At 42.4% G+C, this 64,987-nt stretch overlaps 2 protein-coding genes and 2 pseudogenes across 2 annotated transcripts; 1 reads left to right on the forward strand and 3 right to left on the reverse strand.

The window, feature by feature from the left end:
• The first annotated feature begins 4,046 nt into the window (after positions 1 to 4,046).
• PTS (6-pyruvoyltetrahydropterin synthase) lies at positions 4,047 to 11,847 on the forward strand. Its single transcript, XM_054440282.2, has 6 exons — positions 4,047 to 4,476; positions 6,635 to 6,714; positions 8,256 to 8,278; positions 8,674 to 8,730; positions 11,209 to 11,279; positions 11,473 to 11,847. The coding sequence occupies exons 1-6, from the start codon at positions 4,394 to 4,396 to the stop codon at positions 11,594 to 11,596; spliced, it is 438 nt and encodes a 145-aa protein (XP_054296257.1). The 5' UTR covers positions 4,047 to 4,393; the 3' UTR covers positions 11,597 to 11,847.
• A 1,566-nt stretch (positions 11,848 to 13,413) lies between these two features.
• LOC129008739 (small ribosomal subunit protein eS6-like) lies at positions 13,414 to 26,730 on the reverse strand (annotated as a pseudogene).
• Positions 26,731 to 27,988: 1,258 nt separating this feature from the next.
• On the reverse strand, positions 27,989 to 41,078 carry PLET1 (placenta expressed transcript 1). The gene is made up of 4 exons (XM_054440281.1): positions 40,625 to 41,078; positions 35,597 to 35,798; positions 32,231 to 32,292; positions 27,989 to 28,813 (listed from the first exon to the last, which is right to left on the reverse strand). Exons 1-4 carry the CDS (start codon positions 40,899 to 40,901, stop codon positions 28,638 to 28,640), a joined length of 717 nt encoding a protein of 238 aa, XP_054296256.1. The 5' UTR covers positions 40,902 to 41,078; the 3' UTR covers positions 27,989 to 28,637.
• A 6,237-nt stretch (positions 41,079 to 47,315) lies between these two features.
• Positions 47,316 to 48,526, reverse strand: LOC129008141 (hsc70-interacting protein-like; annotated as a pseudogene).
• Between the last annotated feature and the right edge of the window lie 16,461 nt (positions 48,527 to 64,987).

Raw genomic sequence — 64,987 nt, forward strand, 5'->3', positions numbered from 1 at the left:
CCCACACACAGCCCTGCTCTTGGTGCGCCATTCACTGCCCTGAGTTATTCATCATTTCTGCTCCCACATATTCACCTCGACACTCCAAAAGCCAGCCCCACACCCAGCCCCTTCAGGTCTTTAGTCCTGAGGAGAGCAAAAGGAAGGACAGGGACCCGTTAACTGAGCAGCTTCAAGGGGCCTCTCCTTTCTGTTGCCCACTGAATGCCAGCCCCTTGTCTTCAGCCCTCCCTTAGATAGGAAGTGAGGTGGTGGCCTCAGACTGCACCCTGTTTCTTCTTCTTCTCTTCCTGGCATCCCATTCTGTCCCAACACAGCAGCCAAGAGCACAAAGCACAGCACCTGTGAGGCTGGTGGGCACAGGAGCCCGTGCTGGCACAGGCAAGACTGCCTGCATCCCTAGGTGGGGCCTGCTCCTGCCCTAGAAGCTAGACAGAGGGAGACAGAAAGCAGAAGTGGGGCAATGGGATGTGCAGCCCTTGTGGCAGGAGGAGAAGCACACGAACCCTGACCCTGCTACTTGGGGTAGGCCACTCCAGGCCTCGCTTCTGTAAGAGCCTCTGTGGCTGGCTCCAGAGCTGCCCGGCCCCCATAAAGGGGGCTGAAAGGAGGATGGGTGGTCCTTGAGGAGGGGAAGGGTCTGCAGAGAATCACTCAGACACCAGGTATTACCCAGCTCTTCCCCCAAGACCTGGAGGGTCCAAACTCCTGGCCCCAACCACCTGCATCTTGGATGAGGAAGAAGGGCCTCTTCTGCTGTTCCTTCCCCTCAGAGATCCAAGAACCCACTCCGGTGAAATCCAGGTACCCATGCCTGCCACCTGCCCCTGGAGACAGCAGGGGAGTTGAGGCAGGAAGGCTGGCCAGGGGCCCTTATGGGATCTTTTAATAGAAGTTAGCCTTCTGAGACAACACAGCCAAGCACAAGCCAGTAAATGTTGCAAGAGTGAAGGGGGAACTATACCTAAATGGCTGTTGATCTCAAAGCACTGAAAGCTAAGTTAAGAGGAATGTTATTTGCTTATTGGTTAGTGTGTTAGTCTGCTAGGGCTGCCATAACAAAGTACCACAGAGGTCTTAACAGAAATGAATTGTCTCACAATTCTGGAGGCTAGAAGGCTGAAATCAAAGTTGATTTGTTCCTTCTGAGGGCTTTGAAGAAAGACCTGTTCCAGTTCCCTCTCCTGGGCTTGGAGATGGTGTTGTCTGTGTCTTCACATTATCTTCCCTCTGTATGTGTCCGTTTTTGAGTCCAAGTTTCGCCTTTCTACAAGAACACCAGTCATGTTGGATTAGGGCCCATCCTAAAGACCTCATCTCAATACGTGTGCAACAATCCTATTTCCAAACAGGTTAAACTTCAACTCTGCAAATGCAGTGAAATATTTTATTAAAACAAACAAGTATTATTAATAAAAATAATTTTGCAGAAATTTCTCTTACTCTTTCACTTTATTTTGATTCTTTAAGTTGGTTTTGGAATGAGCAACTATTTGTGTAACCACTGACTGTTAGAGAGTATTTATCACTGAGGCAGTCCATACCTGGGAAATAATGTTTCTGTTCTGGGTGATCTCACAATAGTAATTCACTTATCTGTGGCTGTATTTTCTTATCTGTAAAATGAAAGTATTGAACTAAACAGTCTCTATCTCGAAAATCTCTAAATGTTATTTGAAGTTTTTTCTTTACAGTACAATGGGGTAGATGAGACAAACATCTGAAAATGTATGGAGAGTGTTTGCTAAATAACCTGTTAGTAGTTTAATGCAGAACAAACAGAATATATAGCTGTAAATAGGAGATATTTGAGGGAAATCACCATTTGAGCTTATTTCTATCGCCCCCATGATTTTATGTTTCTTTTTACAGGAAACTTTTCCAAGTCTGTTATTAATCACTGACTTGTCCTGCTTTTCATCATATACAGTGATGATTTTTCTCATATACAGTGGAGCTGTCCTCCCCAGTACCTGGAACAATGCCAGCCACATAGTAGATGCCCAATAAATATTTAGCGAAAGAGTGAATGGAAGCAAGAGGTGACATGATTCTGGGAACTGTGTGTAGTTTGGTTACTCTTGTGAGTAGATGTGAGGAAACAAGATCCTTTCACTCTCAATGTGTCTACACTGGCAGAAGAATTGCTAATATGTGTTCAGGGGTGTCTGTGTTCACACTATGCCAACCCAGAGTAATAAATGGGTCCATACACGCTTGTGGATAAGAATGGCTTTAGAATTTCCCTTAGTAAGAATCATTACACAACAGTCCAAAGGACTGTTGCCATGTGGTCCTATTTGTGCTCTCAAATTCTTGCTCTTTAAAAATTTTTTTTTTAAAGAAACAAGAGTATTAATCCTAAGCAAAAAGAACAAAGCTGGAGGCATCATGCTACCTGACTTCAAACTATACTACAAGGCTACAGTAACGAAAACAGCATGGTACGGGTACCAAAACAGATATATAGACCAATGGAACACAACAGAGGCCTCAGAAATAACACCACACATCTACAACCATCTGATCTTAGACAAACCTGATAAAAACAAGAAATGGGAAAAGGATTCCCTATTAAATAAATGGTGCTGGGAAAACTGGCTAGCCATATGTAGAAAGCTGAAACTGGATCCCTTCCTTACACCTTACACAAAAAGTTAACTCAAGATGGATTAAAGACTTAAATATCAGACTGAAAACCATAAAAACCCTAGAAGAAAGCCTAGGCAATACCATTCAGGACATAGGCATGGGCAAGGACTTCATGACTACAACACCAAAAGCAATGGCAACAAAAGCCAAAATAGACTAATGGTATCTAATTAAACTAAAGAGCTTCTGCACGGCAAAAGAATCTACCATCAGAGGGAACAGGCAACCTACAGAATGGGAGAAAATTTTTGCAATCTACCCATCTGACAAAGGGCTAATATCCAGAATCTACAAAGAACTTAAACAAATTTACAAGAAAATAATCAAACAACCCCATCAAAAAGTGGGTAAAGCATATGAACCGACACTTCTCAAAAGAAGACATTTCTGCAGCCAACAGACACATGAAAAAATGCTCATCATCACTGGCTATCAGAGAAATGCAAATCAAAACCACAATGAGATACCATCTCACGCCAGTTAGAATGGCGATCATTAAAAAGTCAGGAAACAACAGATGTTGGAGAGGATGTGGAGAAATAGGAATGTTTTTACACTGTTGGTGGGAGTGTAAACTAGTTCAACCATTGTGGAAGACAGTGTGGCGATTCCTCAAGGATCTAGAACTAGAAATACCATTTGACCCAGCCATCCCATTACTGGGTATATACCCAAAGGTTTATAAATCATGCTACTATAAAGACACATGCACCTGTATGTTTATTGTGGCACTATTCACAATTGCAAAGACTTGGAACCAATCCAAATGTCCATCAATGATAGACTGGATTAAGAAAATGTGGCACGTATACACCATGGAATACTATGCAGCCATAAAAAGGATGAATTTATGTCCTTTGCAGGGACATGGATGAAGCTGGAAACCATCATTCTCAGCAAACTATCACAAGGACAGAAAACCAAACACCGCATGTTCTCAACCATAGGTGGGAATGGAACAATGAGAACACATGGACACAGGGTGGGGAACATCACACACCGGTGCCTGTCGGGGAGTAGGGGGCTGGGGGAGGGATAGCATTAGGAGAAATATCTAATGTAAACGACGAGTTGATGGGTGCAGCAAACCAACATAACACATGTATACCTATGTAACAAACCTGCACGTTGTGCACATGTACCCTAGAACTTAAAGTATAATAATAGTTAAAAAAAAAAAAAAAGAAAAGAAAAAGAAACGAGGGTCTTGCTCTATTGCCCAGGTTGGACTCCTGGGCTGAAGGGATCCCTCTCCTTCTCAATAGCTGGGGCTACAGGAGTGCGTCACCACGCCCGCCTGGCTCAATTCCTGCTCCTTTTGGTCTATAAAGCGGACTGTGGCCCTGGGGTTCATCCGATAGAGTCACCAGTCACTGGAGCTTTACAGGAGAGAGTGGGAGGGGAGGCTCAGAGAGGTCACTCAGGACCCCAAGTGTGCCCAGACGGGCCCTAACTACGCGGCGTGACCTCAGGCGGGGCAAACACATCAAGGACACAGGGTCCCCACCCACCCTGACCGCTCTAGGGTATGCTTAGGTATCCCAACTCTTGCTCTCCGAAGAGATTCAGATAGCGAGAGACACCCTTAACTGTCTCCCGAGGCCGGGATTGGCCGGAGCGGAAGCGGAGACGCACTTCCCAGGGGCGCTCCTAGAGCGCACTGCGCAGCCGCAGTGGGAGAAGGCACTGGCCGCGCGGCGGGAGGGCTTGCGGGCCGAGCAGCGCAGACAGCGCCGGGAAGATGAGCACGGCAGGTGGTGGCCGTCGCTGCCAGGCACAAGTGTCCCGCCGCATCTCCTTCAGCGCGAGCCACCGACTGTACAGGTAGGGTGTGCACACAGGTACAGCGGCGGGCGGCGGGCGGCGGGCGGCGGCGCCGGGCCCCGAACGTCACCGGGGCGGGGCCGGCGGGCGTGCTGACGTCGGGCCCGGGAGGGTCGCCGGGGCTGCTGCGACTGCTGGGGCTGCTGCGACTGCTGGGGCTGCTGGGGCTGCTGGGGCTACGATGAGAACGGAGGGCGGCGCGCGCTGGTCGCCTTCGCGGGGCTTCCGGCGGCCCCCAGCATCCTGATGGGGGCTGGAGTGTCCCCAGCCCTGGAGGGGTAGGGGAGCTTGATGGTTAACAGAGCCGACTGCGGAGGGCGATGGCCCACGTCTGGGTGCGGGGCCCACACCCGGCTCTACGACTCGAAGAAACGTCTCTGCCCCTAGGAGTCCCTTGGTGTAGACCACAGGGTTGCTGTGAAACTCAGCAATGTTAAACTCGCCTATGTTACACAGTACCTGGCGCGGCGGAGACACCCAGTAAATGTTAGCTAAACTTGTATGCCAAGAGCATTGGCGACCATATCTAATGTAATTACAAGGCAAGTTTTAGCCCCTTTTTTACCAAAGACAGAATGAACCCAGTCCCTGGTGGTCTAGTGGCGAGGAGAAAAAAAAAAAAAAAAAAAAAAATGAGCCTAGACGTTCAGTTTCCGAAGCAGCATAGTTGGGATTTGAATCCCGATCATACATACTGCTTGCATGCACTGACGAGTTGATTTTGAGCAATTTTACCACGCACTAACAAGCTCCACTCTCTGGCCCTCCGTATCGTCGTCTGTGAAATGAGGATGACCGTTGCTGTCTAACAGGATTCATCCCTCCATTCGCTAAACCAGGGTTTGTTTCGTACTTGTCAGGGCTTGTGCTAGGTAACGGATGCATCAGGGATCTTGTATGGGGTTTCCAATCTGGCCTATTTTGTGGAGGGTACACTGAGAGAATTTTGTGCAAAAGACTTTAGCACTCTAAATACAAGAAGTGGTTGAGCAGGAGAAAGTGGGGGTGTGTTATTCCATTTTGCATTGCCACAAAGGAATACTGAGACTGGTATTTTATAAAGAAAAGAGGTTTATTTGGTTCTGCAGGCTGTACAAAAAGCATGGCACCAGCATCTGCTTCTGTTGAGGCCTCAGGGAGCTTCCACTCACGGTGGAAGGCGAAGGGGGAGCAAGCAAGCAACTCACAGGGCAAGTGAGGGAGCAAGAGAGAGGAGAGGAGGTGCCAGGCTCTTTTTAACAACCAGCTCGCCCATTAACTAATAGAGCGAGAACTCACTCATTGCTTCAGGGAGGGCACCAAGCCATTCATAAGGGATCCAATCCCATGAGCCAAACATCTCCCACTAGGCCCCACCTCCAACATTGGGGATCACATTTCAACATGACATTTGGAGGGGACAAACATCCAAACTACATTGGGGGGAATAATAAAGAGGATCTCGAAACAAAGGGGTTGTATAATAAGAAGCGTAAACACCTGAGGGTGGTAAGGCCTCACAGATGATGCAAAATTGAATGGATGGGTATAAGTATAAACATTCATTAAGCAATTTGTTTTCTGTCTGAGACAACAGCCAAAGATTGTAATTTTAAAAATTCACCTGCTTTGAATATTCCTCAACAGATTGGTAAAGTTCTCATGAGGCAGTAGTTGAGACATAGTATAAAGCAAGATTGCTAAATAGGAGACTTACCAGGTCATGTAATTTTTTTTAAATTTTTTTTTCTGGATGAGTAGTTTAGCTTCTGGGAGAAATGAGATAGTAAGCCACTTTGCGGATCACCATCTATGTTTATCATTATATGCTGTTATTTCATTCAGCACTTGCCTAGTACATTGTAGGCACTCAGTAATGTTGAATTGAAAAGTGGAAGGCCTATGAGCAGATCAGTTGCTGTGGAACAAGGGCGTTGAAGTTAAGGTTTGTTTGTGCTAATTTGTATGGTACAGTCTTCTAATTAGGGAATATGCCATGGTTTCTGACATATACATGAGTAATAAAATCAACATGATTTCTGACTCTCCCTTTGGTGAGCTAAAGTAATAAATTGGGAAACTTTTCAAAGTTCAGAGCAAATAATAAATATAAGGAACAGAGAAGGGGGTTTGAATGTGATACTTGTGTCATGCTCACTTTTTTTTTTTTTTTGGTCAGTAAATTTCTAAGTGATGAAGAAAACTTGAAACTGTTTGGGAAATGCAGCAATCCAAATGGCCATGGGCACAATTATAAAGGTGAGAGAAAAACTGATGACATTTCAGCCCTTCAATAAGGATGAAAGAGTATTCAGCAAATGTAGACATAATGAATGGGAAAACTTACGGACACAGTATGAATGCTTTGAGCCTTGAATAAGAAGTTAAATGGGAGTTCAGAATGAAAGGATCTGTTGTCTTGGTTGGGTGTGTGTTAAGTTTTACCTTGCAATTGTCAACTCTTAGAAACAGTCCAAAACAATGAATGGTTTAAAGCATTTTTCTTTGTCCTAGAGTACACAATAAATTTCTTTCTGATTAGGTATGGCTGAGGCTAATGTTAAAATTAGATTTTATTCTTTGAGTAAATAATGACTGACAAAAGGGGAATGTTGCCTAGGAATGTAATGTATGGCAGAAAAATAGGTTTGGTCTAAAGCTTTGCCAGCAGTGTTGCAAGAAAGTAGGTAATTTGTTCAAGGATAAGAGACTTGATTCTTTGAGGTACAGCCTGCCTTAAAAAACAGCTACATAAGTCATAGAATATAAAACAGTATGTGGCGTGGTGGCATAAAAAAAACAGACAAGGTGTCAGGAGATTAGGATTACTGGTTTAGCTACTGCTTCTTCCTTAATCTATGGTATCTCAGTCTCAGTGTACTCACTTATCATGTAATACCTAATGGTATTTGTACAGAACTAAAATACATAAATTCATAAAAGTTATTAATGTGTAAAGCACTGATAAAGTGTTTTTTTTTTTTTTTTTTTTTTTTTGAGATGGAGTTCTGCTCTTTTTGCCCAGGCTGGAGTGCAATGGCGTGATCTCCTGTCACTACAACCTCCGCCTCCCGGGTTCGAGTGATTCTCCAGCCTCAGCCTCCCGAGTAGCTGGGATTACAGGCACCCACCACCACGCCTGGCTAATTTTTGTATTTTTAGTAGAGATGGGGTTTCACCATGTTGGCCAGGCTGCTCTCAAACTCCAGACCTCAGGTGATCTCCCCACCTCGGCCTCCCAAAGTGCTGGGATTACAGGCTTGAGCCACCACGCCTGGCCAAGATTTTTCAAATGCTTCTCACAAGCACTTTTTAATTTACAAAGCATTACTTTAGACTTTGTATACATTCATGTGAGTAAGGGGATAAGAATTTAAGGCCCAGTAGTATTCCTTGTTCAGAAAGGTACTGCTCAGTATTGGACCAGCTTGCTGTGTAGCTGGACACCTGCAAGTACATTTTCTACTTCTACAGGCAGAGATTGAGCAGCATCTTGATGCTTCCTAGTGCGTTAACATTATAAGCAGAATTTACACCCTTTTCAGTCTTGGCTGAGTGCCTCTGCTTAGCCAAAGTTCCCACTAAGCTCCTTTGTCTTGCTTGCGTCTTGCTTTGGTTGATTAAAAAAAAAATTTAACTAAAATAACAGATGTTTTGGGGTAAATATTTAAGTATAGCTTTTGGGGACAGATCTAATAATTTATGTTGCCAACTTGTGCTTGTATGTTGCTAACTTGTGCTTGGATGTTGATCTGTTGAAAGTCATGCTGTTTTTTTTGTATTTTGTTTTCTTTCCATAGTTGTGGTGACAGTACATGGAGAGGTATGTGCAGAAAATATTTGTGTGGTTTTTGCAGATTGCTGGGCTCTCTTTCAGCCAGTGTGGTGGATTCTGTGTTGAAAACTGTTCCAGTCAGTGTTGCTTCATTGTTGGCCCTTGTATATGTGTGTGTGGTGAGCTGCTGCCATTCCAGGCCTCTCCTCTACCAAAGTGTTGTCTTTAATGTGCTGTATGTGGACAGGTAGAAGGGCTATACAATGAAGAGGATGCTTGAAGTACATGGTGCTTCCATGCTGAGGTCAATGATTATCTCTGGGATGAAGGCAAATGTGCAAATGTGGGAACAGTCTCTGCACATTGTACTGCCTTTAATAATTTGCCAGCCGTTTAATATGGAGAGCCTATGACAGTAATATTCACCTTTGTTTATTCTTTAGATTGACCCTGCTACGGGAATGGTTATGAATCTGGCTGATCTCAAAAAATATATGGAGGTAATGGCATGTTGGGTGCTTATTATGTGCTATTCCCTAAGTAATATTTGGTGGCCCCCTATCTACTTCCCCAACCAGTTATCTCCTAAGGTTCCATGACTTTGTGAATAGAACTGGATGTGGGTGTTGGGGAATAGTTGGAAGAACTACTCGCATGGCCTCTAAAGGTGTTTTGGTGACTTAACGGAAATTAGTCACAGTTGTGTTACAGTGATGGGAGGAAGTATAACATGCTCACCTTGTATTCCTTGTTGGAATATCCTGATTTCCTTCAGTTAACAAATTCTCCATTTCTTTTAAGACATAGCTTTCTCCTTGAGACTTACTTTCTTTTTTTTTTTTTTTTTTTTTTAATAGGCACAGAACCAATGCAAACTTTTCTTTTTGGTAGAGGTAGGGGTCTCACTATGTTGTTCAAGCTGGTCTCAAACGCCTCCTGCCTTGACCTCCCAAAGTGCTGGAATTACAGGCATGAGCTACTGCTCCTGGCCTTCTCCTTGGAGCTTTCTCTTCCCTTTCTGAATATTCCTTGTACCTTTGATCATAGATTTAGACACCACACCGTGTTGTTCATTCTAGCTTTATTATAAACTCAGCAGAGCAGTACATCATAGAGATAACACACAAGGTGTTCAATGAAGAACTTAACTGATTGTGTCATTATAGAATTCTTGCACTGTAAGAGACTTTGGAGATTATTCAGACCAACTTATTCAACCCACAGATTAAGGTTGAGAGTTGCTGAACAGTTAACTGACTTGCCCCAGGTCATGTGGCTAGTCATTTGCAAAGTTGGGAGTAGATTTCTTTCCATCCAGCTGTTTTATTATGCCGTCATTTCACTTGCAGCTTAGTTTTGTTCTGAAATTTGACATTTGCTTTGTTAAAATGATGTTATTAGTAATGATTACTTCTTTTACATTACTTATTCATATATTCAACAAATTTCTCTACTTTGCATCAGTTTTTGAGCTAAGTATACAAAGATGAATGAGATGTAGCCCACAGAGTGTATACATTACTTTTTCTAGGAGGTGAAGAATATTAATTGTTAAATAACTTGATTTAATAAATGAGTAGAAGAATGAGTGAATGAAGAAACAGCACTGTGCTCAAAATGCTTTAGGAAAGTTATAGAGATAGGGCCAGCATGCATTTATGGGGCGGGGGTCGGGAGGCAGGCGGGGAGAGGAGGAGAGAGAGAGACAGACAGAGACAGGAGAAGAGGAGGGGGAGGGGAGGAGAGGGAGGGGAGGAGAGGGGAGGGGAAAGAAAGAAAAAGAAAAAGAGAAAGGAAAAGAAAAGAAAGAAAAGAGACAATACAGCAACATAAAAGGCCTCAACATATGACTAAATACTGGAGGAGGGCTTCTCTATGCTGTTTTCTGCTTTTGTATGCCTGAAGGACACCACACTTTCATCAGTAAAAGTGGCTCATCATGGCATATAGAGTAAAGTTAGAGCCCTACTATGGGGGAAGGATTGCTTGAGCCCAGGAGTTCAAGGCTGCAGTGAGCTATGATTGTCCCACTTGCACTCCAGCCTGGATGAGAGACCCTGTCTCTAAAAACAAAACAAAAGAAAACAAAAAGCCCTGCATAAGAGGCTTTAATGGAGAAATTGGGACTGGAACTGGGATTGAAGATGAAGCAAGGATGTCTGTTTTCTTGTTATTTATGTGGAACATCCCTTCATTGGATATATTTCAACAACTGTTTGATCTAGGACTTACTCTTTTTGTATGATTCTAGTTTTTCTCAAGAAATGATTGCTATTACTGTTATTAATGTACCCTTCTTGAAACTACATCCTATGGAAAATTAGATTTTTTTTCACAGATTTTTTGCAATAGCTAAAAGCAAAAACCTAGAAAGAATAAGGCAATTTAATCCTTGCTGATGATGAGGAAAAACATTATGTTAATATACATGAGCATTAGGGAGTAATAGTCTTTACATATTTATATTTTTCCTTCTATGAGCCCAAGATCATTCTTAAATTATTCCTCATAGCAAAAATTTAGAACTACTTACATAATTTCAGTCTAGATCTGCTTTGTAAAATGTAGTAATCACTGGATCTTTGTCCTTATGATATTGTGGCATTGTTCCATAGGTGTGACAGTGTTATGGAAAAATATTTGTGCTAACTGTTTGGACAGGATTCACGAAGTGTTAAAACTGAATTCCGAATTACAATGGCTTGTGTTTCGAGAAAGCTCCAGGAATTCCCTGCTTTTTGGTTTCTCACCTCTTTTTATTCAGTAACAAGTATTCCTAATCATTACCGACAGCTGGGCCTGACTTTATTTTACAACTTGAAATTTTGTAACGTTGCCTTGTAAGACTCAAATCTAGTACTTACAAGTATTTAGTTAGTGGCTAAGTGATAAGGTGAGATTTAGAGGCATACGTGGACCAATTTGGAATTTGAGTCATAAATGGAGTCAATGATATTTTCCCTTGGTTTTATCTCTAGGAGGCGATTATGCAGCCCCTTGATCATAAGAATCTGGATATGGATGTACCATACTTTGCAGATGTGGTGAGGTGGGTGGCACTATATCTTGCCTTATATGGATTGTAAAACAAGAATTGCTTTGAATACTTTGTTGTGTGATTTCTGAAGTTTTAATTTAATGAAATCTTTCGAAACTAGAATTTCTATTCACTGTAAGTACTAAACATGAAATTTTATTGTTTGCATTTTGAATTTTTTTTGTTTTTGTTTTTTTTCCTATAGCACGACTGAAAATGTAGCTGTTTATATCTGGGACAACCTCCAGAAAGTTCTTCCTGTAGGAGTTCTTTATAAAGTAAAATTATACGAAACTGACAATAATATTGTAGTTTATAAAGGAGAATAGCTATTGAGGTTAACATTGCACAAAGCCCAATTTCTTTCTGTGTTTGAAAAAGATTTTGATCCCATTGGACTATTAAGAGGTCAACACGTGATTGTTGTACGTACACATTGTGCTCTGGAGTGCCTATTTATTGAAATCATTGTAAGACCTGTTATAAATTTAATTCTATTTAAAACCAAACTTGTAATATATCCTGAAAATCATTGAGAGTCTTTTATTTATAAATTAAAAATCACTTCATTTTCACAAAATGTTTTGGTGTGGGATTATTTGAAAGCAAAAGAAATCTAATTTTGTTTTCTCCATTACCTCATTTTTAGTATTCATTTTTACTTGGTATAATATACATGATTAAAATGCTTATATGACTTCGAGTAGGTGAATCTTATAAGAAATAAAATTCAAGTGACCACAAAGTCTGGAGACAATATATATATTTTTAATAGATTGAACTCTCTTGATTACTAGTTGTTGGGTGTGCTGAAGGCATAAGTGGATTCAGTGAAAATCAGACACACAAATCATCTGAGGCAATCTGTTGTGGGTACATGTACAAAGATGGATGGAAATGCTGCTTTAGAGCACATCGTTCATTACAATTTTGCACAGCGTATTGAACTATGAATTGCTAGTGAGGAAAAACACATTAAACATATCATGGAATATCAGTAAATTATTCAGTGTACTCATCTGAATTTCTGAACCTTATGGGCACTTGAATAATTTCAACTCAGAAGACTGCAGAATAATCATATATTTTAAACTCTAAAAAATACCATAAAAAGGATCAACTACCATATAAAATATTTCCTGTATATAGTTTTTCCTAATTGATCCCATTTTGTTCTGATTATTAAACTTACTATATGCTTGGCATTCTTCTCTGGGATCTTTTCCTTGTGACTAAATCCACAAGAAAGTATTTGCTTACTTTGCACAGAAGACTGTTCTGTGTTCTTGTTTGTATTCTAAATGTCTTAAATGCAGGGTTCTGATTTTCTCTCCACATAGCAACTAGTATACAATGAATTCCCAGAATGTTGTTGCCTGAAAATAGTAAAAGGACTTTTGCAGTGATTACTATTCTAGAAAAACTTGCAAAGAGTAGTCTTTTTTAGTGATTGCAGAAATATAAAGTTTGACAGTAATGCAAATGGCCACTCAATTATATTTGAATGTATTTTAGTTATCAAACAATTTGAATGTTCTCTATGTAGAATGTTTTGTATTGATTACTTGAAAGGCAGATAGCTATTATTTATTAAGGCACTTTATGTTTTAATTCACACAAATACCCTGCAAGGTAGGTATTCTCATTCTTTAGGTAAGATAATTAAAGTTGAGAGAGTTTAAGCTATTTGCTTTAGATTATTCAGCAAATAAATTGCAAACTGGATGTTTAACATTCAGGGTCTTTCTGACTCCAAAACACTGACTCTGAAAAGGGACAATTTGAATATTTCCAGATTTTTTGAGAGTCTGATCTTACTTATTTGTTACTCAATTTAATTTTTTTTTTTTTTTTTTTTTTGAGACCGAGTCTTGCTGTGTCACCAGGCTGGAGTACAGTGGTGCAATCTCAGCTCACTGCAACCTCCGCCTCCCGGGTTCAAGCAATTCCCCTGCCTCAGCGTCCTGAGTAGCTGGGACTACAGGCATGCGCCACCATTCCCGGCTAATTTTTTGTATTATAGTAGAGATGGGGTTTCACTATGTTGGCCAGGATGGTCTCGATCTCCTGACCTGGTGATCCACCTGTCTCAGCCTCCCAAAGTGCTGGGATTACAGGTGTGAGACACTGTGCCTGGCCAAAAATCTTATTTTTGATTGGATTCAGACTGAGAAGTAGAGGCTTTTAGTGAGCCTAAAGCCTAAAGAGATCTGCGTCTCTTGGCAATCTGTTCCTGGTGCTTTTCTTTAGCCTCCTTCATTCTCTTGGCCAAAAGTTTAGCATATTCTGGAGCCTCTTCCTTATTTTTCTTAATATACTGTTTCTTCAGAGCAATATGCTGGCATTTGTGCTGCAGGACACGTGGAGGAACAAGATGCTGAATCTTGGGCGCTGCAGGACATATGGAGGAACAAGATGCTGAATCTTGGGTGCTTTGGTCCTAGGTTTCTTACCTTCTTTAAGTGCTTGCTTATGACATACTGGCAGACATCATCTTCTTGAGAGAGATTGAAAAGTTTGCACATTCTGCTAGATCTTGGACCCCAAGAGATGAGACACCATAGGATCAGCCCAGGAATATCCTTCTCTCCTTTTTTAACAATAACCAATTTGAGAACGCTCAGATTGGCATCCACAATGCACGCTTGAACAGATTATTGCTTTCTTTCTCCAGTTCTCCCTGGTCTGTAACAGGAATGCCCCTTACCCAGCAGCAGGCAGACACCGCCATGGGTCAAGACATCCTGCTTCATGAGGAAACCTTGTTCCCGCCAGTGATTCAGACGGCGTAACCCTTCCAGTGTTTACCCAGAGCGTCAGCAGCAACTTCTGTGGCCATACGCTTCTCATAAAAAGCACGGTTTGCTTTTTATCTTGAAATTTTACCTATTCAGTATTCATTCCCTGTTTTCTCCTGAGTTCCAAACCACCTTTCTCCCTACCCCATCACTGAAGCATCTTGAAGCAGCTCATTGCCTCTGAGGTACTGTGAAAAAGAGGCCTGACTTCTGCTTTCATTTTTCATTTCTGTTTTTATTTATTTTTTGAGGCAGCGTCTCACTCTATCGCCCAGGCTGGAGTGCAGTGGTGCAATTTCAGCTGACTGCAACCTCTGCTTCCTGGATTCAAGTGATTCTCGTGCCTCAGCCTCCTGAGTAGCTGGGACTACAGGAGCATGCCACCACGTCTGGCTAATTTTTGTATTTTTTTGGTAGAGACGGGATTTCACCATGTTGGCCAGGCTGGTCTTGAACTCCTGACCTCAAGTGATCCGCCTACCTCGGCCTCCCAAAGTGCTGGGATTACAGGCGTGAGCCAGTGTGCCCTGCCACATTTTTTTTTTTAAATGCAGAATTTTGCAGATCTGATACCATATTGGAAAACATTTTTCATAGTAACATTAACACTCCAGGTATTTGTTCATGAGTTGCTTCAAGAGAACTTTTGTTCCTACATGCCAAATGAGTAAATATTCTTAATGTAGAGAAGGAAAAAAGTCATTATGGGGTGATGAGGTTTGGAAAAGCTTAGTGGAGGAATGGTACTTTCAGTGATGGGGTAGGGAGAGTGGTGGTTTGGAACTCAGGAGGAAAGAGGGAATGAATACTGAATGGGTAAAATTTCATTAGCACAGTTACTAGGGTGGGAATATACAAAATATATTTGGGTTATAGTGAATATATTGATCTTAGTAGAGTGGTAGTGAGGTGTGAGTGTAATGAGAAATGAACTTGGAAATACAGGTTGGGGACAGCCTTGAATGTCCCCAACATTCAAAGGCCTTGAATGTCAGTCAGTCTTTATCTTTTGAGGAATAGCAAGCTATTTGTTTTTTAAAGAAGATAACCAGGTGGACAAAAGAAAGTGAGGAAACTATTTGCAAAGCTGTTGCAGGAATCTAGACATGAAGTGATGGGTGCCTGGACCGTGGGGGTGGCAGTGGAAATAGATGGAAGAAGGAGAATCGAGCTAATTGTGCAGTGCCCACTGTGGTGTCAGGCATTTTGCTAAATACTTACCATGTGACCTCATTTCATCCTCATAACCACCCTGCTGGGTGAATGTATTAGTTATCTACTGCTGCATAACAAATTACTCCCAAACATAGTGGCTTAAAACAGCACACATTTATTATCTCGGTTCTGCACACCAGAAGGCCACCTTTGGCTCAGAGTCACTCATAAGACTGCAGTCACCTCAGGGCTTGACCAGGAAGGATTCGCCTCCCAGCTCATTCCCATACTTGGTGGTTGGACTGAGACCTCAGTTCCTCCCTCTGTTTCTTGCTGTGTAGGCCTCTTCACAGAGCATCTCCCAACATGACGGCCTGCTTCAGCAGAGTGAGCAGGTAAGAGGGTAAGGGAGAGTGCCACCAAGATCGAAGGCACAGTCATTTGTAAGTGAAACACTTTTCCTGTATTTTGCTCCTTCGAAGCAAGTCACTCCATCCAGTCCATACTCAGGGAGAGGGGATTATACATATATTGCTGATGCGCACATTTTGATGTGGAGATAACAGGTGATAAGACTGGAGAGGTAGGCAAGGAGTGTATATCATGCCCTTTTTGATGCCAGGGAAGTAAATCACATTTCATTTCACAGGAGTGAAATATCAGAGCAGCATCTGTTGTTTACAGTGGGAATTGTGGAGTTTGTGGGTGGCAGAGGAATATAGAAATCTTGGAAACACAACTCTTGAAATTAAAACCAATTCTAAGGTGAGAAGTTAAAAAATATCACCATATCTCTGTAAACATAACAACCAGAGCTGAACGATCATTTGTATTACCTCAATTGAGGTAGGAACTACCAGCGAGTTATAAAAATAGCCAGGATGCTTTGATCAATTGCGTACACGTGGCCACTAATACATTAGACCTATGATAAATGATCTGTTTGGCTTTTTAAACTCCAAACTTTTAAATTCCCTCTGGAATTGAAACTGTCTTAAAGATGGGAAACAGATTGTGTTCATTTTGCTTTTGTTACGTCTGGGATATTTCTAATCTCCCTTGCACATAGAAAAATCATTGTTAGTTTCACACAATTTAACTTTATAGCAAGGTTCTGCTGCAAGACACTTCTGGAAAGTGTCCCAGATAAACACTGTTAAAATCTCCACATAGCTGCAGAGAGAACTGCTGTCGCCACAAAAGTAAGGGAAGGTGGTTCTTGCACTGGAGGATTTTCAAAGCAGCATTTCCGCTTTCAAGTAGCTCATCAGTTGGTTTGTTCCCTTCAAAAATGGACTCACCCATTTCCACCAGTGTTCTGCAACCATTGAGACAGAAGAATATATATATATATATATATATTTTTTTTTTTTTTGAGACGGAGTTTTGCTCTTGTCATGCAGGCTGGAGTGTAGTGGCGTGATCTTGGCTCACTGCAACCTCCGCCTCCCGGGTTCAAGTGATGATTCTCCTGCCTCAGTCTCCCGAGTAGCTGGGATTACAGGCGCCCGCCACCACACCCAGCTAACTTTTGTATTTTTAGTAGAGATGGGGTTTCACCATGTTGGCCAGGCTGGTCTTGAACTCCTGACCTCAGGTGATCCATCGGCCTCAGCCGCCCGAAGTGCTGGGATTACAGGCATGAGCCACTGTGCCCGGCCAAGATTTAATAATTTTAAAAAAGAAATAGAACAGTGTTCTTCCTACCCACCTTTCTTTGTAGTTCTTGGCTAAAGAAGCACCTCCCAGGCTTGTAAGCCTTGTATTCTTGAAGAAGCCCAGCAGGACACAGTGGCTCATGCCTGTAACCCTGTATATTTGGGAGGTCTAGGTGGGTGGATCACTTGAGCCCAGGAGTTTGAGACCAGCCTGGGCAACGTAGCAAAACCCCGTCTCTATGATAAAAAACAAAAACAAAAACCCCAAAATTAGCCAGGCATGGTGGCATGCACCTGTAGTCCCAGCTATTCAGGAGGCTGAGGTGGGGGTATTGATTGAGCCTGGGAGATCAAGGCTGCAGTGAGCCATAATTGTTCCACTGCACTCCAGCCAGGGCAACAGGGCAAGACTCTGTCTCAAAAAAAAAAAAAAAAAAAAAAAAAGGCCAAGAAACGAGTACTGAGTACTTAAGCCCATATTTGTCCTTATCAAGCCAGTTTATTATTCAGTGAAAATTCTCAAGTTAGTATGATAATAATCTGAACCAAGTTTTCAAACCCTTTTCACTTTTCACAAGTATCTTCATAAATGCAAGCACTGTGGCTACAAACAACCTGAAGAAATAAAGGGATTCGTGTGTCTTTTACCTATTAAAAATTTTACTTGACCACAGATAGAGCCACTGATGGGTGTCCTGTGGGCACCACAAACTTAACATTTCCAAACATGAATTTCTGATTTCTCCTTCAAAACCTGTCCATCTGCCAGTCTTCCTTAATAATGCCACAACCAACCATTCTTTGTTTTGAAGAAGATTCTCACTCTGTTGCCTAGGCTGGAGTGGAGTGGCGTGATCTTGGCTCACTGAAGCCTCTGCCTCGCGGGTTCAAGCGATTCTCATGCCTCAGCCTCCTGAGTAGCTGGGATTACAGGCACCCGCCACCATGCCCAGCTAGTTTTTGTAATTTTAGTAGAAACGGGGTTTCACCATGTTGGCCAGGTTGGTCTTGAACTCCTGGCCTCAAATGATCTGCCCGCCTCAGCCTCCCAAAGTGCTGGGATTATGGGCATGAGCCACTGCCCCCGGCGCCATTCATTTTTTCAAGTGAGAAACCTGGGAGTTCTTTTTGACCTACTCCTTCCCCTTCCCACCTCTTACATCTAATCTATCAGAAGGTTCTGGTTCTACCTCCAACATATATAATGGTTTTTGTCTGTCTCTTGTTTCTTTTTTTTTGGCGGGGAGGAACTGGGTATTGCTTTGTCACCCAGGCTGGAGTGCAGTGGCACGATCTTGACTCACTGCAGCTTCCGCCTCCCGGATTCAAGTGATTCTCTTGCCTCACCCTCCTGAGTGGCTGGGATTACAGCTGTGTGCCACCATGCCTGGCTAATTTTTGTATTTTTAGTAGAGACGGGGTTTCACCATGTTGGCTAGGCTGGTCTTGAACTCCTTACCTCAGGTGATCTGCCCGCCTTGGCCTCCCAATGTGCTGGGATTACAGGCATGAGCCACCGCGCCTGGCCCTGTCTGTCATTTCTGATGTCACCACACGAGTCCAAACCGCCACTGTTTCTTGCTTGGATTCCTGACATGGCCTCTTAACTGGTCTCTGCCTTCCCCTTTAGTTCTCTTCCACAATCCTGTGGATCTTTCTAAAAGAGTAAATCAGATCTTGTCACTTCCCTGCCCCGTATCACCACTTGAAAGCTTCCTCCTGCTTTAGGAATATAATCCAAACTCCCCACACTATCTACCAAGCCTGGTAAGATCCAGTCCCTGCCTGCTTCCCAGCCTCAAGCCCTTCACTGTTTTGGTTACATTAGCCTGCTCTGAAGTCCTCAGATGCACCAACTCCATTCCTGTCTCTAGAGCTCTGCATTTACTGCCCTTCTCCCTGAACTGCTGCTCCCCTAAAAACCTAAGCATTCTTCAGATCTCAGCTTACATGTCACCCTCTTGGAGAAGCCTTCCTCAGGCCAGCCGTATAGATAGAACCCTGTTGTATTCTGGGACAATACCATATACTCCTCTTTCTTGCAGTTTTAAAGTTTTGTATATTTGCTTCCTTTTTTTTTTTTTCACTAGTTTACTGTCTATCCCAACCACGAGGGTGTCAGCTTCACAAGGGCTGAAGCCCTGTCTGTCTGGTTCATTCTTGTCTCCCCAGGACCTAGTGTAATGCCTGCCATGCAACAGGTGCTGAATAATTATTTACAGGATGAATGAATGTGCCTGCCATCTCTAAAGAAGTGGTTGAATCTAGTAATCTGGTTTGGCAAATTTTTTGAGATTTAATAGCTAGACTACAAGTGTATACCACCATGCCTGGTTAATTTATGTTAGATAGATAGATAGATAGATAAATAGATAGATAGATATAGATTTTTAGTAGAGACAAAGATGTTGCTATGTTGCCCAGGATAGTCTTGAACTCCTGGGCTCAAGTGATCCTCCTGCCTTGGCCTCCCAATATGCTGGGATTATAGGCATAAGCCACTGCATCTGGTCTAATGCCAAACTTTTTGAGCATCATTCAGGTAGGTGGTATTCGTTATGCAGCTCAGCTTAGAGAACAACCACTACAACATAAAATAAAATTTCATAAGTATTCCTTCAAAACTGTTTATCTGCCTAACTTTATCTTCCTGGGAATTTTCCATTGCTATTTGTGGATACAATTTGTTTTAGTCTTCAACTACTGATTTAGGTAAAGATAAACCAGAACTCTAAATCCCAGCCCTTTTGGTAAATGGCCATCCTCATGACCACACAAGGGGCCTCCCTTTTAGCAGGGTAAACAATAAAGGTTGCATGTATTTGTCTCTCTCCCAGCTGTTGGAGAATAGATTTGTCTTAGGGATAGCCTCAGCTGATTTTGCAAAGAATGCTCTTTATCATTCTATCTGTTTGGCCCCGAGAGCAGGATTCCTTCTGGAATGTGGAACTGACCTAATTTGTGGTAACACTGAGGCAATATTTATTTTCTAGCAAATATGAGCCTCCTAATTTGTTGCCGTAATAACCCCCAGTAATTCCCAGAGTACTAGGAGGACAGTCAAGTCTCCATTCTTGAAGGGGAAAATGGTGTTTGCAAAAGAAAGAAAATGCAACTTAACCAGATTGTGGGGTATAACATATTCCACCCGCATTTGAGAACAGGTTGATGTCTGTGTGTTTCTGGAAAGGGGTCTCAGGCCAGACCCAAAGAGCAGGTTCTTGGACCTCACACAGGAAAGAATTCAGGGTGAATCACAGAGTCTGGTGAAGTTAAAATGGTTTATTAGAAACTACTCTTATTAAAGAGTAGGATGTCCTCAGAAAGCAAGAGAAGGAACACCCCTACCTCAAACATAATGCTTGGTTATATAGGATATTAGTGTAACTGAGTACTCCCGTTTGTCTAAGAGAAAGAGCTATTTTTTTAATGATTATTATTTGTTCTTTTTTCTTTCTCCTTTCCCCCTGCTCCCAACTTCCTACTTAGCTCTTCAGAAATGCAATTATAACCTTTTACCTCCCCTTCACCAGCTACTCCCTACAGGGCAAGTTCATCTAACATGCCAAGTCCCCCTTTAAAAGCACCTGCTTTCTGCTCCAAAAGGGACGTGGTACCCTGAAAGGCAGGAGCCTTTACATCTTCCTGTAAGCTAGCTTTGGAATAAAAAGTCACTTTCTTTTTTCTTTTTCTTTTTCTTTTTTTTTTTTTTTTGAGATGGAGTCTTCCTCTGTTGCCCAGGCTGGAGTGCAGTGGTGCAATCTCGGCTCACAGCAAGCTCCGCCTCCCGGGTTCATGCCATTCTTCTGCCTCAGCCTCCCAAGTAGCTGGGACTATAGGCGCCCACCACCACACCCTGCCAATTTTTTGTATTTTTAGTAGAGACGGGGTTTCACCGTGTTAGCCAGGATGGTCTCGATCTCCTGACCTCGTGATCTGCCCACCTCGGCCTCCCAAAGTGCCGAGATTACAGGCGTGAGCCACCGTGCCCAGCCAAAAGTCACTTTCTTTATACCAGACCTTGCTCTTGTTAACTGGACTCTGTAAGTGGCATGTGACTGAACCTGATTTTTGATTACATAAGGGCTAAAAATAATGTGCTTTATCGTATGTTTATTGCAGCACTATTTACAATAGCAAAGACTTGGAACCAACTCAAATGTCCATTAATGATAGACTGGATAAAAAAAAAGTGGCACATGTACACCATGGAATACTATGTGGCCATAAAAAAGAATGAGTTCATGTCCTTTGCAGGGACATGGATGAAGCTGGAAACCATCATTCTCAACAAACTAACACAGGAACAGAAAACCAAACACCACATGTTCTCACTCATAAGTGGGAGTTGAACAATGAGATCACATGGACAAAGGGAGGGGAACATCACACACTGGGGCCTGTCGGGGGGCAGGGGGAGGGACAGCATTAGGAGAAATACCTAATATAGATGATGGGTTGATGGATGCAGCAAATCACCATGACACATGTAACCTATGTAACAAAGCTGCACATTCTGTATCCCAGAACTTAAAGTATAAAAAAAAAATGTGCTTTATTAAAAAGGCTTGTGATCAATTTACGACAGGCTATTAGTATTGTTATTCTCTTGTGTAATTATTGATTTCAGCAAGAATTTATGAGTGTACTATGATTTTTAAAGCGAAACCTATTTTTAAACTAAGAATGCTTTTTGTCCCCTCCCCCATCCTGCCCTTTTTCTTTTGAGACAGTCTCACTGTCTCCCAGGCTGGAATACAGTGACACAATCACAGCTCACTTCAGCCTTGACCTCCTTGGGCTCAGGTGATCCTCCTGCCTCAGTCTCCCAGGTATCTGGGACTCAAGTTCATACCACCACACACAGCTAAATTTTTGCATTTTTTTGGAAGAGATGGGTTAAAGTATCTTCTCTGAACATAATGTAATAAAATTAGAAATCAATAACAAGAGGAACCTTGGAAAATATGCATACACATGGAATTAAACAACATGCTCCTTAATGACCAAGGGGTCAATGAAGAAATTAAGAAGGAAATTTAAAAATTTCTTGAAGCAAATGAAAATGGAAATACAACATACCAAAATCTATAGGGTATGGCAAAAGCAGTACTAAGAGGGAAGTTTATGGCAAAAACACTTATAACAAAAAAGTAGAAATATTCCAAAGAAACAACCCAATAATGCACCTCAAGGAACTAGAAAAGCAAGAACAAACCAAACCCAAAATAGGTGGAAGGAAAGAAATAATAAAGATCAGAGAAGAAATAAGTGAAATTGAGCCAAAAAAATACAGAAGATCAACAAAATGAGAAATTGGTGTTTTGAAAAGATAAACAAAATTGATAAACCTTTAGCTAGACTAAGAAAAAAAGCGAGAAGACCCAAATGAATAAAATCAGAGATGAAAAAAGGAGACATAACAACTGAGACTTCAGAAATACAAAGAATCATTAGAGACTATTTGAACAAGCATATACTAATAAATTGGAAAACCTAGAAGAAATGAATAAATGAAGAAATGAAATTATACTTTTCATCTTCTATTCTATGTACAACATACCAAGAGTGAATTGTGAAGAAATAGAAAACCTCAAAAAACCAATAGCTAGTAATGAGATAGAAGGTATAATAAAATGTCTTCCATCAGGGAAAAGCCTAGGACCTGATGGATTCACAGGTGAATTCAACCTAACATTTAAAGAAGAGCTAATATCAATCCTACTCAAACTCTTCCAAAAAAAATTGAAGAAGAGGGGATACTTCCAAACTCATGAGGTCAGCATTACCCTGATACCAAAACTAGACAAGGACACAACAACAAAAGAAAACTACAGACCAATATCACTGATGAACATACATGCAAAAATCCTCAACAAAACACTAGCAAACTGAATCCTGTAATACATCAAAAGGATCATTGACTACAATCAAGTGGGACTCATCCCAGGGATGCTTCAAAAATGATTAAATCGACAGAAATAAACAGGAGGTACCATATTAGCAGAAGCAATAACAAAAACCATATAATTTTTTCAATAGATGTCAAAAAGTATTTGATAAAATTCATGCCTTTATCATAAAAACCCTCATCAAAATGGATATAGAAGGAACATACCTCAAATTATTAAAGGCCATCTGTGTCAAACTCATGGCAAACATCAGACTGAAAGGGGAAAATTTGAAGGTCTTTTCTCTAAAGACTGGTACAAGATAAGAATTGCCCACTTTTACCACTTTTATTCAACATGATACTGAAAGTCCTGGCCAGAGCAACTAGGAAAAGAAAGAATAAAAGGGCATCCGAATTGTAAAGGAAGAAGTCAAGTTAACCTTGTTTGAAAAGGACATGATCTTATTACTTAGAAAGATCTAAAAACTCCACCAAAAAACTGATAGAACATAAAACAAATTCAGTAAAGTTGCAGGTTACAAAATCAACATACAAAAATCAGTAGCATTTATATGTGCCAACAGTGAACAATCTGAAAAATAAGTCAAGAAAGTAATCCTATTTACAATAGCTGCAAAAAATATAAAATACCTAGGAATCAATCTAACCAAAGAAATAAAATTTCTGTACAAGGAAACAAAATTCTGATGAAAGAAATAGAAGAGGACACCAAAAAGTGGAAATATATTCCATGCTCATGGATTGGAAGAATAATATTGTTAAAAATGACAATACTACTCCAAACAACTTACAGATTCAATGCAATCCCTATCAAAATACCAATGGCATTCTTCACAAAAATAGAAAAAAACCCCTAACATTTATATAGAACCATGAAAGACTCTGAATAGGCAAAGCAATCCTGAGCATAAATAACAAAGGTGGGTTGGGCGCAGTGGCTTATTTCTGTAATCTCAGCACTTTGGGAGGCCAAAGTGGGAGAACTGCATGAGGCCAGGAGTTCGAGCCTGCAGTGAGCTATGAGTGCACCACTTCACTCCAGCCTGGGCAACAGATTGCGACTCTTCACACACACACACACACACACACACACACACACACACACACAAACACACTCCGAAACACAAAAACCCCCAAACCAAAAAACGAAGCTGGAGGGATCACAATACCTGACTTCAAAACTTATTACAAAAGCATAGTAACCAAAACAGCATGGTACTGGCATAAAAGCAGACACATAGACCAGTGGAACAGAATAGAGAACCCATTTATAAATTCATGTATTTATAACCAACTCGTCTTTGACAAAAGCACCAAAACTTACAATGGGAAAAGTACAGTGTTTTCAAAAAATGGTGCTGAGAAAACGGCATAACTATGCAGAAGAATGAAACTAGACCCCCATATCTCACTATACAAAAATATCAAATCAAAATGGATTAAAGAGTTGAACCTAACACCTGAAACTATGAAACTCCTAGGAGAAAGCATTGGGAAAATACTTTGAGATGTTGGTCTGGGCAAAGATTTTTTGTATAAGACCTCAGAAGCACAGGCAACCAAAGCAAAAATAGACAATTGGGATTACATCAAGCTAAAAAGTTTCTGTACAGCAAAGGAAACAGTCAACAAAGTGAATAGACAATCCACAGAATGGGAGAAAATATTTGCAAACTATTCACCTGACAAGGGATCAATAATAAAAATATATAAGGAGCTTAAACAACTCAATAGTAAAAAAAAAAATCCAATTTAGTAATGGGCAAAAAATTTGAACAGACATTTCTCAAAAGGAGACATACGAATTGCCAACAGGTATAAGAAAAAATGTTCAGTATCACTAATCATCAGAGACATGCAAATAAATATCATAATGTGATATCATCTCACCCCAGTTAAAATGGCTTGAATCAAAAAGACAGGCACTAACAGATGCTGGAAAGGATGTGGAGAAGGAGGAATCTTCATACACTGTTGGTGGGAATGTGAATTAGTACAGCCACTATGGAGAACAGTATGGTGGTTTGTCAAAAAACTAAAAATAGAACTACCATGGGATCCAGCAATTCTACTGCTAGGTACATATCCAAAAGAAAGGCCGTCAATATATCAAAGAGATACCTGCACTCTCATGTTTATTGAAGCACTATTCACAATACCCAAAATATGGAATCAGTCTAAGTGCCCATCAATAGATGAATGAATAAAGATAATGTGCATATACCCACATGATGGAATATTATTCAGCCCCCAAAAGGACAAACTTAAGTTATTTGCAGCAACATGGATGGAACTGGAGGCCATTATATTAAGTGAAATAAACCAAGCACAGAAAGACACATAATTGCATGTTCTCATTCATATGCAGGAGCTAAAAAAAAGTGGATCTCATGAAGATAGAAAGTAGACTGGTGGTTTCTAGAGGCTGGGAAGTGGGGGGGAATGGGGAGGATGAAGGCAAGAAAAGAATATAAATGTATTTATTATCACCGAGCTGTACACTTAAAAATGGTAAAGATGGCTCACGGCATGGTGGCTCACATCTGTAATCCTAGCACTTTGGGAAGCCAAGGCAGGCTGATCACCTGAGGTCAGGAGTTCGAGACCAGCCTGGCCAACACAGTGAAACCCTGTCTCTGCTAAAAATACAAAAATTAACTGGGCATGGTGGCACCTGTAATCTCAGCTACTTGGGAGGCTGAGGCAGGAGAGTTGCTTGAACTTGGGAGGTGGAGGTTGCAATGAGCCGAGATTGGGCCACTACACTCCAGCCTGGGTGACAGAGTGAGACTGTCTCAAAAAAAAAAAAAAATGCTTTTAAAAAACTTACCTTCTTTTTTTTTTTTTTTTTTTTTTTGAGACAGGGTCTTGCTCTGTCACCCAGGCTGGAGTGCAGTGGCACCATCATAGCTCATTGCAGCCTCAAACTCCTGGACTCAAGTGATCCTCCTGCCTCAGCCTCTCTAGTAGCTAGGACTACAGGCGTGCCACATCTGGATAATTTTTAATTTTTTTTTGTAGAGATGGGGTCTCGTTGTGTTGCCCAGGCTCCAAATTTGATGTCAGACATGAATGTACACATATGAGAAACTCAACAAACTCCAAATAGTATAAACTCAAAGAGATGCATGAGACACATTATAACAGCGACTATCATTTATTGAGCAGTTATTACTACTACTATTAATGCTATTGTTATTATTAGACACTAACACAGTGAAGCAGGGCAGTTGTTTTTATCCCACATCCTTCAGCCACTTAAGGGCAGGCTGACTCCAAGGCATTGTGGTTAAATGGGAGAGCACAGTCCTTGGAGCAGGTCTGTACTCCTGCCCTGCCTTTCACTAGCTCTGCAATTGAGGCCGGTTGCATAACTTCTCTGAACTTCAATTTTCTAACTTTATTTATTTATTTATTTATTTATTTATTTATTTATATTTAGAGACAGAGTCTCGCTCTGTTGCTAGGCCGGAGTACAGTGGTGCAATCTCGGCTCACTGCAACCTCTGCCTCCCAGGTTCAATCCTCCTCCCTCAGCCTCCTGTGTAGCTGCGACTACAGGTGTGTACCACCACTCCAGGATAATTTTCGTATTTTTACTGGAGACAGGGTTTCTCTGTGTTGGCCAGGCTGGTCTCAAACTCCTGACCTCAAGTGATCCGCCCACCTCGGCCTCCCAAAGTGCTGGGATTACAGGCGTGAGCCACCATGCCCAGCCCGAATTTTCTAACTTTTAAAAACGTGATAATAATCAGGCAACTTTCAGGGTAGTGCATTTTTGTGAGGACTTCACATGTGGCGCATGTGAAAGTGCCTAGCGGCGTCAGCACATAGAAGGTGTTTCTGAATGCATAGCTTCGCGAGGGAGTGATGAGATGAGGATCCACCCGGGGCAGAGATCTTTGTTTTGCTCCAGAGCCCAGAACAATATCTGGCATGGTGCTCAATAAGTATTTATTGATAAATTAGCCTGAAGCAACGAGGGATAGCCATTACCTAGATCAGAAAAGTGTGGTTTTTATGGATTACACTGTGGTAAAATTCCTTTTTTATATATTTTCGAGGAGAGAGGGTGGAAATGTTAACAAAAGCAGCAAATTTTGGAATACAAAAATTAGGATCTTTCTTATAGTACTTTTGTGACAACAGTAATGAAGCATAAAGTAAATGCTTAGTAAATGATCATTTGTAGGCTTTTTCTCATCCCATAAAATTGCTCAGCTTTTTTGGGGAGCCACCTGTTCTTGCATCAGAGCTGGTGTGGAGTCAACCTAGGAGGCAGCATCTTAGAAGAGATTAGGAGCACGCTACTTCTTTGAGCCCCCAAATTAGTAGATGGATAATCTTAGGAAAATTAGTTGTTTTAGTTCCTTCTGGTGAGTATTTTTGGATGCTTGAAAAGAATCATAGCCAACCTGTCTCTTTGGCAGTTACTCAAGCAAGCATATATGACTAAGCAGATTGTGTATTTACATAGGACACGTATTACATTTCAGTTACAAACACCAGGGAGTGATAAATATCATCAAGGTGTCCTAAGTGGAGAGGGAAGAATAGAGTTGGAATTCTTACAAGGCGCACAATTTTAGGGATCAGCAAAGAATGTTGGCATCCTGGAATTTAGCATCATTATTAAAAGAAAACTTTGTTGCTTATTACAAGCTTATTACTGGAAATACCATGTTTCCTTCCGGTTGTACATTGCATTATACATATTATAAATAGGGTGTTAAGTCCAATCTCTCTCCCTCACTGCAAGACCCTGTTGCAGTGGTCCCTATACACAAATATATGTGTATATAGGTGTTGTTATCCCACATCCTTCAGCCAGTTAAGGGCAGGGCTGACTCTGAGGCATTGTGGGAATAACAACACTGCCTATATACACAAATATGTGTGTATATATGTGTGTGTATATATATGGGTGTATATATATATATACACACACACACATACACACACACACACACACACATATTTTGCCCATTTCTTAATGGAAATTACTATTAGGGGAAAAATGACCAGTTTGCACTTGAGGGAAATGAAAATTGAGATAGTTTTGCCCCAAAGTCTGGTCTTGAAAACACACATACACTCACCATTTGATTCGTTCTTTAATACCCACACATAAATAATACAATTCAACAAAATTCTCTGTGTTTTAACTTACTCATTAGAGACTTATATTTGAATGGAACACATTCATTATTCCTGTTTAAAGTATAATTTATTTGTTGTGACAAAAATGTTTTTATAGCATAGTTTTTTTTCCTATATTGGCTGCTCAGACACGGTTCATTCCTATTCTCTTGCCCTTCAAAATCTACTGGTGTGGACAAATGGGAAGCTGCCAGCAGCCTCAGAGCTATTTCTCCTTTCTCCTTTCTTTCTTGAGTCACATGAGTTACAGAAGTTCCTTGTAACCTGAGTGGGTTTGGTCAGAAATCTGAGATCATCTTGAAAGCAAGGAAGGATTCTTCCCACAGAAACTCAGAGGGTGCAGGGGAATCATTTGGCAGTGAACAAAAGTTGAGATTGGCTGTGGAATTGGCTACCAACCTGTTCAACCGATAGGGAGAACTCTAGGTGACTACGTTCCGGCCAGATCTAAATATTTACAAAAAGTGTAATATGTGTCCTGAAAGATCCGGATGAACATCTTTGTGACCCAAGTCTGCCAATAAGTGCCTCCAGATCTTCGTTTTGGTCTGAAGCCATGGCAGCAGAGTTGCACATTTGAGAATGTAAAGCCTTCATTTACACACATTTGGTTCCCAGCACCAGCTTGGAACTGAATGTAGGAGAATGCAGTGGAGGCAGAAACAATTGTTTCCCTAGCTTCCCTTTAGAAGAGAAGTGTGCTGGTGAGAAAAGCAAGCAGGATATAAATGGCATCTGTGATGGGGCTGCTGAAGACTTGGTTGGCCAAGTCTTTGAGTCTGATACTCTTGGGCGTAATCACGAAGAAAGGCTTGAAGGCTGAGCTCTGGGGAATCTTGGCAGCTAAGGCTAAGGTTGACACTGGAAAGGCAGTTGAGGGTGTGGTTGCCACTGGAAAATGGCATCGGAACCTCTGTTGGGTGGTGGGTGGGCACTCGAGAAAGGAGGATAATCTAATGGAATGCTACAGCCAGATTCATGAGCAAAATTCAATCAACCCTTCTCCAGTGCGAAGTGTTTTCAGAGAAGGGGAAAAGCTGGGGGTTAAACACATAGGGTTAAGTAACAAAAATAAGGAAGAAACACTTTCTACCCTTAAGGTCTGCAAAGTTCTATGAAATGAGGTGGAGACCTATTGAATTTATACAACTGCTGCATTTGTTGTTGTGGTGGGTAGTCTCCTCCTGAATGTAATCTTGTCTTTAATAGATTAGGTTAATCAGTGCAAATGTGATCCAGAATGACACAATGTTATTTTCTTCTTGTGAATTTCGAGGGCTTATAAGAACTAGATCCCATCCAGACCTGAGGACGGCCATTCCTGCTTTAAAGTTAGTGGAAAGGTGCCCAGTCCAAAGCCCCGACTCTCTTTCTGTGATTTCTGAGGCACTGGTCAGTTTTATACGAAGGGACCTGATCACACATTGGTTCTCTGAGGTCAACTTGCGAGAAGCACAGAAAGCCAGGCCCATAGTCCTGAGGGGTTGTCTGATCCTGGACAAACTGGAGGTTGGTGGGAATACCTCCAAGACTCTGAGTGGACCGTAGGAGAGTCTATAAGGAAGAGGAAGAGACCAGGTGTCTGTAATCCCAGCACTTTGGGAGGCTGAGGTGAGTGCATCACTTGAGGTCAGGGGTTTGAGACCAGCCTGGCCAACATGGTGAAATCCTGTCTCTACTAAAAATACAAAAATTAGCCTGGTGTGGTGGGAGGGGCCTGTAATCCTAGCTACTCAGGAGGCCGAGGCAGGAGAACCGCTTGAACCCGGGAGGCGGAGGTTGCAGTGAACCGAGGTTGTGCTACTGCATTCTAGTCTGGGTGAGAGAGTGAGACTCTGTCTCAAAAAAACAAAAAACAAACAAAAAAAACCCAAAAACCAAAAAACAAAAAAACCAAAAAAAAACCACAAAAAAACAAAAACGGAAGAAGGGGAATGTCCAGGAATCGACTCAGGCCTGTGGAGTCTTCTTCCCGCCCGGAGGGTGCCTTCTAGTAAGGTAGCATTTCTAATCTTCTTTAGCACTTCCCCAGGCCAAATGTTTCTCCGGCATCCCACTAACCCAGAGAGTTGGAATGCAACTACTTTCTTTTTCTCTTTTTCTTTTTTTTAACTGGATTTTATTAGCCTGGAGCTAACGAGTCCTAACTAGAAACAAACCTTTTTTTTTTTTTTTTTTTCCTTTTTGGCATTTATGTCAGGGAAGCAGGAGCCTAGGACAGTCAGAGTGACACCATTTAAAAGTCGACTACATCTTGCAACTAGCAAGCACATTCCTTGCCAGTCACAGCCCATGGTCCTAAGATGTTTACAGTTGAGGAAACAGACCAAAGATACCAACAAGGACACACTCCTATAACAGTGGAAAGTCCAGATGTCCCAATACCCTTAACAATATATGCTTTCAAGATAATTATAGCTATGCTTTGACGGACTTACACACTAAAATGTCAGGGATAGTTTTCTTTACATCAATAAAGTAATAAATTTTGTCATGCTGTCAGCCCGCCCACACACAGGCACAGCTTAATTTAGTCTTTACATAGACAAGGCCCCTATACAAGAAAAACTTAAAGACAGTGTGTTGCTCCACCTGCTTTCTGAGGACACCCTACTCTGTAATGGAGTAGCTTTCAGTAAACTATCTCTTTTCACTACATGCTGCCACTCACCTTGAATTCCTTCCTGTGTGAGATTCAAAAACCCTCTATCGGGATCTGGATCAAGAGCCCGTTTTTGCAGTAACATTTACACAAGGGTTCATCTTGACAATGGCCTTGAGGAAAAAACTACTATCTGTTTTCTTACAGAGGGAAATCCACCAAGGAAACAGTTAAGACATTCATATAATAGTTTCATTAGGCATAATCAATTTACAATTTGTTGTTGAATATAGTTCTCCCTTTGAACACATTTTGCAATGCGTAACTGGCGGGAAAACAGGCAGCATGCTAGGTGTCTTTCAGTGTCTGGGGGCTCGTGAGGACCACCTGTTGTTGGACAGTGAGAAAGGCTAATGTTTCTTGTTCTTGGTTGAATCTTGTATTTAAAAAAGTCATTCAAAAACAATGTATTTTTATAGTTTTGATGTAAGTCTAAGAAAAGTGGAAAAAATATGATATGGAATAGGAGTCTTCTTTTGGCCATTTACTTTCTGTGTGGCCTTAGACAAGTTACCTATTTTTCTGAATCTCCTTTCTTGAAACTTTTTGTAAATTAAAAAAAAAAAAAAAATTAGGCCGGGCGTGGTGGCTCACGTATGTAATTGCAGCGCTTTGGGAGGCTGAGGTGGGTGGATCGCTTGAGGTCAGGAGTTCAAGACCAGCCTGGCCAACATGGTGAAACCCCATCTCCACTAAAAATATAAAAATTAGCCAGGTGTGGTGGCTCATGCCTGTAATCCCAGCTACTTGGGAGGCTGAGGCGGGAGAACCCAGGAGGCAGAAGTTGCAGTGAGCTGAGATCACACTACTGCACTCCAGCCTGGGCAACAGAGTGAGACTCCATCTCAATTTAAAAAAAAATTAAATAGATCTAAGTCTCACTGTGTTGCCCAGGTTGGTCTTGAGCTCCTGGGTTCAAGGGATCCTTCTGCCTTGGCCTCCCAAAGTGTTGGGATTACAGGTGTGAGCCACTGCACCCAGCCTTAAATTTGTTATATATAGCTCCTTAGAGGGAGGTAAGAGAAAAGAAAGGGAACGGGGAAGAAGATGGGCGAGGAATCTCAGGGAGGTGCGAAGCTGGGGGCGACAGCCTGTGAAAAGCTGTGGAAATTCCTAGTGGAGTGGTGGTGGCCACAGGCCACTTTAAGAACTAAAGACATTATTGCTATTTCTATGATATCAATCCTTTATGCAATTCCCCAGCCTCCACCCCCAATCCCTTTAAAACCCTTTGGTTAAAGTCTACTGTATCCATTAAGGCTTTGTGTGAGTGGGAATTATTTGTGGAGATTGAGGAAGATGTTTTCAAATTGTGTCTATGTGGTATTGAACAGAAACAGCTCCTATGGAAGCGGCATTTGGAGCCACAGATGACCCTGAGAATATAAGGACCCTGGGAATTTGCAGAAATCTTGGGGGAGGGCTTTTGTTTTCTAAAGGGCATGGGACAATGGGTTGGGCAAATCTATAGGTCTCAAGGTGCAGGGAGACTCGACTGACAGATAGCTGAGTGATGCGTGGTAAGAAGATCCTCTTTTCTAGGGAACCCACAAGGTAATTTTCCAGGCTGACTGAGTTCACTGCCAGACTTGCAAATGGGCTGCAGAGGAACTCACCTTTTTCTCTTAGCTTCAGAGTAGAAAGTACAGGCAGCGCTCTGATCTGGACAGTGAAAGCTCTGTGGAGGGCAAATCAATGAGAGACAATGGTGAGGACCTCATGCGGAATTCACAAGTTCAGCTCACATTTCTCACTTACCCCCCCCTTTTGTGCTTACTTTCTGTATGGCACAATGAGCAGATCATTAAATACTGGTATGCTTTTGATTGATAAGATCCTCCATGATCTTGGTCAACTTCCACACAGCCTCTCCCATTCCGATGCCCCTACCAACGTCACCACCCTGCACTGCCCACAGGCTGGTACACATACCTCTGGTCTTTGTTCAAGCCAGTCTCTCTGCCTGTAATACCTGTCCTGGTCACATCTGCTCATAGACTCAATGGTAACCTCTATGAAGTTGTTTCTCCCTATTGTCACTAAGCTAGGCATGATGCTTTGTTGCACTGACTTGCTAGGAGCCTCTGTCACCATGGGAGGACCAACTTTATAAGGCAGGTTCTGTTGTCAACAGTGCCTGACATATCGTAGGTGCTTTATGTTTGCATCGGTACCGCTTGGTCTGTTATCCTATCAATAAACCCATTATTACATGAGTCCCTTGTTCATACATGTGTTAGATCATTAATGAAAGGACACCTCATGTCAGTCACTGTGCCTGGTGCTGAGGGGGCAGTGGTTGAGCAAGATAGGCCTGGTTTTCACCCGCAGGGTACTTACAGTCTCTTCAGAGGGATAGATTTTAAACAGATGATCAATTACCTAGGTAAAGAATTGATCTGTGATGTACGCTGTGATGAAGGGGAAGAAATTCTGAGAGTGTATAACTGGGACCTCATATTTGATTTGGGAGTTCAGGGAATGGTTTATTGAGGAATTAACCTCAGTCATTATTTCTACATAGGCCTTGCCTCCCTAATCTCGCCTCCCTAACCTCATTGTAACATTCCATGAGTAGGGACCTCTTCCCATCCCTTTTGTGCCCAGCCCACCACTGTGGAGTCCCCTGCTTTCTGCATCCCCCATAATATGGGGGCTCCACTCCCCTTGACTCAGCCTCGCTGATCAAGGCCATGTAACATGGTATAAACGAGCAGGGAGGCCAGCGTGTTATCGCGGGTGTGCACGTTAGGAGAGGTCTGGAGACCACGCTGTTGGTGGGATTGGGCCGTTTGTCTTGTGGATGGTCACGGTTTGGTCTTTCATCTCTTGTTGCATGGAATGTGGAGGCTTTAACGATGTGAGATGAAAAGAAAGCCCTTGCCCTAATTGGCCTTGGCTGGCTTCTAAGCAACTGCTGTCATTGGGAGGCTGGATTGTAGTAGCTCCCGTTGGGTTCTACTCTTGCGGTCACTCTGTGGGCACAATAGTCCCTCCTCCAAAGCCAATTAGGTCTGACCAGGCCCAGCGCATGGAGGGAGGGGGCAGGGTGGTTTGACAGCATAGTCATCATTACCAGCTTCCACAGAGACATGGCTGTTCAAGCTGACACAGCCTGAGGGGCAGACCGGCCCCTTCAGTACAGAATGGAATCTGAAAGCCTTAAGTACTTCCCAACATGTGGTTCCTAAAGTAAACCTAATGACAGATCCTAGCTGGGAGGAAGGTTTGTTGTTAAAGTCTAATGCGATTCCAGGTGATCTTACCTCAGAATCTGAGTGTGTCCATTTTGTGTGACACTAGCAAGCCAGTTCTATTACACAATCATCACACTTTCTGTTAGCGAGCCATTTCCAAAGTGAATCCATGTTTTAAAAAATGATTCTCCAGTTTGAACATAGGGAATATGAAACAAAGTGGGTGCTCAGTTCTTTCTGAGGATGTTGAGCGTAAGTGGGGTGTGTGTGTGTGTGTGTGTGTGTGTGTGTAGAAAGGGGGTATGTGTGGGAATGTGGTCTGGTATGTGAGTGTGGTGTCTGTAAGATATGTGTGTAGTGTGTGTATGTGGTATGTGTGTGGTGTGTAGTGTGAGTAGCATGTGGTGTGTGGGGGTGGTGTGTGGTGTGTGTGTGTGGTATTTGTATGGTGTGTGTGGTGTATGTGTGGGGTGTGTGTGTGGTACCTCTATGGTGTGAGTATGGCATGTACGTGTGTGTGATATGTACATGTGTGTGGTATGTGTGGTATGAAAGTGTGTGTGTGGTGTGTGTGGTATGTATGTGTGTGTGTGTTGTGTGTGTGGTATGTGGGGTGTATGTGTTGTGTGTGGTGTGTGTATGGTATGTATGTGTGGTGTGTGGTGTGTAGTGTGTGTGTGGTGTGTGGTGTGTGTGTGGTGTGAGCGTATAGTGTCTGTGGTGTCTGTGTGTGGTGTCTGTGTGGTATGTACATGTGTGGTGTGAATGTATGGTGTGTATGGTGTGTGGTGTGTGTCGTGTGTGGTGTGTGTCATGTGTGGTGTGTGTGGTGTGAGTGGTGCATGTAGTATGTATGTGTGTGTGGCATGAGTGTGTGTGGTGTGTGTGGTATGTATGTGTGTGGTATGTGTGTGTGTGTGGTGTATGTGTGGTGTGTGTGGTGCGTGTGGTATATATGTATGGTGTGAGTGTGTGTGGCATGTGGTGTGGTGTGTGGTATGTATGTGTGTGGTATGAGTGTGTGTGATGTGTGTGGTGTGTGCTGTGTGTGTGATGTGTATGTGGTATGTATGTGTGTGTGGTGTGTGTGTGGTGTGTGTGGTATGTATGTGTGTGTTGTGAGTGTGTGTGTGCTGTGTGTGTGGTGTGTGTGGTGTGTGTGGTATGTACGTGTGTGTGGTGTGTGTGTTGTGTGTGTGGTATGTGGGGTGTATGTGTTGTGTGTGTTGTGTGTGTGGTATGTGTGTGTGGTGCCTGTGGTATGTATGTGTGTGGTGTGTGTGTGGTGTGTGTGTGGTGTGTGTGGTGTGTGTGTGGTATGTATGTGTGTGTACTGTGAGCACGTGTGTGGTGTGTGTGGTATGTGTGATATGTATGTGAGTGTGGTGTGTGTTATGTGTGGTGTGTGTGGTATGTATGTGTGTATGGTGTAAGTGTGAGGTATTGGTGTGTGGGGTGCGTGTGGTGTGTGTGTGTGTGTGTGGTGTGTGGTTTGTATGTGTGATGTAAGTGTGTGTGAGGTGTGTAGGGTGAGTGTGGTGTGTGTGTGGTGTGTACGTGGTGTGAGTGTGTGTGTGGTGTGTGGTGTGTATGCGAATGTGTGTGTCTGCAAGCGCCTATAGATGGAAGGGATGGTAGAGCACTGTGAGACGGTAATGAAGTGCGGCTGCTGAGTTCTCCATATCACATCTGGATTGTATTTTAAGTCCTCCTAGCTTAGTGTAAAACTGCATAAACCCAATATGAAAATTTTAAAGCCCAAAGCAAAGCAAGCTAGGTTCTTACTGTATCTCCACTTCAGTTATGTTCTCAGGTTCAGGAGCTTGCCACTGTGCCTCTAAGACCATCATGTATTGATCTTTCACGTAATACGTGGAGTTGCTGTAGCGATTTTCATCCACTCTTTGCCAGAGGCCCACTGAGTCACTGTTCTTGTCCAAGGTTTTCATGACCTCAGCATAGACGCTGTCATTCACAGGAATGAATACTTGGAGGAAATGATAAAGAAGCAATCAGCCATCTGTTCCCTGTGAGCCAAACTCAAGGGATGACGGCAGTGAAATCAAAACAAAGCGTGAAACAAGAAAGTTACAAAGAATATGTACATATAGTGTGGTCTCATTTTTGTAAAAGAAGTTGAAAGTCTAGAAGGAAATACATCAAGATATTAATTGTAGTGATTTCTGGGTAGTGGGATTACAGATGATTTTTATTTTCTTTCTAGTGCTTTTTGGTGTTTTCCAAATTTTCTACAGTAAAAGGCAGACGAAAGAAGACTCATACTCAGCTCTGGTTTTGCTACACACGAGGGGTGAGACTCTGGGAGTGAATCTCTTTACCTCTCTGAGCCAGGGCCCATTTCTCAGATGAGAAGACAAACCTGCTTGGTCCTCTTCTCAGGGGGAGTGTGGGGACAGAAGAGGCTGATGCACGTGGAAAGGTCAGGTGGGCCAAATAAAAGCAAAACCCTTTTTGTGGTCCCAGAAATGCTGATTCTCTTGGTCTCTGTTGTTAGGGTGTGGGAAGGAGTGCCTTTGAGCCACAGGGGCCCTAACTCCTTAGAGGGTTACCCCAAGTAACTTGTTAATTCCACTTGTTAATTTCAGCCTTTGGCTATATAATGGAGAGGGCATTTAAAGAAAATATCTGTCTCTCCGTTTCTTCCCTTAGGAGATCTCTTCTGAGTGAATTCCTCAATGCTATAGTATTGTTCTTTCCTGGGCCCTTTCAGCCACGCAAAATTTCTTTAAGCCTTCTCCTTAACCAAGTGAAGCAAATTGATCATGCAACACAAAAGGATCAGACAGTCCTGGATCTGAATTCTGACTATAGCACTTAGGAGCAAGTCATTTCACCTCTGAGCCTCGGTTTCCTTATTGTTCATCATTCACTCCATAAATATTTCTTGCGTGCCCACTTTGCACCTGGCCTCGTTCTAGGTCTGGGGATAATGACGTTATCCTTCATTATCTGAGATCATGATACCTATCTTGAAAGGTCCTGGAGAATAAAGAGAAGAATGTGAAGATTTTAATACATGGGGAGTACTGGATAAATTGCAATTGTTATTCTGTAACTATATGCACACTACAGTTCTGTGTTCTAGTTGTTAGTTTTGCCAGTCATGGTTGTGTGATGCAGATCCCACAGACCTCGACTTGCTCAGTGAGCACCTGACATCTGTTCTAGATCTGTGCGTCAGGTGCAGTAGAAGGTGAGCAGAGACAGTGTCATGCAGATAGTCGTCAGTGTCAGCTCTGCACGGGTGTGCCCTGTCCTGCTTTTCCCCTTCCACTCTGGTTTAAATCCTCTTTCTTCCTTCCTAGGCACCTATATTTTCTGGATTTCTGGCCTTAGGTTCTTCTCCTTCAGGTGGCCTTGCAACGTGCTGCGGCCAGACCAGACTTCCTTACGCAGCAGGTCCATCAGAACACACTCCTGTCCAAACCTTCAAAGGGTCCTTCTTTCTAGAGCATGTCAACATTTCTGCTTTTATATTTCTGCCTCTGGTCTGTTGATTACAGTATCCAACACATGTTTTTGGACTGTAAGAACCCAGCCTCAGCCTGCTGTTTATATTCCCACTCTAAGGGCAGCCAGCCTTTCCCTTTTTCTGCAAATGCACCTGCCCCTGATCCTTGCTCACCTCTGGCTGCCTGCCTGAAAGCCTTCCTTCCCTCTCATCATACATCACATCCCCTCTTCCACTCCAACAGCTTGCTTATGTCCCACCTCTGGACCAATTTATCCCTTTTTAACTCTCATTCCTTTTTTTTTTTTTTCAGCTGTTGAGTTCTTAATCATATTCTACTTTGTGCTTTGTGCTACGCGCTGTGGTTTCATCTGTGTTGGTATCTGGACAGCCCAGTGTTGAGCCTCTGGGGGGCCCTAAGTAACTACTCATTGGTTGATTTTAAAAGTCATGCATCCAATGTTGTATAGTGCCCTTAAGGCTTAAAGTTCAGCAAGAAAAGCAAGCAAATCACATCCCTCTTGCCCATAGAAGTTTTTTTTTTAAAAAGGCAGATCCTTGCTCAGTACAGTCTTAATGTAAATGTCACTGTATTAAGGGTTTCTTTCACTGATATCAAAACAGACCCAGGAAACCTGTTCTAACATGTTGCTTGAGCTGCAGTTGTCTCTTGGGACCTGCCAAGCCATTTATACATGGTTTACCAATGTTGACATCACCCCAAAGTTTAAAAGAATTTCAAAACCAAAATAAGGAAAAGCGATTGGCCTGGGTGGCCATTTACTCAGAGTTCCTAGAAGTCCTGAGTTCTGGCAATAACACCTGCAAGGCAATCGTGGAGCCTGCTGTGTAACCACGGGTGTGGGATCTGGCAATTCACATCTCCGTCGGCGAGGATTTTGACCCTTGACTTAAATCATTTGTATCATGAGTCAATTTACCACAGAGCTTTCGCAGCACATTTCTGTTTTAAAATGGAATTGGATAAAGTTTGGGGGTACATGGCATAAGTAGGCATTCAAGGAACCTTAGGTCTTCTCTTTCCCCGTTCCCTTTCCCTGCTCCACCTAACGTCTCTGTGACTGCTGTGATCCCCTTCACCCCAGTGGATCATGTTGACTCATCTTTCTCCTGTCTTTCTACTTTCAGAAGGCTCCCATGTCTCCCGCTCTATAGCATCTTCATATGATAGATTTCTTTCTTTCTTTCTTTCTTTTTTTTTTTTTTTTTTGAGATGGAGTCTTGCTCTGTCACCTAGGCTGGAGTGCAGTGACATGGTCTCGGCTCACTGCAACTTCCACCTCCTGGGCTCAAGCCATCCTCCCACCTCAGCCTCCTGAGTAGCTGGGATCACAGGTGCACATCACCACATCTGGCTAATTTTTGTGTTTTTTGTAAAGACTACATTTTGCCATGTTGTCCAGTCTGGTCTCGAACTCTTGAGCTCAAGCAATTTGCCTGCCTTGACCTCCCAAATTGCCGAGATTACAGGTGTGAGCCACCATGCTCAGTGATAGATTTCTCTTTCTTCCATTGCATTAGCAAAATCTTTCACCTGGAGAGGTATTATCTTAAATGCCAGAGGCTTGTGATCTCTTTTGTAGTAGTACCTCTGACTCCTCAGGCTCTCCTCCGGGTTGCACATATGTCCACCTGTGCTCATCTTGAATTACAAGATTATCCTCCCTGCCCTGTCAGGACAATATCCACTGCCTGAGGGAGTGGGACATAGCTGACCCCATCACAATTTAAGCACTTAGTGTCAGTCCTCATTTAAAAGTAAGACAAAAGATAAGCAAGGTGAGCGTGTGAAGGCATGCCATGGTTGTTCACCTGCTGAAGTCTGAGACCTAGACTATGAGTGTGGAGATCACCCTGGTGGTCTTTGCAAAAGTTAGTTAGACTTTTAAGAAAGGCAGAATAACACAGTAGATAAGAAGAGAGATTCTGAAGCTGGACAGCCTGGCTGGACAAAAAGCTGTACGAGTTTTGGCTGTGCTATTTAGATTCAAATCTTAGCTAGGTTACTTATTAGTGTAAATTTTTAACTTCTCTGTGCCTCAGTTCTTGTCTGTAAAATGATAACAGCATCTACTCCTAAAACATGCCCAGCACATCGTAAGAAGGGTTAGCTCTCACTACTATAAGGGAGAGTATATAGTGGTTAAAGGCAGGGTCTCTGAAGCTGGAATGCTGGTTCATATCTTACCTTCACCATTTAAGTAGCTCTGGGACCGGAGCAAGAGTCACTTAGCATCTCTGTCACTGTTTCTCATCTACAAAATGGGAATGATAGTGGTATCTCCCTAATAGGTCACTATTACATGTAAACACCATATGAAGTGTTATTATTATGAAACGAATTAGAAAGCATATTCCTTGACTTTTAGGTTTGGCTGATTCAAAAAGGGATATATAAAAAATATCTACTGGACACCTCTAAGAAAAGCATTGGATTAAGAATGAACAGACTAAGATTCAAGAGCCAGTTCTATGACTTACCAGAAGGGAGACTCTGGGCAGGTCATTTAATTTCCCTTGGCCTCAGGCTTCTCATACATAAAGTGGGTTAGTAATACTTCCCCTGTGTAGTTTATTAGATTTTTTTCACCCACAGACTAAATGCAGTATACAATTATCCCCAGAGGCATCATTTTGTCAAATAGATATGAAAAGATTACACACTGGAGGCTGGGTGTGGTGGCTCACACCTGTAATTCCAGCAGTTTGGGTGACTGAGGTGGGTGGATCACTTGAAGCCAGGAGTTCAAGACCAGCCTGGTCAACATGGAGAAGCCCCATCTCTACTAAAAATACAAAAAATTAGCCAGGCGTGGTGGTGTGCACCTGTAATCCCAGCTACTTGGGAGGCTGAGGTACAAGAATTGCTTGAACCCAGGAGACGGAGGTTGCAGTGACCTGAAATTGTACCATTACACTCTAGCCTGGGTGACGAAGTGAGACTCTGTCTCCAGAAAAACAGAAACGAAAAGAGAAAAGATTACACACTGGATTGCAATGATTATCCCTTAAAATGATAAAACTGCCCATTTTATTTAAGTCAGAGAATTTACCCCAAGTGTGCTCTTGCCGGGACTCAGTGAATCTGGGGTTGGGGCTTTCTCGCTTCTGTGGCTTGAATTCACAAGGAACATGCAGAAATAGCACCCCCAGCCCACTCCCTTAATTCTCACTCTTTCTCTTCCTTCCCTTGCTTCCCATTTGGTTCAGAAGACACATGTTTTGTATAATTGAGAGCAGCGATAGAGGGGTGTGTTCTGAAATTCTGGTTAATTTCCCTCAGGGAACAAAGGACAGCAGAGAGCATAGCTTCTACTCACCAGAATAGACTACATTGCTTTCGTAGATATGTGAACTGGCCTTGATGTCTAGGGTTACAGTGTAGTATTCATCAAAGGTGAAGCAAGTGCTACTGTACCTTATAAAGGTGGCAGAAGAAAGCTGCAGACTGAGGCACAGAAACATCCCCAGTGGCTGCAGCAGCATGTCATGGAAGACTGCCATGATCTCAATCTGTTTGGAAAGTGCTAGGTCTGGAATTGGGTAAAACTGACAACTCACCTCTTGTTTATATGCAGGGCTTCTGGGTGAAGGCATACATGCAGATCTTCTCCCTGCCCCTTCTGAATATACATTGGCTTCTGGAATTTGGCCCAAGATATCACCAGGAATGAATCACCAGTCACCATTACCTGTCACCGATGATTTTGCAAATTACAGTTTTGCTCAAGAAGGGGAATGTCCTGAATATGGTTTTCTTTTACACTTGTCATTTCAGCATCTGCTGTTTGAAGAAAGCCATTGAGAAGATGTGAATACCAGCAAGTGAAATTCAGAGTTGTGTAAAATGTAAAATAAACCCCTGAGGAATGAGATGTCTGTAGGGGGTTTGAAAAGCTTGGACAAATCCCTGGGAATCTAAAAAGCCATGTGCATGTGCAGGGCTACACACATTCCTAGGAAAGACCTGAGAAGGCCCTAATCTCTCACCTCTGGCTGACCTTGAGGCTCTGTACAAGTAAGAAGTAAAGGCTAAGGTAGAGCTGTAAACTGCCTATTTGATCACTGAAGGCATTCCCCAAAACACACATGCAGAAGTGCTTGGCAAAGACTGGGAGACTTGTTGGTTCCAGAGTTATTAGTTCAATAAATAAATAAAAAAAATCTATTTATTAGCTGCTCAATAAGCAAACAGAACAGAGACTTTGGCGGTTACACATGATAAAGAATACAGACTTCACAGAATTTAGGAAAGTCATAAAACAAACAGCAGCAACAACAACAATAAAAAAGAACAACAAACAGCAACAAAAACAAACTCAGGGAGGAGAAGGGAGTCTGGTGTCCAAAGTTGTCACATCGTGTGTGTGTGTGTGTGTGTGTGTATTTATTTTTTTGAGACACAGTCTCACTATTGCCCAGGCTGGAGCAAAGTGGTGCAATCATAGCTCACTGCAGCCTCAAATTCTTGGGCTTAAGTGATCCTCCTGCCGCAGTTTCCCAAGTAGCTGGGACTGTAGTCACATGTCATCACACCTGGTTAATTTTTATAGTTTTTGTAGAGTCAGTGTCTTGCTATGTTGTCCAGACTGTTATTGAACTCCTGGGCGTAAGCAATCCTCCTGCCTCAGCCTCCCAAAGTGTTGGGATTACGGACATAAGTCACTTTGCTTGGCTTCATGTTTTTTAAATGTTCAGTTTTCAAGAAAAATTATAAGATGTACAAATAAACAAGAAAATATGTCTTATACAGAAGAAAAAAATCCCAGGTAAACAGAAACTGTCCCCGAAGAAGCCCACATGCTGAACTTAACAGGACACAGACATTAACTCTGCTTTATAAATACGTTCAAAGAACTAGAAGAAATCATGTCTAAAGAATTAAAGGAAAGTATGAGATTGATTTTGGTGATAGTCTCACCAAATAAAGAATAGTAATAAAGAGATTAAAATGATAAAAAGAGCCAAATAGAAATTTTGCAATGGAAAAGTACAATAACTACAATTTTAAAAAGTCACTAGAAGAACTCAACAGCATATTTGAACTGGTATAAAAAGTATTGGTGAACTTGAAGATAGGCCAATTGAATACATTTAACAAAAAAAGTGCAAGACTTGTATATGGAAAACTATAACAACACACTCAGGATAGTCAAAATGATCTTGAAAAACAAACAAACAAAACTCAACAAAGTTTGAGGACTCACACTTCCCAATTTTAAAACTTACTGTGTAGCTACAGTAATCAAGACAGTGTGGTACTGACATAACGATAGACATATAAATCAATGAAATAGAATTGAGATTTCAGAAACATACCCACACATTTATTATTAACTGAGTTTTGACAAGGGTAACAAGACAACTCTATGGGGAAATAAATGGTGCTGGGTCAACTGAATATCCACATGCAAAAGAATAAAGTTGGAGCCCTACTCATACCATATACAAAATTAACTCAAGGTGAACCAAGGGCCTAAATGTAAAACTATAAAACTCTTAGGAAAAAACGTAGGTATAAATCTTTATAACCTTAGTTTAGGCAACAGTTTATTAGACATGATGCCTGAGGCAAAAATAAGTAAAGAAAAAATAGATAAATTGGACTTCAAAACTAAAAGCTTTTGTTCTTTGAAGGCCACTATCAACAAAGTGAAAAGAGTGGGCACGGTGGCTTATGCCTATAATCCCAGCATTTTGGGAGGCCAAGGAGGGTGGATCACCTGAGGTCAGGAGTTTGAGACCAGCCTGGCCAACATGATGAAACCTCGTCCCTACTAAAAATACAAAAATTAGCCAGGCATGGTGGTGCGTGCCTGTAATCCCAGCTACTCAGCAGGCTGAGGCAGAATTGCTTGAACCTGGGAGGCAGAGGTTACGGTGAACCAAGATTGCACCACTGCACTCCAGCCTGGGCAACAGAGTGAGACTCTATCTAAAAAAAAAAAAAAAGAAAGAAAGTGAAAAGATAGTCTACATCATATATCTGAAAAGGGCCTACTTTCTAGAATATATAAAGAATACAACTCAACAGCAAAAAGACAAATATCCCAATTTAAAAATGGGCAAAGATTTGAATACTTTCTCCAAAGAAATGTATAAATGGCCAATAGGCACGTGAAAAGATGCTCAACATTATTAGTTATTAGGAAAATGCAAATAAAAACTTGAATGAGATACCTCTTTATAGCTAGAATTACTACTATCAAAATGGCAGGTAATAATAAGAGTTGGCGTGGATATGTAGAAGTTGAACCCTCATTCATTTCTGGTGGAAATATAAAGTGATGTAGCCACTTTGGAAAACAGTTTGGCATTTCTTCAGAAAGCTAAACATAGAGTTACTACTATATGGTCCAGGAACTCCACTCATAGGTATATACCCAGGAGAATTAAAAATGTATGTCCACACAAAAACTTGTACATGAATGTTTTTAGGAGCATTATTCATAATAGCTAAAAAGTGGAAACAATCCAAGTGTCCATCAACTTATGAATGGATAAACAAAATGTGGTATGTTCTTATAATGGACTATTGTTCGGCTATAAAAATAAATCAAGTACCGATACATGCGACAACATGGATGAACCTTGAAGTGACTGTGCTAAGTGAAAAAAGCCAGACACAAAAGACCACATATTGTATGCTTTCATTTCTATGAAATATCCAGAAGAAGCAAATCCACAGAGACAGAAAGTGATTGCCAGGGACTAGGGATGGTGCGGGGAATGGGAAATGACTATGACTGCTCATTGATTTGGGGTTTCTTTTGGGGATGATGGAAATGTTCTGGAAGTAGATAGTGGTGATGGTTTCACAACCTTGTGAATATACTAAAAACTACCAAATTGAATTTTACGGTATGTGAATTATATCTCAATAAAATTTTTATTTACATAATATGCTATGTAGGCAAGTTGGGGTAGCGGAAAGAATGTGACAGAACTTTAGTATTGGGTCCTGTTCAGAGTCCTTGCTTTGGGAGAGTTTTTAAACTATCTGAGCTTTAGTCTCCACTTCTAAAATTAAGGCAATAATATCAATCTTACATACTTTTATGTATATTAAATGAAAAGTGTATGTAAGCTGTTTTGAACTGGGTCTGGTGGTGTGTCCCTATAGTCTCAGCTACTTGAGAGGCTGGGGTAGGAGAATTACTTGAGCTTAGGAATTTGAGTCTAGCCTGAGCAACATATTGAGACCCCCATCTCAAAAAAGAAAACAAAACAAACCCCAAAACCATTTTAGGGAACAAGGTGGGCCTGACATATAGTATAAATTTTTAACAAATGTTAGTTTCCTAACTTCCCGACTTTCTTCTTCCGTCTTTCCTAAATTTGTATATTAGGATGGTAGAAAATAAAATATAGGAGTTCTGCTATTGATATGGGGATGATGGTCTAATCTCCTTATGAACTGGGGCACATGGGATTGGGGGGATGCGAAATGACTCAGAAGGGAACACTCTGATTTATGTAGAATTGTTCCATGCATTTTCTGCAAGATGGAGCTCAGCCCAAGAGAGGGCCTGTGTGAGGACCCTGGCATGTCCTCTAGGGAGAGGGGCGTGTCTGCTGGCCTATAGCCCTACTGGCTATGGGGACAGCTGTTCATAAAACAAAATTGTTCTTTGAATCCAGCTGGAAAGGACTTGATTTTTCTTGAGGACAGGAGACCAAAAGAAAACAAGTTTTAAAATAAAATACACATGTTTGGGGCCTCCTTGTATTTCACCACCCCCTTTTCTACAATTCTGGACTGTAGTTCCTGGAAATTCACACTTTCAAAAAGCCCCATCAGTGATTCTTGGATGGAGCTTTTAGAACATGCATGTGTGTTCAAGTCACCGGAAGCGTCTTGCTAGTACACAGTTTCCGATTCAGTGCATCTGATATGGGGCCTGTGATTTCTCATTTCTAACAGGCTCTTGGGTGATACCGGGAAGTTGCTGATCCATGGACCACACCTTGAATAGCAAGCATTTAGCAGCTGGTTTGAGTAAACCAGGTTAGAGTTGAATGCCGGACTAATCATTAAAGTTGGAAAAGCTAGGTTCCATGACTGCCCTGTGCACCCCAAGCCTGCCCATCTGCCTACAGCTTATATGCAGAGGCTCTTCATGCTGTAGAAAGTCTGGTGGGTCCTTCAATGACTTGTTGGTCTCCCTGGGAAGGAGAGCTGTCAGAGGGGAGAAAGCAGTTGGCCTTCCAAGGTCAAAGTCTAATGGGAGATTCTCTGAAATTCACCAGACACGACCACTGATGGATGCAGGAATCATTAGTCTGAGGAGCCCTGGGGTTTTTGGTGTGTCTCCTGGGCATGTCAGAGGTGTGACAGATGCAATATGGAGAACGGGAGGAAAGGGCTCAGATGTTAGAGTCCAAGAGGCCTCCATTGGAATCCTCCTCCTCACATTGTAACCTTGGACTGTACTTAACCTACCTGAGCCTCAGTTTTCTTATCCGTATTATGGAGAGACTCCGACCAACCTTGCAGGATTGTGTTAAGGTTTAAAAGAGGTAATGCAAGTAACATGCACGCCACAGAGTCACCCTCCAAAAGAGGAAGTTTTTACCACCGATGGCAAGTGTCTGTGTTAACTCGAGGGACAAGGGCATCCAGGGAGCTGGGGGTAGCTGGAGAAGTTTTACTCTCATTTGTTGACCCACAGTGGATGTTCAAGTCTACACATATTGATTTATGAGCTAATTGGGTTGTGCCTCTGGCTCTTTGGTTCAGCATTGTGGGTGTTACGCTTTTGAATAGCCCAAAGTGAGAGTCCCCATGCTTTAGGGATAGCCCGTGGTCAGCTTTTGAGAAGATGCATACCATTCTTCTCATTCCCTGAGGCCTTACAAATTCTCAGAGAGAGGGAACACGCTACTATGTATTACATTAAGAATTTTCAAGCAAGACTGGCCCTAAGAGATAATTTTAATCTAACTCCCTTATTATGTCTGAGAAAACTGAGCACAGAAAAATTAAACAACTTGCCCCAGGCTTAAGAACCACTTAGTGACAAAGTCAGGGCCAGATCCTGGCCTCCTTCCCACCGGCTGGGGATTCTCTCCACTGGACAGCTTACTATCTAGGGAATACATGTGTGCTCTGCTTAGCATTTCAGATTCAGACATATTCCAGATACAGCACATTTTAATTTTAATATGCTCTGTGTATATTTTGTTGTAGGTGTGGGACATGTGCCTCATCTACTTACATTTGATAGAACTTGGAGAGAAGTTTATCACAGCAATAGTTAATTGTTCTATCTTTGCTCAAGACTTTTTGTCGATCATATTTTTGTCTTTGTTTAATCCAAAATTGCATGTTGAGAGCACAGCTGGATCTGCACTGTGCTTTACTTGTGTTGCCTCGTTGGCCCACCATGGTCAGTGGACTGGGGTTGGGTGGTTGAGCTGCTCCAGGTCACATGGCCTTCTGGGAAAATAACCCCTGCTTTATAGCAATGATTGCCAAACTCCAGGCTGGCAACGATCTTGATCAACTGTTTACCAGTTTTCATGGAATGACAGAGATGAGGGCAAAATTATGACATTTTTAAAAAGAAAGAAACGTTGATTTGGTTTAAAGGCCTGCCTTTTATTTTGACATTATAGCTTTCTGATGTTTTGTTGTTCTTTCTTTTATGAAACTATGGTCATTGTAGATTATAGATGGTAGATTTTCCCCTCCTTCACCTATTTATTTACTTACTTAATTTTTTATGTTTGGCTCGCACTAATAAACTTTTATTTCACTCAAATTAGAGCAATAATCTTCCATACATAAGTATCTTCCCTGTCCAATAATTCAAAGAAAAAAATCCAAAATGATTAGTAAAGAAAAATACAAGAATTAACAGTCCCTTTAAATTTGTTTTAAATATTTTTAAGGTTTAAAAAGGGTTTAAAGTTTGTAATTCCTAGTAGGAAAACATTATCTGAATGAATACCCTAAGGCAAACCACGGTAAATACTTCAGCTGCATTTGTGGGACAGGGATATGGATTATCTTCAAAGCACCCCAGCTCTCTTGATGAGAAGGTCAGAGGTACACTGGTTTGTATTATTGCAACATCCATAAGGTGATCTAGGTTGCTTTTCCTTCAGCAAGGTCTTTATTTATCAGAAGGACATTACGCGTGACCTCCAAATTTGGCTGACAATTTACTGATAAGATTCATAACCTTTGGGTTGCTCTGGTATTGTGACATATTTGCTGGGTTCTGAGCTACATCCTGGAAGAGGCCACCATAATTTCTGGATCCTGTGTGGCTGCAAGAACCTCTGGATCACTCAGAATTTCATTGAGTCCAGGGATTCCGGCCATCCCAGGCATGCCCCCTCCCATTCCAAGCATTCCCCCACGAAGTCCACCTGGAACAGAGCCATACTGAGCTCCTGACTGTCGTCTGGCTTCTTCCTCCCTCTGGGCTCTCTCATGCTCTTCTTGAGCCTTCTTAACTCTTTCTATTCTTTCTTTGATCTCTCGCTCTTCACGTTTTTGCTCATACTTTCTCTGATGTTCTGCAATGTCTGTGCCCTAGGCTGAACTTCTTTCAGCATTGCACTAGCATCTTCATCATAATCCAATTTACAGGCAAGGGCAAGATCATGGGCTGCTTCTTCCCAGTGGCCTAGAAGTCTGTGTGTTTTACCTCGCCACTTGTAAGGCTGAGCTGAATCAGGATTTATTTCAATGGCTCTGTCACAGTCTTGGATGGCAGCATTTGGCTTCTGTAATTTGACGAAGACACTGGCCCTCTTGGCATACAAAATGGCCAACTGAGGATTCAGCTTGATGGCATCTGTGAATAAGTCAATGGCTTTCTACAGTTCACCATCATTTAGGGCTTCAGTAGCAGCCACGTTCTTATCATTTGCCTGATCCATCATCTCCTCTGTTATCTCTGCATTTTCATCTCCCATTTCTTGAGGGCATCAGGGTCTGGTTCAATCACACCTTCATTATCAATTTCTAGATTACTTTCCTCACTTGATGGTTCGTCTGCCTTTAAGTCTTCCTCCACCTTCTTACTATCAGGTTTTCCTTCCTTGGTATTTTCTTCTGATTTAACTTTCTGAGTAGCAGATGGTAGTTTACCCCCCATGCTCTCCACCCACTCCCTCAGGAAGTGCATTTCCTTGGTGTGCAGAACGCTCGGATCCTGCTTACACATTTTCACAAAAGCTTGAAGTGCGTTCACTTTGCGGGGGTCCATGGTCGGGAGGCGGTGGACGAAGCTGAGGGGCTGTGGCCCGGTTCCAGGCCAAGGCGCTCGCTGGCTCGGCGTGACCACGCAGAAGGGGGCACCTATTTATTTTTTAAATGTCCTTATTTAACGAAATGAAAACTTGGCACCTATCTACGTGCCTAAAATCCAAACTCTTGAAACCAGAGATCTAAAAAGATTTAGTTTGCATCATAACTTCCAGAAATGCCTTGCATTACTGTGGCAAAAAGCAGGAATTGCTAGCATTTAAGTAGGAGTAGGGAGGTTATGTCTCAAGAAAGGTGTTCAAGAACCCCTTTCTCACTGAATGGGAGGTCAGATCTTTTAAGCTCCTCTTCCTAACATTAGAATCATTCATCCCCCCAAAATTGGACATTTATTTCAGTCACTTTTAGGCAGAGATCAGTGTTGAGGGCACTTAGTGGTTGAGTGAGAGCAGGGGTTGGTGGGTGAGAAAGTGAAATCAGACAAGAGAAGTTGGGACTCAGAGCTTCTCAGTCCCCAAACAGAAGAGGAACTGGGAAAGTATCTCCAGCTGCAGAAGAGGAAGGTTTGGACACTCTCTTTACATGGCCAGTGTGGCTTCTTCCTTTGAGAGGCAAGAACTCTCTGCCTGAGAGGAGACCCACTGCAGGAACTCTGAAGAGAACTAAGCCCACCTAGGTCAGTAACTGGAAACAAGTGGCTCTTCCTCTGTGCTGCATAGCTACATTTAGAAATTTCGTGGAAAGGTGTGACATTTTATCAAGACATTTGGCTGCATTGCTCCTGCTGTTTAACCAGAGGATTCAGCAGCAAACAAAACAAGACAAAACAAAACAAAAAAACCAGGACGGTTTAATGAGTGGGACATGAATTGGAACAGGCAGGATGAGCTGTGGGTTCCTGCGGTGGTCTGAGAAGGATGTGATAAGGACAACTTTCTGGGGCAAAGTCAAGGCCAGGTGCTGCTCACAGGAAATTCCCTTCGGTTAAGTTCTTGAAGAGTGTATTGATTTTCTGATACCCTGCCTTATTCAGGTAGGATTTAAAGCAGCTTACAGAAAAACAAGATTTAAAATGTAAGAAGTTAAGGATATAGGGAAAAGAAAGGTAGAACAGAATGATAAGAGAAAGGTGGGGTTTGTGATCGCGGGAATGCTTGCTGGCATCTCCGTGTTGGTTCTGTTGTTGCAGGTACTGGGAGGAGGAGATGAACCCTGCTCCTGTGGAGGCTATGAGGTGTTGGTGTCATGTACACATCCAAGGGGTGGCCTAATTATTTACAACTAGGCTCCTGAAAATCAGCCCTGAATCCAGCTTTCTACCTTCTCTTTTCAATATCATTCAATTAATTGAGTCACAGAAACAGCCTTTCATTCATTTAATTCCCTTACATTCTTCTAACTTCTGCCATATATCTTGTGACCTGTGATTTTTCCTTTTGCACTGATTTGATACTATGTAGTAGCAACTAAATATTGTTACTTACACCATAGCAGCTAATCTTTCTTATCAACAAAAACAAATAATGTCCACACTCCTGAAAACAAATAGGCTCTATTTCTAGCCTTGTGAACAAATGCAATTTTGTCACTTACATAATTTGTTATTGATAGAGTAACTTCAGAATTATTTGTAGTACTGCTTCCTGAGACATATAAAATCATATTAATGATTTTTTAATAGCGATCAATAATAACATTTATTAAATACCCATGGTGCTTCGAATCTTTCAGTTGGTCAGTCAGCATTTATGTTCTTGATATCACTCCCAAAGCATCATATAAACAACAACTTTTTTTTTGTTTTTTGAGAGGGAGTCTCACTCTGTCACCCTGGCTGGAGTTCGATGGCACGATCTCGGCTCACTGCAACCTCCGCCTCCCGGGTTCAAGCGATTCTCCTGCCTCAGCCTCCCGAGTAGCTGGGATTATAGGTTCCTGCCACCACACCTGGCTAATTTTTGTATTTTTAGTAGAGACGGGTTTTCACCATGTTGGCCAGGCTCATCTCAAACTCCTGACCTCAGCTGATCCGCCCGCCTCAGCCTCCCAAAGTGCTGGGATTACAGGCGTGAGCAACTGCATCCAGCCCATAAAAACAACTTCTAACCTCAGGAAGCCTACACTCCAATGGGAAACCAAGGGTGACCCCAGACCAATTTATGCGACTGCTTTATTTCCTTATCCACAAAGTGGGGAGAATGACAGTGCTCAGCTCATAAGGCTGTTGGGAACTTTTAACGACATAATACTTGTGGAGCGTGATGGCTGGCATAGAGAAAGCACTGGATAACTGCTTGTTTTCCTTCTTATTATGATTGGAGAGATTCCGCGGAGGTGGTGCCTGGGAGCTGGCCACACCTCCCCCAGAGGGGATTTCCGGGTTTCACAGGTTTCTCTCCCTTCCTGAGCAACGGCAGGTGAGTCGCTTGTGCTCCCCTCCAGCTCTGGGATGTATGCTGTCCAGCTGGTTACGAGTCTCCATTGCATCCGAGGAAAAGTGGAGCTGGCTGAGGGGAGGTGGCAAAGAAGGGCAACAAATTAGTTTCTTGTGAAACTTTGTAAACGTAAGGCTCTTATCTCAGTCTGCAGAGCAGAAACAGGGTGAGGGCCATGGATCTGAATGTCTCCACCCGTGCATAAAAAATATGATTAGAGCTGAAGACCTAGAAGTCCCTTCCCCAGGCAGGGGACGAACTCTTCTGTTTCTAGAACCATTTAGGGAGGTGACAACTTGGCTTAGTCCCAGACATTCAGGGGAGGACAGAACAGAGGGCAGGGTGTTCTTGCCCTGAGTTCCCTGCTAATGAGCTAATTCTGGCCCTTCACCTTTGTTTGGTGTGAAGTTTACCAGAAAAGGGCCTCCTGCCTTTATCCTTGGTTCTCTATACCCTCGCTACCTTTCCTGTGTTTTGTAAACACGGGATGGTGTATTTAGCTTTCTTTTGCTGGAATTATTTTCACCCCATGTCCTGTGTCTTCCTTGTCCAGAAGAAATCATCTTCTAGCCTAAGAGCTCCAGAGAAGGGTGTGCAGGGGCTGGCCATGTTCTGATGCATGCATTCAGCTGTGTCGAACAGTCCTCCTGTTTTGCTACTGTCTGAGAATATTCTTTCCATTCTGTGGGCTCCTGGGCCTGAGCTTTCCTTGGCTTATCTCATGAATCTGCCTCTTGGTCCCTTTCATTGGCTGCCTTCTGTGTTTAGCTTTGTAGGGGAAGGCCCCTGGAAGGTGGGTGGGAGAAGAGGCGCCTCTCAGGAGAGCCTGAGGCGCACAGAAGCTCTTGTCCACTCAAGTCCATATTTATTTATTTTCTAATATACTTTGTTTGTTTGTTTGCTTGCTTGTTTTGAGGGTCTCCTTTTTTTTTTTGTAGAGGGTTTTTTCATGTTGCCCAGGCTGGTCTCAAACTCCTGGTCCCAAGTGATCTGCCTGCCTCAGCCTCCCAAAATGCTGGGATCACAGCTGTGGGCCACCGTGCATGGCCTTCTAATATAATTTGGATATTCCATGGATATTCCCACCTTGATCTACATTAGGAACTTCCTGGAGGCTTGTGCTCAAGAGAGGTAGTATCTGCTTGCTCAGCAAGCAGAGGGTGAGTAAGTGGAGGATTCTGAATATGGTTGTGCAGCAGAGTTGTGGGTATTTGTGGGAACATTGGCCTCAGGCCCAGCATTTAGATTTAGCTAGCAGACATGCCTGGGCAGCTAAACTGGCAATGTCAGACCAAACTGCCTGGCCTGACATTGCCAGGCAGTTTAGTGTATCAGGGCTCTGCTTAGAAACCACAATGCCAAGGCCTCATGACCATATTCTTCCACCCTTGAGAATCTTGTCCACCTTCATATCCCTCCATTCCTCACACATCATGTCCTGGGCGGGTGTCCTGACACCTCATTCTTATCTCCATCTCCTTGCTCACTCGTGTCTTCCCGGTTTTACTTGAGAGAGCCTAGGCCTTAGCGGTAGAGTTGGTTTCAAGTTGCTGCCTTCCCATCTCCTGGTATGTAACTGGCTTTCTGGGTCTTAGCTTTTTTTCATTTCTAATGCCTGCCTTGTAGCCTCATTGTGAAAATTAATCAATAATTTGTTTCGAGGGCCCAATATGTGGCAGGCATTGTGATAAGCTTTAGGGCAGGGGCATAAAGACCAGTTAAGATTTCTCCTTTTTAAAACTTTTACTTTTTTGCAGAGATGGAGTCTTGCTATGTTGCCCAGGATGATCTTGAACTCTTGGCCTCAAGTAATCCTCCTACCTGGGCCTCCCAAAGGAATTACAGAATGAGCCCCCATGCCTGGCTGATCCCTCTTTTTGAATAGCTTTTGGTTAGTGTTGAGAGGCAGGTTCATAGACAGATAATTTCAAAATAATGGGTAAATGCTAAGATAGAGGTAAGCCTTAGAGGTACAAAGGAAGGGAAAGAATGCTTTTTGGGTAAATGGTGGATGAGATGGTTTTCTTTCTCTCCCTTCCTTCCTTCCTTCCTTCCTTCCTTCCTTCCTTCCTTCCTTCCTTCCTTCCCTTCCTTCCTTCCTTCCTTCCTTCCTTCCTTCCTTCCTTCCTTCCTTCTTTTCTTTCTTTCTTTCTTTCTTTCTTTCTTTCTTTCTTTCTTTCTTTCTTTCTTTCTTTTCTTTCTTTCTTTCTTTCTTTCCTCTCTCTCTCTCTTTTTCTGGAGTTCAGTGGCATGAATCATGTCTCAAAACTTCTGGCCTCAAGCAATCCTCCTGCCTCAGCCTCCCAAAGCACTGAGATTACAGGTGTGAGTCACTGCAGCCATCCTGGATGAACTGTTTTGAAGGATAGGGATAGGTTGGGGTGAGTGTTCCCGGAAAAGAGAAGTGTGGAATTATAAAACAGTGTGAGGTGAGCAGGGAGCAATTAAAAGGTAATGTTCAAGAAAAAGAGTGACAGATGCTGTTGCTGGCAAGTAAATAGGGGCCAAGTCATGCTAGGTCTTATAGGTCATGCCAAGCATTTTGAATTCAATCTGTAGGCAACAGAGTTTTATTTTTATTTGTTTATTGTTTTTATTTTTTTCACCCGGAGGTGGAACAATTTTATTTCACAGTTGCCTTTAAAACCACAAAGATACTATTTTCTTCATATAAAAATATTAGTACTGGGGGGAGAGGCCAAGATGGCCAACTAGAAACATCTACGGTCAGAGGCTTCCACTGGGAAGAACCAAAATGGCAAGTGAATCCTGCACCAGCAACCAGGGTATCCAGGTTCTCTCACTGGGACTGACTAAGCAGTTGATGTGACCCATGAAGAGTGAAGAAAAGCCAGGCGGTGCAATGGCCCATCTGGGAGTCACATGGGGAAAGGGCAGCTCCCACCCCAAGCCAAGGGAGGTGGTTAGTGATTATGCTACCCTGCTGGAAAACCGTACTTTTTCCACAGATCTGCGCAACCCACAGATCAGGAGATCCCACTTTTGAGCTACACTACCAGGGCCTTGGGTCCCAAGCACAGAGCTGTGCAGATTCTCAGCAGCCACTTGACTGGAGACTGCCTAAGACTCCAGTCAAGTGCCTGCTGAGAATCTGCACAGCTCTGTTAAGTTAACTCTGCACAGCTCTGTTAACAGCTCTGTTCTGTTAACTCTGCTAAGAGTTTCCAGTGGGGTGGGGGCAGCCATTATCACTGCAGCTGCCTGCTGCCTAAGATGACTGAGCTCCCCTGAGGAGAGGCGGTGGCCATCACTGCAGCTCAAGTCTGCCACTTTTCCCCTGCTGGTTGGTTTTGACCCAGGAGGAATTCCCCCACAGCACAGCACACTGGTTGTGGCAGATCATGGTCAGACTGCCTCTTTAGGCTGGACACTGACCCATCCCTCCTCACTGTTCAAGACCCCCCTGCAGGGGTCGCCAGACACCTTATAAAGGAGCATTCCCACCAGCATCAGTTCGGTGCCCCTAAGGGACAGAGATCCCAGTGGTAGAAGCAGGCAGCCATCTTTGCTGTTTTGCAGCCTCCTCAGGTGACACCTATAGGTGCAGGAGGGACCCAGGTGAATAGGGTCTGGAGTGGACCTCCAGCAAACCACAGCAGCCCTATGGAAGAGAGGCCTGACTGTTAAAAGGAAAACAAACAGAAAGGAACAACAACAGCATCAACAAAAAAGTCCCCACAAAAACCACATTCAAAGATCAGCAGCCTCAAAGATTGAAGCTAGACAAACTCATGAAGATTAGAAAGAATCAGTGAAAAAAACACCAAAAACTCAAAATGCCAGAGTTCCTCTACTCCTCCAAATGATTGGAACACCTCTCCAGCAAGGGCACAGAAGTGGGCAGAGGCTGAGATGGATGAATTGACAGAAGTAGGCTTCAGAAGGTGGGTAATAATGAACTTTGCTGAGCTAAAGGAGCATGTTCTAACCCAATGCAAAGAAGCTAAGAACCATGATAAAACATTACAAGAGCTGATAACCAGAATAACCAGTTTAGAGGGGAACATAAATGACCTGATGAAGCTGGAAAACACAACATGAGAACTTCACAATGAAACCACAAGTATCAGTAACTGAATAGACCAAGCAGATGAAAGAATTTCAGAGCTTGAAGCCTATCTTGCTGAAATAAGACAGGCAGACAAAATTAGAGGAAAAAGAATGAAAAGGAATGAACAAAACCTCCCAGAACTATGGGTTTATATAAAAAGACTGAACCTATGACTGATTGGAGTACCTGAAAGAGATGAGGATAATGGAACCAAGTTGGAGAATGGAACCAAGATGATACACTTTAGTATATCATCCAGGAGAACTCCCCCAACCTAACAAAACAGGCCAACCTTCAAATTAAGGAAATCCAGAGAATCCCAGTAAGATAATCCATGAGAAGACCAGCCCCAATACACAAAATCATCAGATTCTCCAAGGTCAGAATGAAGGAAAAAATGTTAAGGGCAGCCAGAGGGAAAGAGCAGGTCTCCTACAAAGGGAAGCCCATCAGACTAACAGCAGGCTTCTCAGTGGAAACCCCAGAAGCCAGAAGAGATCAAAGGCCAATATTCATCTCTCTTAAAGAAAATAATTTCCAAACCAGAATTTCATATCTGACCAAATTAAGCTTCATAAGTGAAGAAGAAAAAAATTCTTTTCAGACAAGCAAATACTGAGGGAACTTGTCATCACCAGGCCTACCTTGCAAGAGCTCCTGAAGGAAGTGCTAAATACGTAAAGGAAAGACTGTTAACAGCTTCTGCAAAAACATACTGAAGTGCAAAGACCAATGACACTATGAAACAACTATATCAACAAGTCTACAAAATAACCAGCTAGCATCATGATGACAGCATCAAATTCATACAGAACAATATTAACCTTAAATGTATACGGGCTAAATGCCCCAATTAAAAGACACAGAATGGCAAACTGGGTAAAAAGTCAAGACCCATTGATGTGCTGTATTCAAGAGACCCATCTCACATGCAAAGACACACCTAGGCTCAAAATAAAGGGATGGAGGAAAATTTACCAAGCAAATGGAAAGTAGAAAAAAAGCAGGGGTTGCCATCCTAGTTTCTGACAAAAGAGACTTTAAACTAACAAAGATAAAAAAGACAAAGAAGGGCATTACATAATGGTAAAGCGTTCAATTCAACAAGAAGAGCTAACTATCCTAAATATATATGCACTCAATACAGGAGTACCCAGATTCATCAAACAAGTTTTTAAAGACCTACAAAGAGACTTAGACTCCCACACAAGAATAGTAAGGCTAGCTGGTTATTTTGTAAACTTGTTGATGTAGTTGCTTCATAGTAGAAGATTTTAACACCCTACTGTCAATATTAGACAGATAATTGAGACAGCAAATTAACAGGGATATTCAGGACTTGAACTTAGCTCTGGACCAAGTGGACCTGATAAATATCTACAGAACTTTCCACCCAAAAACAACAGAATGTACTTTCTTCTCAGTGCCACATGGTACTCTAAAATGGATCACATAACTGGAAGTAAAACACTCCTCAGCAAATGCAAAAGAACTGAAATCATAACAAACAATCTCTCAGACCACAGCACAGTCAAATTGGAATTCAAGATTAAGAAACTCACTCAAAACTACACAACTGCCTAGAAATTGAACAACCTACTCTTGAATGACTCCTGGGTGAATAATGAAATTAAGGCAGAAATCAAGAAGTTATTTGAAACCAAAGAGAACAAAGAGACAATGTACCAGAATCTCTGGGATGCAGCTAAAGCAGTGTTAAAGAGGGAAATTTATAGCACTAAAATGCCCACATCAAAAAGCTAGAAAGATCTCCAATTGACACCCTAAGATCACAACTAAAAGAACTAGAGAATCAAGAGCAAACAAACCCCAAAGCTGGCAGAAGACAAGAGATAACCAAGATCAGAGCAGAACTGAAGGTGATAGAGACATGAAAAATTCTTCAAACAACCATCCGAGAATACTATAAACACCTCTATGCAAATAAACTAGAAAATCTAGAAATGGATAAATTCCTGGACACACCCCCTCCTTCTCCAACGACTAAATCAGGAAGAAGTGGAATTCCTGAATAGACCAATAACAAGTTCCAAAATTGAGGCAGTAATAAACAGCCTACCAACCAAAAAAAGCCCAGGACCAGATGGATTTACAGCTGAATTCTACCAGAGGTACAAAGGGGAGCTAGTACCATTTCATCTAAAACTATTCCAAACAATTGAAAAGGAGGGACTTCTTCCTAACTAATTTTATGAGGCCAGCATCATCCTGATACCAAAACCTGACAGAGATACAAAAACAAACAAGCAAACAAAAACACACAAAAATTTCAGGCCACTATCCCTGATGAACATTGATGCAAAAATCCTGAAAAAATACTTGCAAACCAAATCCAGCAGCACATCAAAACGCTTATCCACCAAAATCAAGTTGGTTTATTAAAAACTCTTATTAAACTAGGTATTGATGGAACATACCTCAAAATAATAAGAGCCGTTTATGACAAACTGACAGCCAATATCATACTGAATGGGCAAAAGCTGGAAACATTCCTCTTGAAAACTGACACAAGACAAGGATGCCTTCTTTTCCCGCTCCTATCCAATATAGTATTAGAAGTTCTGGCCAGAGCAATCAGGCAAGAGAAAGAAATACAGCATACTTAAATAGGAAGAGAGGAAATCGAACTGTCTCTGATTGCAGATGACATGATCCTATATCTAGAAGACTCCATCATCTCAGCCCAAAAGCTTCTTAAGCTGATAAGCAACTTTGGCAAAATCTCAGGATACAAAATCAATGTGCAAGAATCACAGGCATTCCTACACATTAACAATAGACAAGCATAGAACTAAATAATGAATGAACTCCCATTTACAATTGCTACAAAGAGAAAAAAATACATAGGGATACAGCTAACAAGGGAAGTGAAGGACCTCTTCAAGGAGAACAACAAACCACCACTAAAAGAAAGCAGAGAGGACACAAACAAATGGAAAAACATTCCATGCTCATGGGGAGGAAGAATCAATACTGTGAAAATGGCCATACTGCCCAAAGTAATTATAGATTCAATGCTATTCCCATTAAACTACCATTGACATTCTTCACAATGTCATATGGAACCAAAAAAGAGCCTGTAGAGCCAAGACAATCCTAACCAAAGAAAACAAATGTGGAGGCATCACGCTACCTGACTTCAAACTATACTACAAGGCTACAGTAACCAAAACAGCATGGTACTGGTACAAAAACAGACACATAGAACAATGGAACAGAATAGAGATCTCAGAAATAAGACTGCACACTTACAACCATCTGATCTTCAACAAATCTGACAAAAACAAGAAATGGGGAAAGGATTACCTATTTAATAAATGATGCTGGGAAATCTGGCTAGCCATATGCAGAAAATTGAAACTGGACCCCTTCCTTATACCTTATATAAAAATTAACTCAAGATGGATTAAGGACTTAAATGTAAAACCCCAAACTGTAAAATCCCTAGAAGAAAATCTATGCAATACCATTCAGGACATAGGCACAGGCAAAGATTTCATGACAAACACATTAAAAGCAATTGCAACAAAAGCAAAAATTGACAAATGGGATCTAAATAAACCAAAGGGTTTCTGCACAGCAAAAGAAACTATCATCAGAGTGAACAGGCAACCTACAGAATGGGAGAAAAGTTTTGCAATCTATCCATCTGACGAAGGTCTAATATCCAGAATCTACAAGGAATTTAAACAAATTTACAAGGAAAAAAAACCCATTACAAAGTAGGCAAAGGACATGAACAGACACTTCTCAAAAGAAGACATTTATGTGACTAACAAACATATGAAAAAAAGCTCAACATCACGGATCATTAGAGAAATGCAAATCAAAACCACAATGAGATACCATCTCGTGCCAGTCAGAATGGCAATTATTAAAACGTCAAGAAACAATAGGTTCTGGCAAGGCTGTGCAGAAATAGGAAATCTTTTGCACTGTTGATGGGAATATAAATTAGCTCAACCATTGCAAAAGACAGTGTGGCAATTCCTCAAAGACCTAGAACCAGAAATACCATCTGATCCAGCAATCCCATTACTGGGTATATACCCAAAGGAATAGAAATCATTCTATTATAAAGATACATGCACTTGTATGTTCATTGCAGCACTATACACAATAGAAAAGACAGGGAATCAACCCAAATGCCCATCGATGATTGACTGGCTAAAGAATATATAGTACATATACACCATGGAATATTATGCAGCCATACAAAGAAATGAGGTTATGTCCTTTGCAGGGACATGGATGGAGCTGGAAGCCATTATCCTCAGCAAACTAACACAGGAACAGAAAACCAAACACCGCATGTTCTCACTTATAAGTGGGAGCTGAACAATGAGAATACATGGACACAGGGAAGGGAACAACATACACTGGGGCCTGTCAGGGGGTCAGAGGGAGGGAGAGCACCAGGATAAATAGCTAATAACATGGGAGGCTTAATATGTAGGTGATGGGTTTATAGGTGCAGCAAACCGCCATGGCACACATTTACCATGTAACCAACCTGCACATCCTGCACATGTATCTTGGGACCTACAATAAAATAAAACACATTAGTTCTTATACTTTCTAGAAAATGGTTATACAGACCCTCTCAAAAAATGTACCCCGTTATATGGTTTCAGTAAGGGGCAACAGGGTCTTAAAGCAGGAGAGTGACATGGCCACATCTGGGGTTAGATAGATCAACTTAGTGATAATGTGGGGGAATGGATTCTGAGAAGGAAAATCTGGAATCCAATTAGGAGGCTGTTGGAATTGTCTAGGTGAGAAGTGATGATGAATTATTACAAAATAGTCAGCAAGTGTAGAGCTGCAGGGAAGGGGACAGATTATAAAAAGGCAATAAAAAGGGTAAATCTTAGAGGTAGATTGCTGGAGAGAGGATGGAGTTAAGGATGACTCCAGGTCCCTGGTTTGCCTGGGTGACTGATGGTGCCATTGACAAAGATGAGGATCACAGGCAGAGCTGGACTGGGGGCAGGGTGGAGATGGTGAGTTCAGTCGAGACAGCTCTGGTTTGAGGTGCCTGTGGGATGTCCTATTGGAGCTGTCTAGCTGTCTATGCAAATCTGATGTTCAGGGAGCCCAGGCTAGGGGTATTGACTTGGGAGTTATCAGAATATAGGTGGCAATGAAAAATCCAATCATGGATGCTATTGTCCAAGAACACTGTGTAGAATGTGAAAAGCAGTAGTTTAAAGACTGGACAGCAGGGAATCTTGATGATTAAGTGGTGAGTATAAGAGGTGTTCAAGGGACCCACAATGACAAATAGAGAGTAGCATCACAGTCACTAGGGACTAGGCAGTTTCAAGACAGAGAGGGTGAGCAATAGGGTCAAATGCAACAGTAAGAAAGGCATAGAACATTACCTACTGGATTTAGCAATGGAGAAGTGTTGATGCTTTTTGACTAAGGAGTGCTGAATACAAGATCCGAGATTGTAGTGGGTTGAATTGGGAAGGAGAGATGAGCAAGTGGAAGAGGAAGTATACGATTTAGTGGAGAAGGAAGGAGGCAAATAAGATAGGAACTTGGGGCAAGGGGGGTGTGGGAGAATGAGTGGTCTCCATGGCGGGCAACAGAGAAGTGGCCAGGCTGCCATTTGTGTAGTTTGTGTACTGTCTGAGGAGGGGAGTGGCCGAAATCCAGTCCTTTACTCCATGCTGGATTCTCAGGGTCTGGGTTGCTCGGGACACCCATTGTGACCTTCCCACCCAGAGAGGCTGCCTTTTTCTAATTTGCCCAGGGCACCATAAAGACTGGAGGTGGCCCTGGAAAGTGGTGTCCTCAGCTGAAAGTTGGGTTTCATCTACGCTCATAAGGGAAAGGAAAGAGTGGAAGATGTAGGGGAGCTCACTCAGCAGTGGAAGTTCTAAGTGGCAGAGAGGGAAGGTTTGCGATGGAGAGAATAGTGAGAACGGGAGGAGGAGGTTGGAGGAATGTTCTATGGAGGACGAATGGTGAGAGGGGCTTTCTCTGAGGACAATGGTTGTGGTGTGACTAGACTGGCTGGTCCCAAGGGTCCAAAGGGAAGCCACTAGCCTATTAGGGCCAGGCTGGATCGTACAGGTTCTGGATCTGTAGGTCAGAGGGAGGGGGTCCAGGAACATGCATTTTTTTTTTTTTTTGAGATAAGGTTACACTCTATGGCTCAGGATGGAGTACGGTGATGCAATCACAGCTCACTGCATCCTCGACCTCCCCGGATTCAGGTGATCCTCCTGCCTCAGCCTTCCTATAGCTGGGACTATAGTTGTGCACCACCACACCTGGCCAGTTTTTGTATTTTTTGTAGAGATGGGATTTCATCATGTTGCCCAGGCAGGTCTTGAACTCCTGGGCTTAAGTGACCTACCCGCCTTGGCCTCCCAAAGTTCTGGGATTACAGGCATGAGCCACCGCACCCAGCCAGGAACACGCATTTTTAATAAGCATCCTGTGACAGGGATGCAGATGCTGAAGACCCCACAATATGCTTATTTAAAATGCATGTTCCTGGACCCCACTCCAGATTTAGGAGCCATAACTTTTTATGTCATTTTAACCAGCTCCAAGGTGATTCTTATGTGCCCTCAAGTTTGAGATCCCTGCCTGGAAGTCTTCGTGGTCTTGGGCACATAGTGCTAGGTGGCATTCACTGAGGTAATGTAGGTACAACACCTAGTACAGGGTCTGTCTGGTCAATGACAGTTATAATGCACACTGGGACTCTTGGTGACATTGGTGGCTTACAGGAGGGTATGCAGGTCCAGTTCATTCCAGTAAGAGACTCTGATTATTAGCCGATGCACACAGCATCCAGAGGATGGGGGAAATATTTCTTCACTTTTCCCCTTGTACTCCTTCTCGGTCACACCTCTGGGGGGCTGTCTTGCTCTGGTCTCCCTTCCTCTTATGCAGTCCTCTTCATCTTTCATATCTGCCGGCCTTTCTGGGTCCTACTGCAGTTCTGAAGGGGAGGATCATCCTGGGAGGTCTGTGTGTGCCCAGGGAGCTCAGGCCCTTCAGTATCTTTGGTGTAGACCGTGAACAAGACACACAGCAATGACTACCTCTCCTGGCACCTTCAACACTATTTTGTGAACAGTTTATCTCTTTTCTCGTCTTTTTCTCTGTCTTACTGATGGCTCCTCAGAAGCGAGTAGAGGGGAAAAGGAAAGAAAGGGGTGACGGGATGAAGTCCTTTCTGCTCCCATTATCGTTCAGATTGAGATTGAATCAGTCATGTAAATGAACGGGCAGATGGACATCCTGCATACCAACCTTATGTATTATTATTATTATTATTTATTTATTTTTTTTGTAGAGGTGGGGTCTCCCTACGTTGCCCAGGAGCCAAGATCATGACTTATTTGGGCTAATGTCAGTTCCTTTCTTCTCTAACCATTCACAGTTAAAGACATTGATTACCTCCTCCCATAAACCTAGGCTAGCTCTAAGTTTTTTTTTTTTTTCTTTGAGACAGGGTCTTGCTCTGCAGCTCTGTCTCAAAGCCTGAAGTGTAGTAGTGAAATCACAGGTCACTGCAGCCTTGAATTTCTGGGCCTAAGGGATGCACTTGCCTCGGCTTCTTAAAGCACTGGGATTGTACTTAGATTTTAAGTCGGGTTTAAATCCTACCTTTGGTAGCCAGTCCTTCCCATTTCCTCCAGGGCACATGAATCTGAAGCTCTTGAAATTCTAATCAGTGGCACAGTAGTCAGAGTTTGAATTAAGCAAATGTTTATTGAGCTGTGCTGGTTCTAGATGCTTTGGGCAGTCCACATAAAAGACTAGTAAATGGAAAACTCAGGAAATGTCAGTGGTGTTGAGACATCCCTTAGAGAAAGGAGAAAGGAGACCTAGGAGGGGCTGGTGTAAAACCTCTCTGAGCAAGGCGAGAGGGAGAGAGCCAGAGAGAGGGCTGGAAAAATCACAGCAGGTAAAAAAGAAAAATGAGAAGGCAACTGCAAGTGAAATGAACTTGGTGAGCTTATGTGTGAATGGCCAGGTTTCTAAGCCACGGGAATCAGATCAGGTGGCGGGTGATGATCTTACGACCTGTGGATCCTGGAAGGGCAGGGAGGAGAGGTGAACATCAGTAAGTGAGGAGAAACAGTAAGCAAACAAAAAAAAAAAACCAAACAAAACCAAAACCCTTGAATCAGTCATGTAAATGAACAGTCAGATAAACATCCTGTGTACTGACATAACCAAGGGTCGCAGCGCGTGCCCTAACTATCAGACTTTGACAGTTTCAGGGAGTGTGGCTGGTTATTGAATCCAACCAATAAATGAATGCTGTTAATGTTAACTTAACGTATATGCCTATGACCTTGTACCTGAGTACTGGCCCTGTGTTTCTGATGCCTGCAGGGGGTGGGCGGTAGGGAGTGGCTAGGGGATGTGGCAACCTGTCACTAACCCTCGATCATGAGGTAAGAATTGGAAAATCATTCCATCATTCCAGGATGTCCGTCCATCATTCCAGGATGTCCATTTGACCGTTGAGTAAGAGCCCATCTCTGCCCTCTGGAGCTCCCATGTGATCCAGGAAGAGAGGTATGTGAAGAAGCCACAGTGGTTTGAGGTTTACTGAGCAGGCCATAAAAGGAGGTGGAAGCTCCGTTCCATGAAAGAACAGATAAAGAGGAATTAGGCTCAAAACACCTTCTTGTGTTGGTTTTTCCCTTCCTCAACTAGATTTTGGGTTCTTGGAGGATAAATGTTGCACCTTCTTTTGTCTCTCCTATGACACTTAGCATGTCTGGTATCTTGGAGCATACAGCAGGTGCTCAATAGTTGCTTGTACTTACTCATTTGAATGCCTACAGGGCATGTAACATGTCTTGCAGATGTTAGGTATTTGGTTTTTGTTAAATAAATGAAATTGATATTCTCTCCTTTTTATCCCATTTCTTCATTTTCCTCCTGTCTTCCAAGGATTTGTATATACGTGCTTATTAAAATGAATCACGAAGTGGTTGATGACTTTAGAACAAAATTTAACTACATTAACAATCAAGACATTTCACCTATAACATCAGCTAAGATTAATAAAAATGAGATCACTTGCAACATTAATGAGGTTGCAGGCAAATGGAACTTTTATAAATTGTTAAAGGGAGAATAATTGAGCAATTTGACACTGTTTGTCAATAGCCTTAAGAAAGTGCATACCCATCCTGGCTAACACGGTGAAACCTCGTTTCTACTAAAAATTCAAAAAATTAGCCAGGCACGGTGGCGGGCGCCTGTAGTCCCAGCTACTTGGGAGGCTGAGGCAGGAGAATGGCATGAACCCAGGAGGTGGAGGTTGCAGTGAGCCGAGACCATGCTACTGCACTCCAGCCTGGGCAACAGAGCGAGACTCTGTCTCAAAACAAAAAAACAAAAAAAGCAAAAAAAGAAAGTGCATACCCTTTGATCAGGATGTTCAACGTTTTTATCTTAAAGATGATTACTGCTGAGTGGAAACAATTATATGGAAGGAAGATAATCACAGCATTGTCTATGACAGTGAAAATTGAAAACATCTTAAATGCTAGCCAGTAAGGGATTATGTGATTAATACCTTGAACCACTTATAGTAATGTGTTAGAAAAGTAACTGAAAAATGGGAACATGTTAAAAATAAGTTAAAAAAAAATAAAGTCACAAGACAATGTAGACCGTTCAGGAAGCTGGTATGGTAGGAATTCTGCTCTATTCCTCACAGTTATGTGGCCTCAGGCAGGTTGCTTGACTTTTTGTTGCACAGAAATTTTCTTTTCAGTAAATTGGAGACATTGGTGTCTGCCCTGCAGGTTGCTATAAAGATTGGTGAGATGTTTGTATAGCACTTAGTCCTGTGTCTGACAGGTAGTAGATGTTCAGTTAGCAGTGAATATTGTTACCCAATTTCTGTAAAAAAAAAACCCTCATATTTATATTAGCACAG

Source organism: Pongo pygmaeus, chromosome 9 (assembly GCF_028885625.2).
Source record: "Pongo pygmaeus isolate AG05252 chromosome 9, NHGRI_mPonPyg2-v2.0_pri, whole genome shotgun sequence".
In the NCBI taxonomy this organism is placed as follows: domain Eukaryota; kingdom Metazoa; phylum Chordata; class Mammalia; order Primates; family Hominidae; genus Pongo; species Pongo pygmaeus.

What these genes read in the sequence shown, in the direction of transcription:
- PTS (XM_054440282.2), top strand. Translation starts at nt 4,394, where the DNA reads ATGAGCACGGCAGGTGGTGGCCGTCGCTGCCAGGCACAAGTGTCCCGC. An exon ending in ATCTCAAAAAATATATGGAG is followed by an intron (nt 8,731 to 11,208) that starts GTAATGGCATGT and finishes TTTTATCTCTAG; the next exon opens with GAGGCGATTATGCAGCCCCT. An exon ending in TACTTTGCAGATGTGGTGAG is followed by an intron (nt 11,280 to 11,472) that starts GTGGGTGGCACT and finishes TTTTTCCTATAG; the next exon opens with CACGACTGAAAATGTAGCTG.
- PLET1 (XM_054440281.1), bottom strand. Translation starts at nt 40,901, where the DNA reads ATGCCTTCACCCAGAAGCCCTGCATATAAACAAGAGGTGAGTTGTCAG. An exon ending in AAGCAATGTAGTCTATTCTG is followed by an intron (nt 35,799 to 40,624) that starts GTGAGTAGAAGC and finishes ATTTCCTCCAAG; the next exon opens with TATTCATTCCTGTGAATGAC. An exon ending in ATAACTGAAGTGGAGATACA is followed by an intron (nt 32,293 to 35,596) that starts GTAAGAACCTAG and finishes TGCCCTCCACAG; the next exon opens with AGCTTTCACTGTCCAGATCA.